At 47.5% G+C, this 59,907-nt stretch overlaps 2 protein-coding genes and 1 long non-coding RNA gene across 12 annotated transcripts; 1 reads left to right on the forward strand and 2 right to left on the reverse strand.

Annotated features, from left to right (window-relative positions):
* Positions 1 to 292: 292 nt before the first annotated feature.
* Qprt (quinolinate phosphoribosyltransferase) lies at positions 293 to 15,554 on the reverse strand. 6 transcript variants are annotated; one of them, XM_087659751.1, is made up of 8 exons: positions 15,476 to 15,554; positions 11,666 to 11,754; positions 10,589 to 11,045; positions 4,510 to 4,636; positions 4,100 to 4,296; positions 1,210 to 1,745; positions 843 to 974; positions 293 to 751 (listed from the first exon to the last, which is right to left on the reverse strand). In XM_087659751.1, exons 5-8 carry the CDS (start codon positions 4,155 to 4,157, stop codon positions 533 to 535), a joined length of 945 nt encoding a protein of 314 aa, XP_087515877.1. In that variant the 5' UTR covers positions 4,158 to 4,296; positions 4,510 to 4,636; positions 10,589 to 11,045; positions 11,666 to 11,754; positions 15,476 to 15,554; the 3' UTR covers positions 293 to 532.
* Positions 6,751 to 19,796, forward strand: LOC134483868 (uncharacterized). 2 transcript variants are annotated; one of them, XR_015652592.1, is made up of 4 exons: positions 6,751 to 6,977; positions 11,648 to 11,795; positions 17,512 to 17,691; positions 17,870 to 19,796. It is a non-coding gene; the product is annotated as an uncharacterized LOC134483868 (long non-coding RNA). The 2 variants fall into 2 exon arrangements; XR_015652593.1 differs by lacking the exons at positions 6,751 to 6,977; positions 11,648 to 11,795 and adding an exon at positions 15,227 to 15,350.
* Positions 19,797 to 28,987: 9,191 nt separating this feature from the next.
* Spn (sialophorin) lies at positions 28,988 to 41,736 on the reverse strand. Of its 4 annotated transcripts, none has more exon segments than NM_001271086.1 (2): positions 28,988 to 32,785; positions 33,148 to 33,215. In NM_001271086.1, a coding segment is annotated over 1 exon segment (1,179 nt). In that variant the 5' UTR covers positions 32,758 to 32,785; positions 33,148 to 33,215; the 3' UTR covers positions 28,988 to 31,578.
* Positions 41,737 to 59,907: the final 18,171 nt, after the last annotated feature.

Below are 59,907 nucleotides of genomic sequence, written 5' to 3' on the forward strand. Positions count from 1 at the left end.
GGGTTGAGGACAGCTGTACCACAGCACTTGCCCATGGCCCTGGCTCCATCCTTAGTACCACAGAAACAGAAGAGAGCACGTCGGACTGTGCTGGCAGCTTGTTTCTTGTCATGTATCCCTAGCTGCACATACAGGCCATGTGATGTCAGCTGCTAGCTGCCAGAGTCGTGCTATGAAACACCATCTGCTAAAGGGGCAACCTTTCCAGAAGGTAGAGTTCGAAAACAAGTGTGTGTCTTAGGGTACATGAGCGGTGCTAATTTCTAGCATTTACCAACCACTCACAGTGTGGTAGTTGTCATCAACAGCCCAGTAAGGCCGAATATTTATTAGACCCACTTCACAGATGAGAAAACGGAGGCAAGCAAAACCAAAGTCAGCCCTAGCAAGTCACACAAGCTGGAGATGGCAGAGCTAGTGGGAAGCCTAGGTAAATTTCAGTTATGTCCTGTTGGCCTCTGAACCTAAAGATGTGTGACCCAAGGGGCCCAACAAGCCACAGTAATCCATTCTGGTGGCATCTTCTTCAGCTTTAGGACCGGCGAGCATGAGGCACTGGAATATCTCCTTCAGCATACAGTTTGAGGGAAAAATCCAGGGCTGGAGCAGCCTGGGTCAGCATTCCCAACGAGATGACATCAATATTTGTCCCACAGAACTGGGGGAGGTTGTCCAGTGTGACACCCCCACTGGCTTCCACAGACACGTTGGGGAATTTGGCTTTAAGTGTAGCTGCTGTGGGGTGCAGCTCCTATAAGATAGAAGCCAAGGGGAGGTGAGAGTCCCCCAACCCCCACCCCAAAATTCTGCAGGCCCAGCCCAGGAGTTGGGTCCCATCTCACCTCAGGCTTGAAGTTGTCCAGCATGACCAGGTCAGCCCCAGCCTCTGCTGCCTGCAAAGCCTCCTTCAGGCTGCTACATTCCACCTCTACCTTCAGGGGAAAGCCAGCTGCCTGCCGGGCCTTCAGCACTGCCTGCCAAGCCAATAGAGAGAGGGTGAGGCTGGGTAGTCCGGCCCTGGACCCTGGGGGCCCAGAGAGCTGTGCTTTGAATCACACACAAAAAGGAAGCCAGCCTCCTCCATCTACAGATGGAAAGGCTTGGAGCATCCCTGATGCTGGGATCACTTGTCTGGTCTCTGGTTGGCGGGACTGAAATGCTGGTCAGAGGCAGACCAGAGTGAGAACAGAGGCTCATTGGGGCACTCACCTTCTCCATACTGCCAGCTGCCACCACATGGTTGTCTTTCACCATCACCAGCCCTCCCAGGTCATAGCGGTGGCATTCAGCCCCGCCTACTAGGAGCCCATACTTCTCTACCAGTCGGAACCCTGGCGTGGTCTTCCTCGTGCCTGCTACATGTCCAGCCCAGCCAGTGCTTGTGGCCACCTCCACAGCTGTCGCTGCCGCACTGGCAATCCCACTGCAGCGGGCCAGGGTGTTAAGGGCCACTCGTTCCCCCAGCAGCAAGTGGTGAGCAGGTCCCCTGACCTCTGCCACTTTGACCACAGGTACCAGCTTCGATCCCTCTGGAAGGAGCCAAGACACTTGGCAGTTGAGTTGAGTGAAGATGGCATCAAAGAAAGGTCGCCCTGCCAGAACCCCGGGGGATTTGGCCCACAGCACAGCCTGTGCAGGGGCCGACCCGGTAACCAAGGACGCAAAATTGAGACCTGGGCAGTCCTCTTGCAACCAGCTGTTTGCCAGAGCTGCCAGACTTGCAGGGGGCAACAGGAACTGCAGACCTGGGAGGAAGCAGAGAGACCTCTGTTGGGATTGTACTTCCTCATAGCCAGAAGCTGCCCCAAAACATTTGACAGCATGGGCAATAGGACACTAGCCAATCAGGGTAGAGATAGGACTTCCAGGGCCAGGCTGGGGCAGAGTCTGGGGTCACCAAGCTGACCAGGTTGTCAGAGAAAATGAAACTAGTTAGAAAAGAGTGGTTAACTGGTTAAACTTTAACTTTAACTTTAACTGGTTAAAGTTAAACTTCGCAAAAGTATCAAAGAGTTTTATAAGGAAGCTGAGTTTGGTGGTGCAGTCTCCATACTCTGGGAGGCTGAGGAGGAGCTCACCAGACCTGGTCTCAGAATAGTAGTAGTAATAGTAGTAGTAGTAGTAGTAATATGTAGAAGCAGGTGTTTGCTCCTTCGTATCATCACCATGCCTCCCTTTTGTAATTTTTTTTACTCATGCATATGTGTGTGTGTATGTGTGTGCCTGTGTCTGTGTGTATATATATATGTGTGTGTCTTTGTGTGTATGTGTGTGTATGTGTGTGTATGTATATGTAGGCGTATGTGTGTATGTGTGTGTGCATGTATGTGTGTGTCTGTGTATCTGTGTGTGTGCATGTATGTGTGTGTCTGTGTATCTGTGTGTATGTGTGTGTGTATGTGTCTGTGTCTGTGTGCGTGTGTGTGTGTGTGTGTGTGTGCATGTAGATGTCATTGCTCTTGAGTGGAAGTCAAAAGACAATTTGCGGGGGCTGGGGATTTAGCTCAGTGGTAGAGTGCTTACCTAGGAAGCGCAAGGCCCTGGGTTCGGTCCCCAGCTCCGAAAAAAAGAACCAAAAAAAAAAAAAAAAAAAGACAATTTGCAAGAGTTGGTTTTCTAAAGACAAAGTTGGTTTTCTAAAGGTGTAGGTTCTGGGACTCTAACTCAGACTACCAAATTTGGCAGTGGCTTCTGTGTCCACTGAGTCACCTCTCACCATTCACTTGCTTTTAGCTTTAATTGACTTATAAAGAACCAAGGAGAGGTGAACCCTCTTAACACGTTTGAGTCCAGCAATATTAACACTCACACATCTCGTTCCTCCTGCAGAATTAAAGCTCTGTACCCTGGACAGCAGCAGCTTCCTCCTCCTCTTCCTTCCAACCTCCTTTCTGCTGTTATGAAATCTGATTACACAGGTGCTCAGATAATTTTTCTGTATAGTGTGTCCCACATTTAACAACTCATAAGCAAACATGGCCTGTTATCTGAAATTTGAATTAAACTTGGCATCTTGGATTTTATGCATCCAACCTATTGTTGGGTCCAAAGCTATTTACCAACAAGATATTTAATACCCTGCTGTTCTTTGGAGACATGGCTTGCTTATGTAGCCCAGGATAGCCTGGAGGGCCAGCTATCCCACCTCCTGAGTACTGGGGTCCTGCACATGCACCACTAAGACCCTCGATATTTAACAGCATGGGCAGCCAATGTGTGCACACCTGCAGGGTGCCCTGCCTCCTTTCCATCTGCGTTACCCAGAAGGCTTAGCTATTTTTGCCCTGAAGCCTTTCAGCAGACCACGAGCCTTATGCATCTTGCTTCTTAGCCGTCTCCAGACGATGAGGATTTAAACCAGGTCCTTCAGCTTCTAGAAAACGCTCTACCACCGAGCCTCACTCACTGCCCAATACCAAGTATTATAAAGCTGGGAGTTCAGGTGTTTACAACAGAGAACCACAGAGAAAAGACAAATCAGCTGAGGGTGCTGGCAGCAAGGTGGCCACAGGTTCAGAACAAGAAACCTTAGTGCAGCTGCAAACTGGACTGGGGTATGTCCTTTTCCAGAGACAATAGCGAGGGAGTCAAGGGTAGAGCTGTGGTTTCTCTTAAGACCTTCACCTCAATGTGTGTTATCAACTGAAGGGCCTTTCAGCCTCCAGGGCTGCAGAATCTGGCTCTGCAGAGACAGAACCCAAACACAATGCAACACTGCCACCTGTCGGTCTGCACAAGAGCTGCAGCCTTCACACAAACTGGTTCCCTCTCTCCCCACCCCCTTTCACCCAAGCTGTCCTGGAATTTACAATGAAACCCAAGCTGGCCTTGAACTCCAGGCACTCCTGCCTCAGTTTCTCAAATACTTTTGGATTTCCATGTTGATCTCTCAGTTGCAGTTTTGATGAGAACTGTTGGGTTGGTTTAACCAGAAGGCCTCCTTATCCCCAGGACTTCCTGTTAGTAATTCTGCACCACTGACCCTCCCCCCCACCCCCGTTCTGTGCTCTTGGACTGTAAATTCCCCGTAGCTTGCACTGTATTTAGAGTTCTGTTTTGAGTGCTTGCCTTGCGGTGAGCGTTCTGTTTTATAACTTGCCTTCTGTCCACTTCTGCTTTGTTTGTTTTTCCAAGACTGGGTTTCTGTGCGTAGTCATAGCTGTCCTGTAACTCCCTCTGTAGATCAGGTGGGCCTAGAACTCAAGAGACCCATGTGTCTCTGCCTTGTGAGTGCTGGGATTAAAGGCGTGCACCACCACCTCTCGGCCACTTCAGCTGTGTTTGACAACTCTGCCACTGTAAAAACCGAGGTGCACATCCATCGCACCAGCCGTGTTCTCCACTTCACCCCACTTCCCATTCAACTCCTGACTGGGCAGCTGCCATGGGGATGGGTGGTGGGTCTCCTTGTCACTCTCAGGCCTCAGCCTGTGCTGGCTCACATTGTCTGGCCCCACAGTCCCTCTCCTTGCTCCTGTCAACCCTGTCCTCTCAGATCTTTCTACAGACCTCTGCTAGGTGAGAAGTCTCAGTGATGTCCAGTCTGCTGTAGTCCAGGAGCTGGCCCAGCAGGGGGCGCAGGCCTGTAATCCCAGCACATGGGAGGGTGAGGTAGGAAGATTTCAACAAGGATAGCCTGGGAGATATATATATGTGTGTATATATATATACATATATATACATACACACACACACACACACACACACACACACACACACACACACAGAGTGAGCTCCAGTACATCATGGGTGACTGTGTAAAATTCTGTCTCAAAAACAAACAAATATAAAACAAAGCAGCCAACTGCCGAGCATGGCGGCACCTTTGATCCCAGCTCTCAGGGAGTAGAGCAGGTGGATGGCTCTCTGCAAGTTGGAGGCCTGCCTGGTCTAGAGTTCCAGAACAGACGGGGACACACAGAATCTTGTCTTTAAAAGGCCAAAGACTGACAAGTCCACACTGCTAAAGCAAGTGGGCAGTAGGATTTAGGCCATCAGAGAGTTCCCTTGGTAGAGGGACTCGGCCCGCAACTCCAGGACATGACCCGAGTTTCAGTCTCGGCCTCTTACTGCAAAGGGGAATGAGGCAGAGGGCCGGGCTCCTAAGCTCTGAGGGGGTGATCCAGCAGAGAGTAGGCGTGTTGGCTAAAGAAATGACTGAAGTCTTCCCCAAGTGTGGTGGGCACCGGAGGAGATGCCTGTGTGTCCCCGAGAAGGACAAGTCAGGTTCACCAGGCAGAGGTGGCTGCGTTGGGGGGATTTGGAGCTGAAAAGCAGGAAGAGGGAGGAGGTGAGGCTGGAGAAATGGAGGTTTGCCAGAGTCTAAGAGGATTGAGCTACTTAAGCTTAGAAACCTGAGCTGATCCCAGAGCCATCGCAGAGCTGGAAGTGAATTGGTGTGGGTATGGTTTTTCTTTTTTCTTTTTTTTTTTTCAGAGCTGGGGACTGAACCCAGGGCCTTGCGCTTGCTAGGCAAGTGCTCTACCGCTGAGCTAAATCCCCAACCCCGGATATGTTTTTTTCTAGAAGGATCACCTTACCCACCAAATGACGATGGAGTGGGAGACACAGGGAGGTTGAGGCAAGCAACCAAGAGCTGTAAGGCTCCAAGCTTAGGCAGCAAGGGAGGGAAGGAGAAGTGAGAGCTGCTTCTGAGGTGGGATCTGCCCGAAGTGGCAGCTGTTAGGTGTCAAAGTTTTGGTTTCCTGTTCCAAGTAGTTGAACACAGACCTCAGACGTCATCCCAGGAGAGAGGTTTGGGCAAGGGGAAGATGAGGGGAAGGTGGAAAGGTACCACAGTCCCTAAGGGCAGCCTCATCTGAGCCTCCCCGACAGGGGCTCTTCCCATTTCGAAAGCATAGAAACCAAATCTCGGCGGTGCCTATGGTGCTGCGTGGTGAGGCTTCTTGAGGCACAGCTGGGGAGGGAACCAGGCGGTTCTCTGCAGGTGTTGGCGTAGATGCCCTCGAGAAACGTGAATGGTGCATTGACGACAGAGTAGGAAGATGTGTCTGTTCCCAAGAGACCCTGGGGTGAGGAATAGCCCGGCTGTGGGCTGGTGTCTGACAGAGCTTGGTGGGAGATGGAGGCAGAGGTGTGGTTGACGCATACAGAAGAGTCAAGAGCGGATGTTTGGGGGTTGTGGGGAGAAGATTCAATAAATAGTGCAAAGTGGAAGGCAGAAAATGGGTCACTGGACTTAGCAACTTAGCACCTAAGAGGCCTTGGCTGAAGCAGCCAGGGTGATGTGTGATGGAAACAGAGTTGCAAGGTCACAGTAAAATTACACGGTGAGGTGAGGAAGCGGAGGCGGTGGGCGGGAGCACTGGCTTCAAGTGCCGAGCAGGGCCCTCCACACAGCAGCCTGGCTGGACGCATCTAGAAAGGTTGTTTTAACTCTCAGCTGCCCCTGCTCACTGTAGATTAACTGCATCAGAAGCTGGGGGGTTGGAGGGGGACGATCTCAGGCATCTAAGTGGTCCAAGTCCCGCTCACATCCTGACAAAAACTGATACATATGCTCGTAAGTTAAGAATAGTGCTCAGAACCAGAGACAGCTAAGGTAAACGTGACCGCTGCCTAGCGTGGTAATCTCGGTCTGATCCCCGGAGAACTAACTCTCACATGTTGTTCTCTTGACCCCATGTACGTGCATGTGCAAATGCACACGTGCGCGCGCACACACACACACACACACACACACACACACACACACACACACATGAGAGGGGGGTAGGGAGAGACAGAAACAGAGACAGAGAGACCAAGAGGGTGTAAATGAATGTTAGATGCAGCAGCGGCGGCAGCAGCGGCGGCGGCGGCGGCGGCGGCGGCAGCAGCGAGAATCAGGATATCGCTGGGTGACGCAGTACTTTGAAGCCTGCTGCAGATCCCGGCTGAGCTCAGTTCTCACACTTAGAGGGGTGAGTGCTTACTGCCAAGTCATGGAGTCAGCCCCAGTGCCCATCAACGGAAAGGTAAATGAAGAAGACATGGTTGTATACGCACGGGGAAGGCTTAGCCTCCAACAAGAACAAAAGTATAGCATTTGCAGGAGAATGGTTAGAACTGGAAATCATGTTAAGACAGACACACTTGTGGACTGTAGACTGAAAAAGCCATGAAAGCAGAAGGGGGCTCTGTGGGGGAGGGGGCGGGCTTGAGGCATGAGGCGAGAGGGTGATGAGCTGGTGAAGAGTACCAAGCAGTCCTGTCTGAAACTTTGTACAAATAACATATGCTGGTCAACGGGGGTGACGGGGGCAAGAAGAGACCAAAAAACAAAAGCAGCAAGGCTGGGCATCTCGGCTCATGGCTTTAATCCCAGCACTTAGGAGGCAGAGGCTGGTAGATATCTGTGAGTTCAAGGCCAATCAAAGCAACCAGTGAGACCCTGTCTCAAAAGGAGGAGGCGGCTGGAGCGGAGCTCAAGTGTAGCTACCGTCCTGGATTGCAACCAGGGCCCACCCCAAAAAGCTGATGCTTAAAACCAAGCGTAACGCAGTGGCACTCAGGAGGCAGCAGCAGGCAGATCTCTGTGAGTTCCAGGCCATCCAGAGCTACATAAGATCTTGACCCAACAATAACAACAAAAACCAAACACACAAAAACTTTAAGGCTTAGGGGCAGCAAGATAGCTCATTAGGGAGAGACTCTTGCCACCAAGCTTACCCACCTGAGTTCTACCCCTGGAACCTACATGAGGGAAGGAGAAAAGCTACTCCCATCTCTACTCTATACCGACAGACAGACAGACAGACAGACAGACACACACACACACACACACACACACACACACACAACCCAGATGGGTTATTAACTCATTCTTCAGGATCTGAGAACGAAGTCCTCAGCTTCTTTCTGCCAACCCTTCCCTAAAGACTACCCTAATACCAGGAAATTCAGATGCTGTGTTGGAAAACAGAATGTTAGAACAAAAGACTTTTCTAGGGGTTGGGGATTTAGCTCAGTGGTAGAGCACTTGCCTAGCAAGCGCAAGGCCCTGGGTTCGGTCCCCAGCTCCGAAAAAAAGAAAAGAAAAAAAAAAAAAGATTTTTCTAATTCTCCTATTGTTTAGGGTTGCAAGAACACAATGGCTAGGAACCAGAACATATATTTCTTATCCTATTTTCCTTAGATTTATTTATTTTGTGTGTTTTGCTTCCATATATGTGTATTCACTGCATGTGTACCCTTGAAGACCGGAAATTGTTGGAGCCCCTGGAGCCAGAGTCACAGATGGCTGAGCCACCCTGTAGGTGCCAGAGACAGAGTCCCAGTCCTTTGCAAGAGCAACAGGTGCTCAAACTCCTGAGCTGTCTCTCCAGCTTCTGGCAGTCATTACCCACAATCCCTCACAGTACACAGCAGTCATTACCCACAACCCCCACGGTACACAGCAGTCATTACCCACAGTCCTTCATGTCACACAGCAGTCATCACCCACAATCCCTCTTGGTACACAGCAGTCATTACCCACAGTCCCTCACAGCACACAGCAGTCATTACCCACAGTCCTTCATAGCACACAGCAGTCATCCCCCACAGTCCTTCATAGTACACAGCAGTCATCACCCACAATCCCTCATGGTACATAGCAGTCATTACCCACAGTTCCCCACAGTGCACAGCAGTCATTACCCACAGTCCCCCGCAGTGCACAGCAGTCAATACCCACAACGCCGACTGTATACAGCAAATACAGTATTTATAGATGGAAAACAGAGGCTGGAACCGGAAAGGGAAACTTCCTCAAGAGCAGAGCTACAGAGTGATGAGGCCTGAAGCTTGACTGCTCTTCCTCTCCACAGTGAGCACTTTCTGGACAACCCAGCTGCTTCAGCCCCCACACAGCCATCTTGGAGACGTGCTGCCCTGGTTGCCTGGTGTAGGGCACACTGTTCACACTATTTCCACTTGAGAGAATAGACAAACACATGTGGTGTTCTTTAAGGCACGTTGGCTAACATTTCAAACAAAAGGGATTTCGGAGACAGTTCTGAACATCCAAGATCTCCTAATTAGCAGCTGTCCCTGGAAGGCACTAACTTCAGAGGGAAGCTTCACTGAGCTTCAGGGGGAGGAGGGTGGGGCTGGTGCAGTGAGCTGCAGGACAGAGACAGCTGTCAGCTGCCGATGACCACAGTCCTCCGCACGTTATCTGTGGAGAAGTTCCTCCTAGACACCTGGACCCTGGAGAAGATAATCCCACCCAGCTATAAACCTTATCTCTCACGGATACCTTAAAAAAAAGATTTATTTATTTAATGTATGAGTACATTGTAGCTCTCTTCAGGCACACAAGAAGAGGCATTGGATCCCATTACAGATTGGTATCTGGGGGAATAAAACTGATAAAATTGACATGGCAGCCATGATATGTAGCTAACTTGCTGGAGTGCTTCCCTGCCATGCAGGATGCCCTGGGTACCCTCTCCAGCACATCTGTAATTCCAGCATTTGGAAATGGAGACAGAACAATCAGAAGTTCAAGCTCACCCTTAGCAAAATAGAGAGTTTGAAACCACCCTTGGTCAAATGAGACCTTTTCTTTAAAAATCTGTCTTAAGGGCTGGAGAGATGGCCCAGTGGTTAAGAGCACTTGCTGCTCTTCCAGAGGTCCTGAGTTCAATTCCCAGCAACCACACGGTGGCTCACAACCATCTGTAATGGGATCTGATGCCCTTCTCTGGTGTGTCTGAAGACAGAGACAGTGTACTCATATACATTAAATAAATAAATCTTTTTAAAAAATTGTCTTAAAAATGGGCTGGAGAGATGGCTCAGCGGTTAAGAGCACCCAACTGCTCTTCCAGAGGTCATGAGTTCAATTCCCAGCAACCACATGGTGGCTCACAACCATCTGTAAAGAGATCTGATGCCCTCTTCTGGTGTATCTGAAGACAGCTACGGTGTACTTAGATATATAATAAATAAAATAAATCTTTAAAAAAAAAATTGTCTTAAAAGAACAAAATAAAAAAGGTGTTTCAGGTGTGGTGGTACTACTAAGATACTGAGACAGGAGAATTTCAAGTTCAAGGTCAGCCTGAGCCATCTCTGGGATCCTCACCTGAGGTTTAGATAAAATACAGGGCAAGAGGCATGAATAAACTAAGCAGTCCTGATTGAAGTGGTTCAGCCCCTCATTGCTGCTCCTCCAAGGTGGTCTGACCAGTAACCTGCATGTAGCCTCCTTCCTGGATACACGCTCCCGGTCTGGTGCTCCTGAGTGTCAGCATGAGGCTCCCAGGAAATTCTAAATTTTTTGGAGATCATTATTTGAGTAACGTCACAGCCAAAGAGAAGGCACAAGTATCTCTTTAGAGTGACTTCAATCTGACGTTGGGTGATGGCCCAGTGGTAAAGCACTTGCTGTGAAAGTACGGAGATCCCCAGAACCCACAAATAACACACACAGAAGCCAAACTAAGGGGAATGGATGGCTCCTGAGGAAACACCTCTAGTCTCTACATGCACGTATACCCGTACCACCCCAACACACACACACACACACACACACACACACACACACACACACACGCATTCAGAAGCAAAAGGACTCTCACCAGGTCACCAGGATACTTACAATTTAACCTTCATAACCACAATTATACACATTTTATAGGTAAGGAAATGAAGGTACAAAATAGGGTAAGTTCACACAACTGGGCAGTATGGGCTCAGTCCTAAAGCCAGGCTGGCCATGGGGGTCCCACACAGCCGGCCACCAAGAGAGAGGCAGTCACTGGTCTGGCTCTGCTTTGTCCTCTTTTTCCTGAGTCATGCCTGCAGTCACCTTAGATCCCAGGAAAGACAGAGACAAAGGACCTGAACGGCCTCAAGCAATGGGTCCTTCGTTCCACCACCCTCCCATGTGCCCACTGTCTATGGTGGTAAGGCTGCACCAGAACTACAACAGTCTTCTTGGGGAACCAGAGTGCCCTGGCAAAAACTTCCTCCAGGTCAGAAAAGAGAAAATGGTGGGCCAGACCACATGCTATATTAATACAGCGCTCTTCGAGATTCCAGGCTTGGCTCCCGGCCTAAGGAAAACGGTATGAGGTATGAGTCAGAAACATCTGGACTGCAATCCCAACTCCGCCCATGTTCCCTGGGGCTCTCTGAAAGGGCGTGTCGCAGGGTCACAGAGCTGCCTGTTGTGAGGCAGGGGAACAATTCACATCTAAATCTGAGACCAGCCACCAGCTGGGAGTCTCTGAGCTCCATTCTTCCCTCTGCTTCCTTGTTGATTCACTGGACAAACAGCAGGTGGAGACAGAGGCCTGTCAACACCGATCCTCCCTGATAAGCTCTTTCCAAATACCCTCACTTCCTAGGGAACAGAAATGGTTTCCAAATAGGACTCAGTAGAGCTCCTGTCACCCAGGGCTGGAGCGGCACACACACTTGGAGGGGGAGGAAGGATGACTTGAAAATAGAGTAAGGACAAAGGGGAGGCTGCAACCACAAGGGTGTGCTTCTAAAGGTCACATCAAGGTCACGGGGACAGGGCTCAGAGATGCTCAGTCCTGGCCCAGTGTGACCACTTTATCTACTGGCCCCCAGGTACTTCTGCAGCGGCAACTCCCCAGCCTGAGTGTCACTCCCTTTCCTGGTCCACCTTGCCCCGGCTTATTTTATGTAGGTCATGGTCCTCGCCAACCTTCTGGCTGAGCCGGAGTCAGACATCAGACTGTGTGTCGGTCACATGTGTGAGGCAGCAATGGACCAGAGCCTTGAGGACAGGATGCTCTGAAGAGGGAAACAGAAGAGAAAGGACCAGATGCTGTGAGGTAAGTTGCAGGGATGTGAGCACTGACTCTGAGAGGCCAGTAGGGTGAGTGGGAGGAACCTCCGTCTCCAGCTCAAGAGGATGAAGAAACAGGAAGAGAGTCTGACACACCAAACATGGAGATGGAGAGTAGGGGTTCCAGAATCTCTCAGCAGAGGCAAGTGGATCTCTGAGTTCAAGGCCAGCCTGATCTAGCGTGAGATCCAGGACAGCCAGGGCTACACAGAGAAACCCTGTCTCAAACAACAAAATACAGAGGCAAAGTTGAGGCCCCTCTCTACCGTGTTTCTGGGTTCCAGCCCTTTGTGATGGTGTTTAATCCCATAATCCTCTGGGAAGACACTATTTCTAATTTACCAACAAGGAAACCGAGCACAGCCAGGTGAGGTATCTAATCCAGGTGACACAGCTGTTGAGTGTCAGAAGTGGGATTTTATGTAGGTGACCCTGGGGTCACCTCTGAGCTCTGTGCTGGGGAGGCCGTAGAGGTGTCCATGGAGGGAGTGTGTGGGCACGCATGCGTGTATGTGCGCACATGTGTGTGTATGTGCGCACATGTGTGTGTATGTGCATGTATGTGCATGTGTGTGCATGTGTGTGTATGTGCGTGTGTGTATGTGCATGTGTGTGCGTGTATGTGCGCGCATGTGCGTGTGTGTGCATGTATGTGCGTGCATGTGTGTGCATGTGCATGTGTGTGCGTGTATGTGTGTGCATGTGCATGCACACACATCTGAGCCTGTGTGCGTGGAGGCCAGAAACTGATTATCGGCGTATTTTTCTTTTTTCTTTTTCAAGACAAGGTTCTCACTCTGTAGTTCTGACCATATTGAAACTCACTCTGTGGACCAGGTGGCCTCAAACTCACAGACATCCACCTGCCTCTGCCTCCTGAGTGCTGGGGTGGGCATGCACCACCACACCTGGCTAATGTCTACTGTATTTTTCTATCATTCTCCTTTTTTTTTTTTTAAAGACAAGGTCTCTTGCTGGATGAACCTGGAACTCACCAACCCCCCCCCATGCCCTCAGTGTGAAGATTGCAGACTAACTTTTGTGTGGGTCCTGGGGAATCCAAACTCAGGTCTTCGTGCTAGTAAGGGTGGCACGTTTACTCTCTCCAGACCCCATCCTTGAACTCGTGTGGTTTTAATTTACTCTTATTAAGAATTCACATCTGGGGGTGGGGACTTAGCTCAGTGGTAGAGCACTTGCCTAGCAAGCACAAGGCCCTGCGTTCAGTCCCCAGCTCCGAAAAAAAGAAAAGAAAAACAAAACAAAACAAAACAAAAATTTTAGAAACCTAGGTGGGACAAAAATCATTATTATTGAACCCCTTTCTCAGAAAAAAGGAATCCATGGCTATTTTCTCAGAATTTCATATTCAAATGCCCTCCCTGGAAACCCATCCGCAGTCCCTCAGTAAAGAACTCAAACCTACAGGGGCCAGCCTGGACACCTGCTCCTTGCCACCCTGAAGTGTCTTCCAGATGCAGAAACCCAGGATCCTACTGGGTGAGTCACTTCCCAGGGTTCCCACACTGTGAATACCCCTGGCCTCAAACCCAGGTCAGTGTTAACGTTAGGAGGGAAAGGTAGACCAGGCATAACACAAGTTTGATCCCAGCACTTGGCAGACAGATGGAGGCAAACTTCTGTGAGTTTGAGGACAACTTGACCAGCACAGGCAACTCCGGGGATTCTAGCCAGACCTACAAACCCAGAGCACGCTCCACAGGCAAGCCTGAGGAGTTGCATGCAAACCAGCAGGAAGGGGTGGAGGATGGGGGAGGAGGCCCCAGGGAGGAAAAAAAAAAACACACAAAAGATTCAAATAAGAGTGGCATACTGGGGTTGGGGATTTAGCTCAGTGGTAGAGCGCTTGCCTAGCAAGTGCAAGGCCCTGGGTTCGGTCCCCAGCTCCGGAAAAAAGAACCAAAAAAAAAAAAAAAAAAGAGCGGCATACCTTGTTGGTGGGATTGCAGACTGGTACAACCATGCTGGAAATCAGTCTGGAGGTTCCTCAGAAAATTGGACATTGAACTGCCTGAGGATCCAGCTATACCTCTCTTGGGCATATACCCAAAAGATGCCCCAACACGTAACAAAGACACGTGCTCCACTATGTTCATTGCAGCCTTATTTATAATAGCCAGAAGCTGGAAAGAACCCAGATGCCCTTCAACAGAGGAATGGATACAGAAAATGTGGTACATCTACACAATGGAATATTACTCCGCTATCAAAAACAATGACTTTATGAAATTCATAGGCAAATGGATGGAACTGGAAAATATCATCCTGAGTGAGCTAACCCAATCACAGAAAAACACACATGGTATGCACTCATTGATAAGTGGGTATTAGCCCAAATGCTTGAATTGCCCTAGATGTACAGAACACATGAAACTCAAGCGGGATGATCAAAATGTGAATGCTTCACTCCTTCTTTAAAAGGGGAACAAGAATACCCTTGGCAGGGAATAGGGAGGCAAAGTTTAGAACAGAGGCAGAAGGAACACTCATTTAGAGCCTGCCCCACATGTGGCCCATACATATACAGCCACCCAATTAGATAAGATGGATGAAGCAAAGAAGTGCAGGCCGACAGGAATCGGATATAGATCTTTCCTGAGAGACACACCCAGAATACAGCAAATACATAGGCGAATGCCAGCAGCAATCCACTGATTGGGACCCCCGTTGAAGGAATCAGAGAAAGGACTGGAAGAGCTGAAGGGGCTTGAGACCCCACATGAACAACAATGCCAACCAACCAGAGCTTCCAGGGACTAAGCCACTACCTAAAGACTACACATGGACTGACCCTGGGCTCCAACCTCATAGGTAGCAATGAATAGCCTAGTAAGAGCGCCAGTGGAAGGGGAAGCCCTTGGTCCCCCAGTGAACGTGATTGTTGGGGGGAGGGTGGTAATGGGGTTAGGATGGAGAGGGGAAACCCTTATTGAAGGGGAGGGGGAGGGGTTAGGGGGAATGTTGGCCCGGAAACCGGGAAGGGGAATAACAATCGAAATGTAAATAAGAAATACTCAAGTTAATAAAGATAAAAAATAAAATAAAATAAAAAAGAGCAGTATACCTACTAGGGTGGAAGGTCTTAAGCGTGCAGAGCAAGTACTGGATCCCGAGTACACCCCAGCCCCAAAACTACTGCAAGGAGGAGAGGCTGTGAGGATGTAGAAGTCTGTCCACTCTCCTGCAGCCTGTCCTTGCTGCACTCTGGACTCAAGCATGTTCTGTGACTCCCAAGATAGACTCTGTGTCCTGAGCACAGGTTCTGACTTCATCCCCTCCCCCCACTCTACGGCGATGAGGCCGGACTTTGCCTCTGCTTCTGTTGGCTGCTAAAAAGGGGCAGAGTTCAGGGCTGCTCCCCTTTCCAAGTCCCACTACCAGTCCGTCTGACCCCAGCACAGCAACCCCATCTGTTCCCGAGCTTCTGACCTTCCGTAGGGCTCAACACAGAAGGAACGGTGAAACAAGAGGAGGACTTTGGGGTTCAACCAAGTCAAAGAGAAGCAGGCTTGGGAACAAGGTCCAAGGAGAGGTCTTTGGGGCGCGGGCGGGGGAAGAGAGAGGGAGGCAGATGGCTGGAATAAGAAGAGGAAGGGGCAGTAGGAGACATGAAAATCAGGAACAGAAAGCAGAGACTTAGGTCACCTTCAGGGTCCATGGTGACTTGGAGCAGCCAGCGGGTCAGTGTGTCCACTACTGTTCAGATCGAATGCTCCCAGAAGCTGAGGCTGGGGGTGGGGCTGCCAGAGAGAGGGTAGGGAGGGGCTGATCTGGGTTAGTCCTTCCTGAGAGCCCTCCCAGTACTCCTCGTGGACCCTCGCTGAGTCAGCCCCCTTGTGAGCTCCAGAAGCAGTGGGAAGTGTTCAGCTGTGAGATTTAGAAATTCTGACTCCTCTGGCAACAAAGAGGCCCTTTTTTCTCCCTCTTCCAGCCCTCCTGGAGCTCCCCTCAGAGTGCAGGGCTATGAATGCCCGACCTCACTCTCCTGTGAGAGCCGGAAAGCGGAAAGCGTTGTCAGTGGTGCGCTGGGAAAATCATGGGCCCTAGACCTGCAGTCAAGTCTCAGTATAAATTCACCTGCCTGTGTCCTCAAACCCGTGCTAGGATTAAAGTATGCACAACCACACGTGGCCTACTCTCTTTTTATCTCAAATACCTTTTCTGAGGGACAGAGTAGGAACCCCACAAATGTCCCCTGACCACCACCCCCCCACTCTTCTTTCTTGAGAGCTACAGTTTGAACGTGTTCCTTCAAAGTCAGTGTGTTGAAAACTTACCCCCCAAATTTATAGATACTTGGAGGAGGGGTTTTGGATGAGGTTGTAAGGGTGACAGTGGAGACCGTGGCCTCAGTGACTTTATAGTAAGACTCAGCAATGTTGCATGTTCTGGATCTTATGTGGCTCCTAGCTCTAAATCTTTGGTCATGTATGCTTAACCTGGAGTACATATGGGAGCCAGAAAACTAGAGATGGACCACAGGGGTGGCTACCTAAGCGTGAGTCAGTAAAATAGAGAAGGATGGAAGCAGGGAAGGCTCAAGCCTGGGGGAGAGAGGAGGTTAACCAAAATAAAAGGGACGCGGAAAAGCTATAGGGAAATCATCTTCCAACCCAAGAAAAGCTATTAGTGAAGAGAGTAGAACCTGAGACGTGAAACTAGTGTGTGTGTGTGTGTGTGTGTGTGTGTGTGTGTGTGTGTGTGTGAGAGAGAGAGAGAGAGAGAGAGAGAGAGAGAGAGAGAGAGAGAGAGGGAGAGGGAGAGGGAGAGGGAGAGGGAGAGGGAGAAGCGGGGGGGGGGGGGGGCACTCAGGGTTAAAGTGGAGAAAAGAGATTCAGGAAAGGAGTGGGGGAGGGGTAGCCCAAACTAAGCACATATGAGGAAGCATTGCAGAAATGCACTGATCTAAAAGCTATTTTTAAATAAGTAATATTTTTAAATAGGGAGTTGAGCAGAAGTACCCTGCATGGGTGGACAGTGCTTCTCAGAAGACATGAATTATTAAATGAAAACGTCAGTGCCAGGGGTGGGCCTCTTCCCTCTGAGTTACTACTGGTCAGGGAGCTCCAGATGCTCCAAACAGTTGCTGCAGGCCATGCCCCACAGCTACAGGGTAAGGCTCTATCGCTGACAGGACCACTCAGAATGCAGAACATGACGAGATTAACCTTGAACTGATCGGGAAACTTTCTCCCTCTTGGCTAGTCTGATGGTGTGATGCAGGCTTCTGGAAGAGAAAAGACACGTGTCTTCCCCACGGCTGGACTCTTCATGCTATAACTGACAGGGCAAGGTGCAAGCGAGGGTGGTGGGGTACCTTTGGAGCGTCCATGCCAAGGTACCCCTGAGAAATTACTCCATGAAACAGATCTAGTAAAGAGGTTATTGAGGAGGAGAGAACGAGAAGGACAGAGGGGCAGACTGACAGGCAGACAGACAGAGGGAACAGGAGAAAGAAACATGAGACAAGGCAGAGTGCCACAGGAGAAGACAGAAAAAGCTCTGGGGTGTCTGGGAGCCCTTTTATGCACAGCACACACCTGGCACACCTGGTGGTGGCAGGGGATGATGTCGGCAGATGCTAGGTCCCTGGGAGCAGGCCAGAGAGACCGGCTGTTTGCTGGCAACAGCACTGCCCTGTGGGTAAGATGTGTTCTCTAATGTTATGTGTGTCTTAGTAGGGTTTCCTTTGCTGTGAAGAGACACCATGACCAAGGCAACTCTTATAAAGGACAACATTTAATTGAAGCTGGCTCACAGTTTCAGAGGCTCAGTCATTAACATCATGGCCGAAAACATGGCAGTGTCCTGGCAGGCATGGTGCTGGAGAAGGAACGAAAGTTTCTACATCTGGATCCAAGGCAAGCAGGAGAGTCTCAAAGCCCACCCCCACAGTGACACACTTCCTCCAACAAGGCCACACCTAATACTGCCACTCCGTAGGCCAAGCATATTCAAACCACCACATAGTGGCATGGCAGTACGGAGGTGGGGGGTGGGGGCATGACCAACTACTTGTTTGTTTGTTTTTGCTTTTAGGTGAAGCTTGCTCCACAGGAAGGATTCCCTGCCGGGTACTATAAACCTGTCCCAGGTCCATGACTAAGAGAAGACTGTGGGGCCTGTGGTAGACTCTACTGCTGTCATTTCGTTAAACAGCCATGCTGTCAAAAGAACTGCATTTTAGTATTTGAGGTTATATCCTTAGATGTGTACTATGCTCAACTCGTGCTGGCTGTAAATAACAGTGCTTAGCTGTGGATGGATCGTCTAGATCAACCCCCACCACCCATGGCTCAGGACACATCATGGAATAGAGGGTAGAAGAGCCCTGAAATGCCACGTTTTGATCATCTCACAAAAGCTGTGGATGTCTGCACAGGAGCCAGCCAGTCAAAATGTCGTCATTGAAAGGTCCCACCCCGACCAGAGGAGCTGTTGGCAGTTGATAGATAGATACTGAAAGAGGGGGAGATAGCCACTCTCCTCTGGGGACATGGCTGCTAGTACCTTTTTTTTTTTTTTTTTCCAAAACCTACTTTTAATGATGGTTCTTAAACGATTAAACCTCCCTTGTAGCCCACCACCCACCAGAGGTATTGGAAAAGAAAGAACACTGAGGAAGTGGACCTGTTTAGAAAGGGTCTTTAGAGCAACCCCCATCGGTTGTCTGGAAATCAGCAGGTCAGTCCACAAGTCGGCTGTTACAGCTCAATCCATTTGCGAGCACTTCACAGATACACCAGCAGTCCAGTTCAGTAGAGTCGGGATAGCAAACAGAGATCAGTCAGCAGTGGTGGCACGACCTAGCAGAGACAGCCAGGCCCCAGCCTTGGCACAGGTCAGCAGGAGGGACCAGGAGGAGTGCCAGGAGAAGTTTTCTACTGTACCTTTCTTAGCAAGGCAAAGATCAGAAGATGGGGGAAGTCACAAGAGCAACAAGAGTTGCACGGCTAGTTCTATAAGCAAGCCAAGCTCAGCCCCCATCACTGTCCGTGCAGTCCTATTGAGATCCTTCCAAATACCATGTGTCCTCCACAGGTCTTACCTCAGTATGTGATCTGTCTTAGAGGACATCATTCTCACAATCAGCCACATCTGAGGAAGCTGTAAGAAACTGCAGCACACCACCAGAAGATTTTTGGTGCATTTCTCTGTATGGAGTCCCAACAAATACAGCTCAACTACACAATGTAAGGCGGACCAACACATGCAAAGAATCCTGTGTCACGTGTCCTTTCACGTGCTTGCTTTAGCAGAACGTCCTTTCGCCTGTGTCTGCTTCAGGAAAACCCTCCTTCCCGTGTTTGCCCCAGCAAAACGCCATCCAACACAACCGACTTTCCAAAGAACCCTCAAGTTTCCACTTCAGCTGCTGGTAGCTTGCTCATGCCCCAGTGGAAGGCCACACACCTAGGCGAGTGTGGGCAGCGCAAGCCAGACTCAGAATTCTGACAACAAAATCTGAATAAAAGGAAGACAGGAAGCTGGGAGGGATATGGGGTGGAGGCACTATGGGGACTGGGAGGCAGTGGTGGGTAAAAATGATCAATGTGCTCTGGATAAATGCATCCCCTCCCCCAAGACAGGCCCTCACTGGGTAATCCTGGCTGCCCTGGAATCCACTGTGTAGACCAGGCTAGCCTCAAGCTTGCATTGATCCACCTGCCTTTGTCTCCCAGGTGCTGGGGTTGAAGATTGTGCCACCACAATGAGTTAGTGAATGATCTTTCTAATAACAAGAAAATATTAATTAAAAATATAATCTAGGGGGCCAGAGAGATGGCCCAATGGTTAAGAGCCCTTGCTGCTCTTGCAGGGGGCCTGGATTCAGTTCCCAGAATGCATAGTACCACTCGCAATCATCTATAGCTCCAGTTCCTGGAGGATCTGACACCATCTTCTGGCCTTGAGAGCACCAGACATCCATGTTTTACTTACATACATGCAAATACTCATACATTATAAAATAAAAAGAAAATAAATAAATCTTAAAAAAAAAAAAAGTCTAGGAGCCAGATGTGGTGCTACATGCCTTTAATCCCAATGCCCAGAGAGCGGAGGCAGCTGGATCTCTGAATTGGAGGTCAGCTTGGTCTACAGTGTATTTTTTTTTTTTGAAGATTTATTTATTGTATGTATGTGAGTACACTGTCGCTGTCTTCAGACACACCAGAAGAGGGCATTGGATGTGCATTACAGACAGTTGTGAGCCACCATGTAGTTGCTGGGATTTGAACTCAGGACCTCTGGAAGAGCTGTAAGTGCTCTTAACCACTGAGCCATCTCTCCAGCCCTACAATGTAATTATATATAATAAATAAATCTTTTTTTAACATCTGGGCAGGAAGATGAAGTGAAAACCTCTAGTTTCATTGGAAAGTCAGTTATGTCAAATGATGTTGTGCTGAAGCAGACACAGGGAAAAGGATGTTTGGATACAGCAAACACTTGAAAGGACCTGTGTTGAAGGAACATAACTGACCCCACAGACAGTGGGAGACGAGCACTGAGCCTTGGTTTGGTTTGCTCCACCTCACTTTTCTTCGAATTACCTTACATAGCTAAACTCGTGGTAATGCTGCCTTTTGAGAGAGAAACTCACCCAAGAACTGGTCATGAGGTTCCTGTGGCCATTCGCCGATTCCACAGCCTTGTCCTAGGCCAGTTGTCGAGCCTGGCAGTTTCTTCAGGATTGACCTACAGCCGCCTGGTGTCTGCTGCTGAAAGGACTGGACTGTAGCTGCTGGTTTGTGCCAGTTTTCTGAGGACTGGTCTGCAGCTGCTGACTAAGAAGATGGAGCTCGCCCCCACAAAGCTATGGCTGAACAGGTCCACTTCCCCCACATCCTAATAACTTTCCTCTTCCACTGCCTCAGCTGGATGGTTGAACCCTTATTAAAAGTAGATTGCAAAAATCTTATGCCTACAGAAAGAACTTTGTGGTTTTTTCCTTGTTAATAGATTGTTAACTAAAATACGGAGATGCTTAACGATACAAATAAGTATGTCGTGGGTGGAAGAGACAGCTCGGCTGAGCACTGGCTGCTTTTGCGGTGACTGGCTTTCCATTCCTAGCTCCACATGGTGGCTCACACACATCTGTAACTCCGGTTCCAGGAGATCTGACACTCTCTTCTAACCTCTAAACAAGGCAGGCATCTGCCACACGTGTGATATACACACATACACTTGCACAGGCAAAACACTTATACACATAAAATAAATCTAAAAGTATGTTGATGATATGTTGGTGCAATAGTAAATCTTAACATCATGTTTATATTTAAAATTTGATTTCATCATATTTTTAAAATTTTAAGAAGAAAAAGGAGAAGCAGAGCCTGCATGCTCTGTGTTCTGGGGCAATGTAATGCCCTCCCCTGACCTCCCCAGGCACACATGCAAGGCACACACAGACACACAGTCAAAGCTCTCGAACACATCAAACATTAAATAAAGACTTATGTACTTATGTATTTTATGTATATGAGTGCTTTTATCTGCATGTGTACCTGCAGGCCAGAAGAGGTTCTCAGATCCTATTGTAGATGGCTGTGAACCACCATGTGGGTGCTTGGGAATTGGACTCAGGACCTCTGGAAGAGCATCAGATATTAAATAAATAGTTCTAAAAATGTTTTTAAAGAAAATGAAGGGGGGTGGGAAGAAGACGGGGGAGAGAGGTGAACCTGGGAAGCTCTCACTATCCTGAAATATAAGCTCCTGCTCAGGGTTAGCAGGGTCTCCATTTCTTCACTGGAAACCATTCTTGCTACAGTCTTCTGGGGACTGATTACCAAAGCCTCTGGCATCTTCCAGCACCCCACCCTACCCCACTTCCTGTGCCCCTTAACTGGGTGGGGAGTAAGGTGAGTTAAACAGCCCCGGGTGTGTAGAAGTTAAGGGTTCCTCACTGCAGGCCCTTTCACCTCAGTCCCTTGCTTGCCTCATTTTGGATGGGGAAGTACATTCCACCACCCTTCACACTGCTGTTTCCTGTCCTCCCAGCCACTACCATTCTCTCCTGGCTGATCTTCTGTTGTTATGTTTTGGTTTGATTTTTTTTTTTTTTTAGTTCTTTTTTTCGGAGCTGGGGACCGAACCCAGGGCCTTGTGCTTCCTAGGCAAGCGCTCTACCACTGAGCTAAATCCCCAACCCCTTGGTTTGATTTTTAAGACAGGATCTTGCTGTGTAGATCAGGGTAGCCTGGAACTTACTATGTAGCCCAGGCTACCCTCAATCTTCTTGCCTCAGCCTCCCAAGTACTGGGATCACAGGTGTATTATGCTCTGGGTCACCTTGAAGCTTTTCCACCTTGAGTCCTGCAGTTCCTTTCTACAGCAACTCTTCCAGTTTGGTATTCCCTCCCTGAGGTTGGGGATTAGTTGTTTTTTGGTTTTTTGTTTTTTTCTGAACACCCAACTAAACTACATTTCCCAGCATTCTTGGTGCTGAGGCCAACACAGTACCGGATTCTGGTTAATTGCTGTGTGTGTACAAGTGCTACCACTTCTTCCAGACTTTTATATAAGCCATCTTGCATCTTTCTCTTCCCTCCTACAAGCTGCTAGAAAGCAGAGCCTTTCCTGACCTAGAAGAATAACACGAGTACAAAATGGAAGGAGGCTAAGTCCCCAGATGGTCCGAATGCCAGCAGTAAATTGTTACGTAAACAGAAACACCTTTCCCCCCTTCCTTCCCTTTGCCTCCTCCTCATTTAAAAAAATATGTATATGTGTATTTTGCCTGAATGCACATCTGTGTACCACCTGCATGCATGGTGCCCAAGGAGGCCAGAAGGGGGGTGTCAGATCTCCTGGGACTGAAGTGACAGTTGTGAGCTGTCACATGGATGCTGGGAATCAAACTAGGTCCTCTGGAATTATAGTCAGTGCTGTTAACCACTGTGCCATCTCTCCAGCCTTGGCCCTTTCGAATTTTTGATTAATTAAATTGTTTATTTATTTTGAGACAGGTCTTTCTCTACATAGCCCATTCTAGCTATTCTTGAATTCACTATGTAGACCAGACTGCTCTCAAGCTTGCAGAAATCTACCTGCCTTTGCCTCCAAACTATTAGAATTAAAGCATGCGGGCTGGAGAGGTGGCACAGAGATTAAGAGCACTGACTGCTCTTCCAGAGGTCCTGAGTTCAAATCCCAGCAACCACATGGTGGCTCACAACCACCTGTAATGAGATCTGATGCCGTTTTCTGGTGTGTCTAAAGACAGAGACAGTGTGCTTATATAGTAAATAAATAAATCTTAAAAAAAAAGAATTAAGGGGTTGGGGATTTAGCTCAGTGGTAGAGCGCTTGCCTAGCAACCGTAAGGCAATGGGTTCGGTCCCCAGCTCCGAAAAAAAAGAAAAAAAAAAAAAAGAATTAAAACATGCATATGGCAGGTCCCAGCCTCTAGACATTAAAAAAAAAAATAGTCTTGATATCTATGTAGCTCAAACTGGGTTCACGCCTCAGCCTCCTGATTGCTGGGATTATGGGGCAGGCTAACATTATAACATACAGACCCCAAATGTCAGCATTCTAACTCAAGGGTTTTTTATCACTGGCACAGTGCATAGCCTATTCAGTAAATGATATAACTTCTCTATTTATACACCTAACCATTATTACAGTTGATCATAAATGGGTCACCGTAGTTCAGGCCTGTAAATCCAGAGGGACACTTGAGTCCAGCCTGGGCCATATATAAGGCTACCCAGAACAAAACAACAAACAATTAGAAGCCTCTCTCCAACCCCGAAGCCCTCATTGCTAGGCTGCTAAGCATCTCCAAAGAGTATTTCAGAATCCATTCCTGTGCTTGCACCTCTGTGTGGTAACTGTGTACTAGGCAGCCTGGGTTCTCAAGCTGCATAGATGACGCAACATTGGAAAGCCCCCTGCTCTGACATCCTCATAGCCACACAGCCCGGCCCTGGAACTCAATGCCCTGAGTGGGATCCCCAGTGCTGTACATGTCAGGTACAGTGGCACTCACCTATAATGCCAGCATTCAGGAGGCAGAGGCCGTGGAGAGGAGGGAGGTTAAGCGGGTCAAGGTCAAGGTTAGGGAGATGGCTCTGTATATAAGAGCACTGGCTGTGCAAACTTGAGGACCTGAGTTTGGACTCCTGGCACCTATGTGAATAAGGTGGGTGTGGCCATGCTCTTCTATAACCCCAGTGCCTTAGAGATCGTGGAGATAGAGGGTCTTTGCTGCTTTCTGGTCACCAGCCAAGTCTCTCCCCGACCCCTCAAATGCCTGACAGCTACTGGTTCAGTAAGGAACCCTGTCTTAAAGAAATATTGTGGGGTTGGGGATTTAGCTCAGTGGTAGAGCGCTTGCCTAGGAAGCGCAAGGCCCTAGGTTCAGTCCCCAGCTCCGAAAAAAAGAACCAAAAAAAAAAAAAAGAAAAGAAAAGAAATATTGTGAAGACTGTCTATACAGCATATATGAACATAGCATTGTCATGAGAAAACACACACATAGACGCACACACAGACACACACAGACAACATACACAGATACACACACAGAGAGACACACACGGACAACACACAGACAACACACATACAGACACATGCACACACACAGACACACAGATTCACACAGACACACACACCATACACAGATACACACACACACAGATACACACACAGACACACACATACACAGACAACACACACACACACAGTTCAAGGTCATTCCCTACTATATAGTGAGTTTGAAGCCATTCCTTGGTCATAACTGTCCCCCAAAACAAACCAACAAATCAAAACCATACAGCCTAGTCATTCACGCCATCACAGGAGTGGAGACAGCAGGATTGACATTTGAGTCAGAGCTTCATGGTTGAGGAGGAGTGTGGTGAGAAGTCATCCGGGTGTACTGTGCGGACAACTGGAGGTGGGCTGACTTTGGGCAGAGTCTGCATAAACACAAAGGCAACCAGGGAGGCTCTCTTGGCTCAGGATTGGTTCTGTTTTCACTGGGATCTTGGCCAAGGTGCAGCCAGCCTGTCTTGATGTCACAACCCCTAGGTTACACAGGGCTCACTTGTAACTCACTGTTGAGAACACTAGATGGCGGACTGAGAGCTCCTACTCACTACAGTCCTAAGGAACCATTCACTCCTGATTTAGTTTCCACTTTGGTATTTTAGAACCATGTGATCATATTCCTTTCTTGCTTGTTAATAGTGGGAGATTTGTCCCCTGCCACACAGTCTGAACATGGTGGGTCAGAGCGGAAGAGGCCCTCCATCCCTGCCCCTGGGAGCCCTGTCTTTCCATCCTGGCTTTGCCTACCCCCACTAGATAAATGGTCAGGGTCAGCAATGAGAACAAAAAGAGAAGTAGCTGTTCTCATTGTTAGGAGAACAGAGCTCTCATAGCTACACATTGGCCTCTTCTCATGTGGGATTTAGTAAAACCTCTCCTATCCAGATCTTCCATCTGGAATTTTGGCTGGAGAGATGGCTCAGGCGGTTAAGAGCACTGTCTGTTCTTCCAGAGGTCCTGAGTTCAATTCCCAGCAACCACATGGTGGCTCACAACCATCTGTAATGGGATCTGATGCCCTCTCTTCTGGTGTGTCTGAAGACAGCGACAGTGTACTCATATACATGGAATAAATCTTTTTTAAAAAAAGAGAGAGAATAGAGCTTATTTGAAGCTGTGATTCCCTTCCTTTCCCTCCCGCTCTTCCCTTCATTCTCAGAGCTGACACTAGGCAAGTGCTCCCAAGTTCCATAACCATGGTCTTTTTTGTCTGGTTGGTTGAGTTTGGTTCTTTACATCTCAAAAAGATGAGTTTCTCTGTGTAACAGCCATGGATGTCCTGGAACTCACTCTGTACCCCAGGCTCAAACTCACAGATCCACCTGCCTGACTCCCAAGTGCTGGGATTAAAGATGTCCACCACCACGCCTGGTAAGATTTATTTTCATTATTTATAAGGCAGCATATTTGTCGTGTGCATCTGTGTTAGGGCGCATTCATGAGTGCTGTGTCCATCAGAGGCTAGGGGCATTGAATCCCCTAGGGTTAGAGTCACAGGCGGCTGTAGTCACCTGACATGGGTGTAGGAACTGAACTTGGGTCCATTGCAGAGCAGAACATTTTTTTTTTTAAGATTTATTTCTTTCATGTATGTGGGTACACTGCCGTTCGCTGTCTTCACACACACACACACCGGAAGAGGGTGTCAGGTGCCCATTATAGATGGTTGTGAGCCACCATGTGGTTGCTGGGAATTGAACTCAGGACCTCTGAAAGAGCAGTGTTCTTAACCACTGAGCCATCTCTCCAGCCCCAGAACATGTTAATGGCTGAAGAATGTGAGACTCAAGGCAGGACAGCTCAAAGTGGCAGTATTAACAATGTACTCGGCTCTGATGATAAAGTTTATAGTTTAAAGGAAATTTAAAAGTGGGAGGAGATGGCTTGGTTGCTAAGTTGCTAGATGCACAAGCATGAGAGCACCGAGTTCCATCCCCAGAACCAAGAAAGTAAAACTGAGCTGGGAAGCTGGAGAGATGGCTTGGGGGTTAGGACTTAGGACCAAGTGCAGTTTTTAGCTCCGACATGGGATGCCTCACAACTGCCTATCACTCGAGCTCCAAGAGCTCTTATGCCCTTTACTATCCTACACACACAGATACACAGATATATAGACACAAGGAGGGGGGGAGATATCAGTCAAAGCACCCAGAAACTTAAGAAATGATGAGATTCCAGAACCTACGGATTTTCCGACCCTGACAGGCCAGCAGAGGCCCCTGCCCCTTCCCTTCCCTGAGAAAGAAAGATGCCTAAAGGATGCTGCCTGTCCTCAAGGCTTGTCCTCCCCTGGCCTCATTCCCCAAGCATTACTAGGATCCCAAGGTGTAAAGAAAACCCCCTGGGCTCTGACCAGGAGCACTGGGCCCTCTGAGTCATGATGTGGTGTCCTTAGTGGAGACCCTTACTTCCTGCTCAGGGACTACTCATGCTGGCTGGCTGCAGGACCCTGGATGCCAAATTCAACCAGGGAAGTTTGTTTTTTGTTTGAAACGGCGTCTGACTATGTAGCCCTCCCACCCTGGAACTTGCTATGAAGAGCAGAATGGTTTTAATTTATTAATTTTTATTTTGTATGCAATGGTGTTTTGTCTGCATGCGTGTGTGAGGGTGTCAGATCCCCTGGAACTGGAGCTGCACACAGTTGTGAGCTTCTGGAAATTGTACCCAAGTCCTCTGGAGGAACAGCTACTGTTTTAACACCGAGTCACCTTTTCCGCCTGACATCTCCCCTCATGCTTTTTAGGTTTTTTTTTTAATTACTTTATTATATGTATGTGAGTACACTGTAGCTGTCTTCAGACACACCAGAAGAGGACATCAGATCGCATTACAGATGGTTGTGAGCCATCATGTGGTTGCTGGGAATTGAACTCAGAACCTCAGCAGTCAATGCTCTCAAGCACTGAACCATACAACCCCCCCTTTTGTTTTGTTTTGTTTTGTTTTGTTTTGTTTTGTTTTGTTTGAGACAAGCGCTCTCTGTATAACAAACCCAGGCTGCTCTGGAACTCACTCTGTAGACCAGGTTGGCCTTGAACTCAAAGGATCTGCCTACCTCTGCCTCCTGCGTGCTGGGATTAAAAGCAGGTGCCCCCACCACTTGGTTGTTGCGGTGCCCTTAATAACTGAGCCATCTATCCAGCCCTGTATTATTTAGCTGTTGAACTACCTGAGTTCCAGGTATTACTTTTGAGACAGGTTCTCATGTGGTTTAGGATGGCTTCAAACTTGCTATGTAGCCCAGGGTGACCTTTAAAGTTCCTGATCCTTCTGTAACATTTTCCAAGTTCCAGCAGCAACAGGCTTGTTCCACCAGGGCTGGCTCATGGTTTATGTTTTAAAATGACTAAAGAAAGGATTTTGAGCTCTTCCCCCTTTGTCCCTTCTCTCCCCATTCTCCTCCCTCCTCTCCATGTGCTCATGGCTGGCCTCTACTCCCCCCCCCCACTACCCTCTCTTAACTCCCCTCCCCATGCCCTAAATGAACTCTATTCTATACTAAAAAAAATTTAAAAAGGATTTTTTTAACATTTTGCCACAAATAAATATCCGAGTGGATAGTATGTTAGTCACTCTGACTTGGTTAAACATTGTGCATATATTGATGTAGATGATACGTATGTACCTCGTAAAACTGAACAATTATTGCACATCAATTCAAAATAGAATAAAAATGTGCCTGGGTATGGCTGAATACCCCTGTACTCCCAACACTTGGAAGGCTGACATAGGAGGAGAGTGAGTGCCAAGACATCTGGGCGAATGGTAAAATCCTGCTTGTCTCAAAACAAAGCAAAACCAATACTCAAAAATAAACCTTTCCAGGGCTGGAGAGATGGCTCAGCGGTTAAGAGCACTGACTACTCTTCCAGAGGTCCTGAGTTCAATTCCCAGCAACCACATGGTGGCTCACAACCATCTGTAAATGGGATCCAATGTCCTCTTCTGGTATGTCTGAAGACAGCTACAGTGTACTCATATAAATAGAATAAGTAAATATTAAAAAAAATAAACCTTTCCTTCTTAAAGGAAATAATAGCTCGATATGGTGGTGCCCACCTGTAATCCCAGCACTTGCCAGGTAGAGGGAGGAAAGTCAGGAGTTCCAGGCCAGTTGGACATCAGAGGCTACAGGTCTTAAAATACAAAAGCAAGCAAGCAAACAAACAAAAACAACATCACAAAACAAAAAACCAATACTAGAAGAGGAGGAAGAGGAGAAAGGGGGAGGAGAACAAAAATAAACTAGAACGTGGGGGTGGGGCTGTAAAAGGCTGTCAGAAGGGCACAGGCAGAATGAGCCCTGAAGAAAGGGCCAGGCGGAGGAGGGACCCACTAGTGGGAGAGTCATGGGCTAAGGACCAGGGGAACCAAGCACTGGGAAACTTGAGGATGTCTCTAGACATGTTGCTGGCAGTAGGAAGAAGAATGGCACTGACGGTCCACACAGAGGCTCCATGGAACAGATGGGATGCCCCGTCCCTTCTATCCCAATGCTTTCAGCAGCAAACTCAAGCCTTCTGAGACTGTCTCCGCAGCTCTCTTCCAACCACACCCTCCATGGCTCTCTAAGAAACGTCTGCTTCACCATTTTTAAAAAGATTTATTTCTATGCATATAGATATTTTGCCTGTGTGTATGTATGTGTGCCACCTGTGTACCTGGTGCCCTTGAGGGTCAGAACAGGGCACTGGATCTCCTGGAACTGGAGTTGCAAACATTTGGGAGCGGCCATCTTAGGTGCTGGGAATAGAACCTGGGACCCCTGGAAGAGCAACCGGTGCTCGTAACCAATGAGCTATTTCCCAGCCCCCTCACCAATATTTTTCATAACTGTAAAAGTAAAGACATTTATTGTGTAAAACAAAGACAAGTTAGGTGAAAAAAATCACACTTAAATTCCCCTTTAGGAGGACCGTACTAAACATTCAGGATGTAGCTGCTATCACAAATGCAATAACACACATGTATTTACAGATCATTTACTTCCCTACCCCGTGTCAGCCGCAGGCATTTCTGAAGTCATTACACATTTCTGAAGACAAGGCCAGGATGTCACAAACACAAGCCACTTACTATGGTTTCATAACTGACGGAGTTCAAACGGTCTCTGTGTTTTACATTTCCCTGTTTCTGTTTGCCTGCTTTTTTCTTCTTTTTCTTCTTCTATTTTTGCTTTTCTATTGCTTACTGGGTGCTCGCTCTCCTGAGCTGAAAGACAGCTGTGTGTATCCACCATGATCTCTGTTCCACTCACTTATATATTTTTGCATTACTAATCTTTGTGTTAAATGCCTTCTCTCTTGCTAGCTGCCAATACCTCATCTATCCATCTGTCCATTCATCCATCCATCCATCCATCCAACATCCATCCATCCATCCATCCATCCATCCATCCATCCATCCATCGGAGCATGCACTCAGTCCTTGCTGCTTGCCAGGTACTGGAGCCACTAGAAAGAGAGATATGGCCAAGACCCTGGGACAAACATTAAGCTTCCTTGTCTTCCTTCGGAGGTGGAATACCAATCATGTCCTAGCCTCTTGTGACATTTTGTCTGTCAGGGCTGAGGTCCTATTGCGTGCCATCCACCATCCCTACCCCATTTCCTTGTCTTCCTCCCTGTACCTGGAAACCTGTAATACCTCAGGAGTGTCAGTGGAACATGATGGGTAGAGCCATTGACCTCTCAGCTTGGTAACATTCTCCTCTAAGCCTGAAATAGGGACATTCGGTTTGGCAAAAATCAGCCACAACAGTTGTTATGTTCCTTAAGGGACATTTGCAACTCACTAGCCATCTGTTAGAGCTGCTCCACACTGCGCCTATAAGAAATGGGTTCGGTATGGCTCAGGTGTGCCCATCTTGGCCCTTCCTCTTCCCACAGACTTGGGGAGGAGATGATGATGTGGTGGCAGCTGATCCTTGTCCCTTTCCACTCCTCGTCCCCTCCCTCCTACCCACCTTCCCCTTTTCCACCCAGGCCACACAGCCGCACACACACATCTTTTTGTAGGTCAGGCTGTTCTCAAGGACAGTGTCCTCTGACTCAACGACTTCCCCTTGCACAGCTCTTCCAGCAACCAACTTTGGACCACGAGCCGGGCTGGTATCAGAGTCAGAAACAGCACAATTGTGGTCTGTCCCCTCTCTACCTCAGACCCTTTGGGCATCCATGCCCCACCCCCTGAGCCTGTCTTTCATTTAACTCTTTCTTATTCCAGAGATGGGAAGGACTTCAGAGGAAACGGACAAATTGAGCCTGTAGGGAAAGCATCATCAAAAGCAGTGGTTTTGCACCACCCAGTCCCTGCATTGGGCTGATTCTTCTCCCCTTCTTGCATGGGTGCTTGGTGTGTGCTGGTCTGAGGGAGCCTTTGAGGAAAGGCTGTGGCAGCTAAGCTGAAGAACTCATTCTTGATGGCACAAGTATGGAGACATTTAGTCCCCATCATGTTTGCATTCTTTTGGGGAACTACAGACAAACTTAGGTTTTCAGCCATATCCTGTCTGAGCACAATGAAGGGATCTGAGGGCTCGGCAGCTCCCGTGCCCCTCCTTTTGCATCTCCCCTGCTCTCTCCATGGTCTATACTCACCAGTACTGTTCACAGCCATCGCCTAAATTGTCCTATCTTGCACATAAACCATACTTCCGAGTGGACAAAACAGGTGCAGGGACCACATGGAGCCAGGAAGTCTCCCCATCCCCACCTCCAGGAGAAGTGACTGATCTCTGGCAGGCTACCCCAAGCAGCTACCGGCCAGCCCAAAATCGGAGTGCTCTGGGAAAAGTCACAGGTCACAGTTCACCCAAGAGCAAACTGAATGGCTACATCCAGCTCTAAGCTGTCCCCAAAGCAAATGGTAGTTGAGAGGCAGTCCTCAGGGGGCCCCTCCTCCGGAGTTTTCTGGCTTATCATTTTCATTCTTCTTGTCGGATCCCAGCATTCCAAGGGGGATGCTTGGAAAATGTGGGTCAACTAAGCTTATCTTCTGGAGATTCAAAGGGAGCACAGAGGAAGGGGAGGTGGAAAACAGCGGGGGTTGGAGAGGAATGAATGGCTGAATAATGAATGAACGAATGGATCTGGCCCACAAATATTCACAAATGCAGAGTGAGAGGCAGCTGACAGCAGGATCTGGGGTCAAGGAGCAGACTAGATGAATACCGTTACTCATAGGGATTGAGGTGCAGCCCCATCTTTGGCTTGTGGCCCGTCAGAAGTTGGGGTTTCCACAGCTTCATCCTCACTGCCTACCAGAGGCTCTTCCTCCCCCTTCAGGTTGGGACCCGTCCCAGGCTTCAGCTCTTCTAGTGCTACCGAGCCCTGGCGAGACTTCCGTCTGCTGAAGAAAGTGGTGAGCGTGGGCCGCTGCCCGGAGCCATCCGTCTCCGGCGCTCCGGAGCTCTTGTTGCCCCCTGACCCTGATGCGGTGGTGGCCTCTTCGTCAGGAACCCGAGCTGGCCCAGCCCAGGCATCCACCGTACCATTTCGTTTTCCACCTCTGCTCAGGGTCAGGGCCCCAGTCCTCCGCTTCTGCCTCTGGCGCCACAGCAGCAGTAGCGCCACAAGGACCAAAACCACCGTCAAGGCAATGAGCATGGAAACCAGCAACATGCCACTCGATCCTGGGCGTGGTGGCACGGTGGTTATGGGATTTGGGGTAGACGTTGTGGATATTTTTGTACTGAAGACTGGGGTGCCACCGGCCACACTAGAACTCTCACCAGAACTGGTTGCTATGGTGGCAGAGAGTCCATGTGTCTCTTTGGAGGGCCCCAGAGACCCAGTAGCCATAGTGACTGGAGGACCACTGGTCTCGGAGCTTACAGTTGTAGCCACAAAGGGTCCACTGGTCATGGTCGAGCTTGTCACAGTGACAGGAGGTGCACTGGTCCCTTTAAAAGTTTCTAAAGAGGTAGATGCCACAGCACTGCTTGTCGCAGGATTAGTTATAGTGACAGGAGGGTCACTGGCTACACCTGATGATTTTGGAAACAGTACTAATGATGCCTCGGTGGAAACTTCCTGAGAGGTTGTAAGCTCAGGTACTGGGGTGTTCCCGCTGGCACCAGCTGATGTAAAAAAAAAAGAAGACAATTCTGGAGTTCCCAAGGGGATTGAGGAAGCTGGGGCAGTGGTCTGCCCCCAGGGGCTGATACTCTCCTTAGGGTCCTCTGTCACTGGCACTGTAGCAATTGATGAGTAGGTACTCAAGGCTTCAGAGGTACTTGGGGACTCGCTATTCGGAGTAAATGGCAACATCGTCATCGTATTCGGCAGATTTTCTTGGCTCACCACCTGGGCCCAGAAGCCCCCAAAGAGGAGGAGAAGATGCAAGGCCATCTCCATAGTGACAGCCGGGAGCAGGAGTTGGGACCTGAATGTAGGGAAGTTACAGAAGAACACACAGGGGTTGGGGAGGGAAACCTGGCCAGCCCCCTCCTTCTGCCCACTTCCCTGCCAACTGCCAAGCCCAACTTGTGGTTTAACGTTTTTTTCCATTCTTGCTTTCACTATTATCAGAGACAGGGGGAACAGATGGCGCCGGTGACTCCCGCCCTGGCCGTGGCAGCTCAGACTCCAGTGCAGCCATGCCTTCACTCATTGATCCAGCCAGTGGCTCTTGACCCCTTTTGCCCTCACCCTATTCATCTTTTCAAACTATAGGTATATTCCTTCATCCTCTAAGCACGCCACCCCCACCCCCGCCCCCACACCCACCTAGATCAGATGTCTTACCAGCTTAATGGCTAAGGCACACGGCCAGGGCGAGTACCTCCAGTTCTTCCTGAGGCTTTGTCAGGACTGGGGCAGACTGAGCCCCAGGGGGAAAGGAAGTGGGTCTTGGCTCCACCCACTCCACCCCTGCATCCTGCCCCACCCATTCCTTCTCCCGCAGTTGACTGGGGGACCCAAGGGTTCAGTAGCAGCATGAAGGGGTGCTCGGGGTCCAGAATGGGAATTCTTAGGTTTTCACTGGAGTATAGAATGTCAAAGGGTCAAAGATGGGTAGGGACGACTAGGGGATGGAGTGGAAGACATGGAGCGGAGAACGGTTTCCTTTCCATCTGCTGTCCCTCAAGATGTTTGGCTAGCACCTGAGATGGTAGGTACATTTCCTGCCGAAGAGCTCCTAGGAAGTAGCCCGGCCAGGGGAGCCTTTTGACTCTGCTCATGGTCCTGGTCCTGAAAGGTTTTTCAGGTTGCTGAACCCTGCCAGAACCACAAGGAATTGAGGTCACTCCTGGGGTGTCGCCCCCCCCCGGCCCCCTTTTAAGATGGTACTAACACTGCACATGCTAGGGTCTTAGAGAACTAGGAGGGCTGGAGGGATGGCCCAGAGGTTTGGAGCCCTTGAAGGAGACCCGCTCTTGGTGGCTCACAACCAACCATAATCCAGGAGATTTGACGCCCTCTTCTGGCCTCCAAGGGCACCAGGCACCAGCACACATAGGTACAGACAGGCACTCATACAAATATAAAGATAAATTAAGATTTACTTAACGGCCAGGCCTGGTGGAGCACACCTTTGATCCCAGGACTCAGGAGGCAGAGGCATGCGGATCTCTACGAGTTCCAGCCCAGCCTGGTCTTAAAGAGTGAGTTCCAGAACAGTCAGGACTACAAAGAAACTCTGTTGCGAAAGAAAGAAAATAAAAAGATTTATTTTAAAAAAATTTTCGGGGTTGGGGATTTGGCTCAGTGGTAGAGCGCTTGCCTAGGAAGCGCAAGGTCCTGGGTTTGGTACCCAGCCCCCAAAAAAAGAAAAGAAAAAAAAATTCTAGAAAGACCTCTATTAAAAAATTAACTGGGCTGGAGAGATGGCTCAGTGGTTAAGCGCACTGGCTGCTCTTCCAGAGGTCCTGAGTTCAAATCCCAGCAACCACATGGTGGCTCACAACCATCTGTAAAGGAGTCTGTGGTGCCCTCTTCTGGTGTGTTTGAAGACAGCTACGGTGTACTCATATAAGTAAAAATTAATAAAAAGAATTTTAAAAAATTATCCATGGACTGGAGGGATGGCTCGGTGGTTAGGAATGATCCCACCTTGGAGCCACGTAAGCCCTCTTCTGAGCCGCCACCCCCAGCTTCAAAAAGGAGATCTTTGCTCTCTTTGTTTGAATGACTTCTGTCACCTTACTTGGGATAGGAAATAGATTCTTATGGAATGTGCTGTTTCAGAGCTTTTCTTCGTAAAGAGTCATAACTGATTTTTATTCATAAAAATAGTTCTGTGAATGATTAAAAAAGAAAAACATGGTGACTCTTCTGTGAGGGGCCCGCACCCACACTCTCAGACGTGTCCTTATTTCTGAACACCTTTCTTTCTCTTAACTCTAGATCTTACAGATCTATATTTTTTAAATCTCCAAAACAGGAAAGAATTTAAAAAAAATTTTTTTTTGGTTCTTTTTTTTCCGGAGCTGGGGACCGAACCCAGGGCCTTGCGCTTCCTAGGCAAGCGCTCTACCACTGAGCTAAATCCCCAACCCCTAAAATATATTTTAAAATCTGTCAATAAACCCAAATTCTATCACAACAAAAGGACTAAATCGGTTGCTTGCAGCAGCTGGACTGAGTTAATCTGGCAGGAGACTCCAGGTCAGAAGCAGGGCATGGTTCACGGGGCAGCAGGCAGCATGAGAGCATTCATTTGCATGGATATTCTTAAGAGTCCTGGGACACACAAAATGGACCAGATTTATATCCTGCGTACAGTAGGTCCACCCAGGAATACCAGGCTTGCAGTAGGGTGCTTCATTTATAGCACAAGTAAGCAAGCTACTCTGTCCCTTTAGGGAAGTACACCTTGCTGACTGTAACCCTTGCTACAAATGGCTTGGGGGGACAGAGGTTGGTGCTTTACATCGTAGACACACCCAACAAGCATGCTCAGGGCTGCTCGGACCTCCTGGGTTGCTTCTCCCAACAGTCAACTGAGAGGCTCACATAAAAAGAAAGGCTACCTATAGCAATCAGGCACAGTGGTAACATGATGAGATCTTAGCCCTAGGGAGGCTGAAATTTTAAAATTGAAAATGAAAATTGAAGCCTAGCAGCACACACTTTTAATCCCAGCACTTGGGAGTCAGAGGCAGGTGGATCTCTGTGAGTGCTAAGCCAGCCTCGTCTACAGAGTGAGACCCAGGACAGCCTGGGCTACACAGAGAAACTATCTCAATAAAATAACACCAAAACCAGCACCATGCTCATGGGCAGATAAGCCTCCTGTGGTCGTGGCTGTGTGTGCAAGTTCTGCATCCCACTGGGCACTCTTGTTACTGAATGTTAGTTCAGAGTAGACGTACAGGGGTACATTTCACGTCTATCTGCATAACTGCCGGATAGCTCGTAGCATGTGTCACAGCAGAAGTCATCTCTCTTGAACATTGTTTACACCCTTTCCAGAGTTTCTGGATTAAAGCAAAGCTCAGAAAATGGTCTTGGTTTCCCTTTTTTTGTATTTTTATGTTCTGTATTTTGGAGTTTTTGTTCGTTTGCTTATACAAGATTTGCATATTCCAGGCTCAATCTGTATCTGAGGATGACCTGATTCTCCTGCCTTTGCCTCTGGTGTTTTGAGGGGCGTGTCGCCTACCCCAGTTTATGTGGTGTGGGGGATCTAACACAGGGCTTCTCAGCCAGCTCCACTATAGCCCCAGCCCAGCACTGATTATTTTTCTGTGACTATGATGTTTTCTTTTTAAAATTATGTCTGGGTGTCCTGCTGGCATGAATATCTGTGTGCTGTGTGCGTTGTGGTGCTGAAGGAAGCCAGAAGAGGTCATCAGAGTCCCAGGAACTATGGATGTTTGTGGTGGGATTAAACCTGGGTCCTCGGGCTGGAGAGAGGACTCAGTGGTTAAGAGCACTGACTACTCTTCCAGAGGTCATGAGTCCAATTCCCAGCAACCACATGGTGGCTCACAACCATCTGTAATGAGATCTGGTGCCCTCTTCTGGCCTGCAGTCACATATGCAGGCAGAATGCTGTACATAAGATAAATAAATAAATCTTTAAAAAACAAAACAAAACAAAAAAAAACAAACAAACCTGGGTCCTTCAGAAGAACAGCTAGTGCTCTTGACCACAGGGCCATCTCTCCAGCCATGTGCTGTTTTAACAAGACCAACCAGGGATGCTGGAGGACAACTATAATCCTCCCGATGGGGGGCTTGGGACAGAGGCTGGAGAATCAAGAGTTCAAGTCACTCTAGACTTCATAGTAGCTTCAAGGCCACTGTGTGATACATGAGACCCTGTCTCAAAAACAAAACAAACAAACAAACAAACAAAAAAGAATGGCCAGTGAGGGGTGGGGCAAGGGGACAGCAAGAGGGCTATGGCAGGTAGTGGTGGGAGGGAGTGGGTGGAGCAAGGTATGGGCAAGCAGAGTGGGGCAGCCAGGAATGGAGGTGGGGAGAATGGGGATGGGTCAGAGGGAGCAAACAAGAAAGAGATGGGGTGGGGAGGAGGGAAGGAAGGAGAGAATGGAGGTAAGGAAAAACAGGGAGGGAGAGGAGGGGGAGGAGGGGGAGAGTGGGGACAACACCCCATTGTTGGGTGTGTGTTTCTTTTACCATTGCAAACAGAAAAGCAACCAACTGCCAAGAATTAGCAGTTGTTAGTTTAGAGATGGAAGGGTATGGGGCTTGAGATGGCTCAGAGGGTAAGAGCATCCACCACTCTTGGATGGACCCTGTCTCAGTTGCTTGTGCTCACAGGGCAGCTGTAGCATCTGCCAGCTGTGCCCATCACCAGCTGCACAAAACAAATCTCTTACGGGTTTGTTGTTTGTTTGTTTGTCTACTTTTCTAAATAAACAGATAGAACACAGGGGTGGAGAGATGGCTCAGAGACTAGGAGCACTGGCTGCTCTTGCAGAAGACTCAGGTTCCATTCACACCATCCGTGTGGTAGCTCATGACCATCTATATCCAATTCTATGAGGTCTGACCCTCTTCTGACCTCTGACACCAGGCATGCACATGGTACATATACTTGCATACAGGAAAACACATACATATAAAAATATTTTACGTAAAGTGTAGACTATGGCGGGGGTTGGGGGATGTTCAAAGATAAAAAGGTACCCAACTTTAGAAAGAAATTACTGGGGCTGGAGAGGTGGCTCAGAGGTAAAGACCACTGACTGCTCTTCCAGAGGTCCTGAGTTCAAATCCCAGCCACCACACGGTGGCTCGCAACCATCTGTAAATGGGATCTGATGCTTCTTCTGGTGTGTCTGAAGACAGCTGCAGTGTACTTATGAATAAATAAATCTTTTTAAAAGAGAGAGAGAAATTACTGAGGCAAAAAATTATGTTTGGCAAAATGGTCATTTCAAACGAACTGCTGCTGATAGAGAAGGAAGATTGAACCGTTATCACTGTGTTCTGAGTGTCAGTCACCCTTGACTCAGGAGACAGCAGAGAGGGAAAGGGTCTAGCTGAGGAGGCAAGGCTCGCAGTAGGGAGGCAGTGAGGAGATGGATGTGGAGGCGGAGCCACGATGTGGAGGCGGAGCCACGCCCACCATCAGCCAGGCTCCGTGCAGACGGGCAGACGGTTATTTGCCCCATTTACCGCCTGCCACAAACCTATCTTTGCTAAACACGACACGATAAAAAACAAGTTAACTGGCTGCCAAACTGCCACTGCACTCGCGGCAGGCCAGGCTCAGTGGCACACATGCCCATTCACATGGCATTACTACTACCTAATTTTAAGGTGAAGACAAGAAACAAATCTGAGAGAGATTTGCCCAGGTAGTAGATCCTAGGAGATTCAAAGCTGGGTTTACTTAAGGCTGGAAACCAAAGGCAAGGCTGGATAAACTGCTAGTTAAAGACCAAGACAAGGGCCTGAATTGTGTGGGTCAGGATTGCTGGGATTTGAATAAATTGTATAATATTTATTAAAGTAGTGACTAAAGTCAGCTGTAGAGAGTATCGAGGAAGACTTAATAAGCAGACAGATGTGTTTTTGAGACGGGTCTTACTGAGTAGCCGAGGCTAGCCTCAAACTTGAAATCGCCCTGCTCTAATCTCCACGATTGGGGTCATAGACTTGTGTGGTCATTCCCAACCTCAGAAAAACGAGATGTTTTAGACTGAGCTGTAGAACGATAAAGAAGATAGGGATTCCTCTCCTCTGAAACCCATATCTAAACTATCTATGAATTCTGACATTTCTAACTTCAAAATGGGTGTGGCACTTGCCATCAAATTCCTTGAAGGAACTGGCTCCTGAGAAAGAGCTGAGGTTGGGCTGGAAAATACTTTTAAATCCTTTTATTTCATGTATTTGTGGCAGACAGGAGGGGAACAGAGCACCGTGTATGGGGTCAGAGGACAATCTGCACGAATTGACTCTCTCCTCCCAACTTATGGGTGGAACTCAAGTGGTTAGGCACTGAGACATTTCACAGACCCTGCAGGGGTGGGGCTCGTCTCTGTGTCACGGTGAGGAATGTCAGATTTGGGGTGTGACAGGCGTGGGACCCTGAGTTCCATCCCAGTATCAAGAGGAGGAGTTGGAAGAGGAAGGGGATGAGTAACCAATAAATACAGACAAAGAGAAGGAAGCCTGAAATTCATGTCGATTCTGAAAAGAGTTGAGAGGCAGAAGGAAGGCAGGGAGGAGGCAGGGGGAGGTGTGAGTGAGGCAGGAAGGAGGGGAGAGGGAGGCAGAGGGCAGCAGGTTAAGCTCTTTCACACTGGGGAAGCTTTACCAGCACCTGGCTCAAGAAAGAGTGGGGTTCCAGAGAGAGAGAGAGAGAGAGAGAGAGAGAGAGAGAGAGAGACCGACCGACCTTAGCCAGGCCTGGAATCCCAAGCAGGAGGAACTGGAGCACGTGGCCAGCTTTTGTGGGGGAGCTGTGATCCTCTGGTTTGACCTGATCATCACCATATTGGGACAGGCGCTGCCACCAGCCTGAAGCTGAGTCAGAAACATAAACTATATATCAAACGGGTTGGTGGCCACTGACATCGTGACCCTGCTGGGGGAGCTGCCCTCCTAGAGGAAGTAATGGTCACCACTCTTTCCCTGCTTGCCCCCTGCTTCCTGGAGAGAAAGGAAAGATGTACTGAAGGGGTCAGACTTGACTAAGCCATTCATTGCTCAGAGCGGCTGGCCATTACCTCCATAAAGGTCATTCTCTTGGCAAGCTGCATTTGTGTAAGGCACTCTTAGGGTTCTCTATGCTGTCCTAGTTTGGAGAAGAACACTACATGCTTCTGGAAAATTCACATTCAAGCAGCAACATCTTAACATATCTCCTCACAGATACATTTTATATTATGTGTGAACTGCTGATCGTGGCACATGCCTTTAACCCCAGCGCTCCAGAGGCATGCTAGCAGATCTCTGAGTTCAAGGCTGGTCTGGTCTACAAGAGCAAGTTCCAGGACAGCCAGGGCTACACAGAGAAACCCTATCTCGAAAAACAAAACAAAAATTACGTGTGTGATGAGTGTGTGTCTATGTGTAGGTATGTGCACAGGAGTGCAGATGCCCGGAGAGCAGAGAGGCATCGGATCACCCGAGACCAGAATTGCAGGCTGTGGTGGCTGCCAGATATGAGCACTGGGAACTGAACAGGGTCAACTGCAAGAATAGCAGGCTCTCTTTACCTTCAAAGCTATCTCTCCAGTCCTAAACAGACTGATATTAAAAAGGAAAGCTAGGAACTTTGGTGGAAAAATACCTATTATCAACAGCCTCTGGTAAAAATGCCATAAAGATTTGAAGACGTGAACCATCAAGACACAGGAAGTGGGGGGCTGGAGAGATGGCTCAGTGGTTAAGAGCACTGACTGCTCTTCCAGAGGTCATGAGTCCAATTCCCAGCAACCACATGGTGGCTCACAACCATCTGTAATGAGATCTGGTGCCCTCTTCTGGCCTGCAGGCATACATGCAGGCAGAAAGCTGTATGATAAATAATGTTAAAAAAAAAAAAAAAAAAAAGACACAGGAAGTGGGATTGGAAAGATGCCTCAGCAGTTAAGATTTCGTGCTGGAGTTTGGTCCCAGCATCCCTGTAGGGAGACCTGTAACTCCAGCTCCAGGAGATCTGATGCCTCTGGCTTCCGTGGGCACCTCTGCTCACATGCACACATATGCACAGACTCATAATCTAAAACAAAGTAAAATCAGGCATAGTGACGCAGACTTTTAATCCCAGTGCTTGGGAGGCTGGGGCAGGCAAATCTCTATGAGTTTAAGGCTTGGTCTACACAGTGAACTCAATTCAGGCCAGCCAAGGTTACATAGTGAGACCCTGTCTCAAAAAAGACAAACAAAAAAAGTAAATCTAAGAAAAAGAAAAAGAAAAAGAAAAAAAGAAAGAGAAGAAAGAGAAAAAAGAAGAGAGAAATGAAACGTCAGGTGAGGGTTCAGAGGACAGCTTGGTTGTAAAGTGCTTACCTTAGAAACATCAGGCCCTGAGTTCATCCTCAGAATCCACGCATTAAAAACAAAACACAACAAAAACCAAGCAAGAAACGAGAGGGTAATGCCCACAATCCCAACACGGGGCACATCAAGACATTCAGATACCAACCAGCCTAGCCTACTCTAGCAAGCTCCAGGCCAGTGAGAGACCCTACATCAAACAAAAAGTGGATGGTACATAGTGAATGACACCTGAGGTTGTCTTCTGTCCTCCACATACATGTATGTGAGGTACAGTAGCTCAGGCCAATGGTCACAGCCACGTGGGAGGCTGGAGCAGCATGGTCACTTGAGCCCAACCTGGACAACACACTAAGCACATCTCTTAAAGTGAGAGAGACAGAGATGGAGGGGACAGAGGGGGATAGAGGAAGAAGCTCTGGCTGAATGTTGTGACACCCAACAAAAGCAATGTCCTAAGGAAGGAAAAGCTGTTCCCTACTTACAGCTAGGTCCACTGTGGTGGGAGTCTTGACAGCTGGAGCTTGAGACCACTGCTCACCTTGAATCCAGAGCCAGGAAGCAGAGGGTCAAGTGTTCCTCCTCAGTCACCTTCCTTCCTTCCGCCCTTTGTGCAGCTCAGGACCCAAGGGCACGGAACTGTGGAAGCCTGCTTGCAACGTAGGTCTTCCCAGTGCCCGAGGCTGTTTTCTAGGGGACTCTAGATCCCATCAAGATGATAGACTGTGTCTCAGGGCATAGGGCAGAGAGTGATGGAGCAGGAAGTCTGTTGTCTTTCTAGCTGTCTGCAAATATGTGCACATCCACCCACTCCACCCCCACCCACCGCGTGCACACACAAAGGAAGAGAAAAAATGACAAGGCATGCTAATGAAGGACATTTTACAAAACAACCAACTGGTTCTCTTCAAGTCAGAGAGGAAAAGGGGGGAGGAGGGTATTCTTTCAGATCTTAAAGCAGAGACAGCTAACTGCCATGTAGGTCTGAGATGGAGTAAAAATGTTATTATCAAGGAGGCGTAGCAGTGCACCCCAGGAGAGTACCTATGCTCACAGGCAAGGCCATAGGTCAATCGTATCACTACTACATAATCAGACAAATGAGTTGTTGGGGACATCATCTGAATAATTAGCAAAATTTTAATATAGATTATAAGATAGAAAATAGTATTGAGGGGCTAGAGAGATGGCTCAGTGGTTAAGAGCACTGGCTGCTCTTCCCAAGGTCCTGAGTTCAATTCCCAGCAACCACGTGGTGGCTCACAACCATCTGTAATGGGAGCCGATGCCCTCTTCTGGTGTGTCTGAAGAGAGCAACAGTGCACTCCTATAACTAAAATAAATAAATAAATAAATAAATAAATAAATCTTTTTAAAAAAGGAGAAAAAGTTGTATTGAATTGGTATTAACCTTCCTGATTGTGATCAGTACGTTAATGGGCTATGAAAGGGGATATCTTTGTCCTTAGGAAATACATATTTGAAGTATAAAGGAGTGAATAATCACAGTTCAGTATTGGCAAATTTCCTTTTAAATTATCCCTATAGATAATAAATTAATACTGGCTGGAGAAGAGGCACAGTGGCTTCCCATGCCAGCATGAAGGCTGAGCTCGGCTCCCCAGTGCACACGTAAGACGACAGTCATGGCCACACATGGTCATCCTTTCAGAGCTAGGGATGGGACGGAGACAGGAGGGATAAGGGGCTTTCCTGGCCAGTCAGCCCAGCCAAAAAAAATAGCAGGATGTGTATATATAGTGAGAGACCCTGTCCAAGGAAATAAGGGGAAAGAGAGAAGACAACACAACATGCTTCTCTAACCAGTACACACGCACAGCAGACACGTGCACAGCACAGGCACACACTCAAAGGGTTTAACTAAAAAATAGTAATAATAAAAATACTAACATGAGAGCTAAAAGTAAGGCCAGTGTGGGCATTTGTCCCAAAGAAACTAAGGAAGAGCAAAAGGATGAGATGCCTATTAACACATCGAAGTGGACAGTAGCAGTAGGGCTTTCCTTGAATTGCAGGTCCCTTTTAGAGTCCTGGATCCTCCCAGCACTGATCACCCAAGCCCCTACCCTAAACCTCTCCTGAGCCTCGCTTCCCTTCCCCCAGCTTCTTCCCATATAACCCAGACATTTTTTCACATGTTCTCTCTTGGTCCCACCCTCTCCTCTTCCTCTCATGCTATACCCACTTTCTTCTCTTGTGGCCCTCTCCAGTCTAGTCCCTTCCGGTGACCTCTAGCGGTTTTCTCCCTTATATCTACAACATCTTCATTTTCATTCAGTAGGGAAACACATGAAGAGGCTCTGGGTGTCTGCTGTATCATTCTTAAGACTTCTCGTTAAGTCTGGGTTTTTTTCAAAATAAGATGGTTTTTAAAATGCAAAGATAACCATCTGACCACTTGGCCCCAGCTTCCGTCTTCTGTCACGTGGACCTAATCTTGTCTCGCCTGTGTTTGACCTCATCTCCCCTCAGGCCATTGTTCACTGCAGCTGGTCACCTAACTTCATCCCTCTTTTTGTCTAAGACACGACACAGCTCCATCCTTTAATGCTGGGCTTAAAGGCATGTGCACGCCCGGTTTTCTCATTTTGGTTTTTGTTTTGTTTTAATGGCCTGACAAAAGCAAGCTGAGGGATAACGGGTTAATTTGGCTCTCAGGTCATGACACAATCCACTGTGGCAGGGGAGTCCCCACTGTAGCAGGTCATTCTGCACCTGCAGTCACCCAGTGTATGCTGTCCCCCTCTCTTAGGGTTCTGATCACTTTGCTCACCTACCCTACTTAGGATAAACCAACAGGCAAGGCCAGCAGTCTGCCTAACCTGGATAACTCTCTTGTGTGCCTAGAGGCGTGTTTCCTAGGTGACTCCAGATCCCAGTGAGCTGACAACAAACAGTCCTCCACCACAGACCTCCACTTTGTTCCTGGGGAAGTGCACAAGGCTTTGTACAGCCTATGCACTGATGTCCAGACAGACCCTCCCGCTCACGGGTGACTCAAATGTCACCCTCTCCGAGTTGGCCTTGCCCACGTACCTCTTATCCAGGGGAAAGGTGATAGGAAATATCACGGTACACGAAGTAGAATTTAACTAAAGGAGCTCTGTCTCCAATACAACTGGAGAGGAACCGTACACTGAGCAAGCACGTTAGAAAACTGTAGGAATGAACACTTTGTCCGATAGGTAGGACTGCTGGGAAAAGTTGAGATAAAGTTTGTTCACAGACCTTTATCTCCAGTTAGGTTCCATTCCCATAACACAAGACAACCCTGATTTAAAACCAGCTATCAGGCCCATCCCAGTTTCAAAGAACACTGTTCTAGGGGGCAGCTCACAGGGGCAGCACAGAGCCACAGTCACCGTTAAGTCCTGGTCTATCTTTAAGTCCCATGCCCTCCTACCAGGAAAAGCATAATGTTGCCAGGTAAGCGGAATGGACCTGGGTAGCAACCACCCAAAAAGAACAGCTCAGGTGTAAACAATCCAGGTGGCACGGTGGCACACGCCTCTAATCCCAGCACTTGAAGGCAGAGGTGGAATCTGTGTTCAAGGCCCAGTCTGGTCTGCAATTCTAGTTCCAGGACAGCCAGGGGAAGAATAATCCCGGCAATATTTTTGCTGTATAAGTCTTCCATCTGCCCAAGTGCTCAGAATTGCAGTCTCCTGTCTCTGTTTAAACTGTTTAAAGTCACAGGGCCGTGGGGGTGCACAATTAATCCCAGCACTCAAGAGGCAGAAGCAGGTAGATCTTTGAATTCTAGGCTACCCTGGTCTACAGAGGGAGTTCCAGGAAAGTCAAGGCTACATAGAGAAATATATATATATGTGTGTGTGTGTGTGTGTGTGTGTGTATAAATATATATGTATATAAATATATGTATATGTATATAAATATATATGTATATATAGTACAACTCAGGGCTGGACCTGAGATAGATGTAAGGATGCCTCTGTGTATCGCTTCTCGGCCTTTTGGCTAAGATCAAGTGTAGGATGCCTCTGTGTGTGTGTGTGTGTGTGTGTGTGTGTGTGTGTGTGATTCATACACCACCAAGGGGGACATAAGTTAGTGAAATCTTCTGTTAGTGGCTCCTCTTTAGGCGACAGCCATAGCTGGGATGCACTATAATCACAGAGGGTTTTTATTTTTGTTTTCCTCTGAAGGTATTGAGTAGATTTTTACGGGGAACAGACGGCATAGTTCTACATCACACAAATATTTGAAGATGCATATTCACAAACACACGCTGTTCTAGAATGACTATGCTTCCCTAAGAGAAACCATAATCAAAAGAGGCCCCCGACGGCTCCCCGTAGTCTATGAGCAGCTACTGGAACTGCGAGCTTGGCCAGTCTCTGACAGGGCCTTTTCTGCAACTTTAATTTTTTTCAAGGCCTACTTTTAATGGTGGTTCTTAAACACTTTAACCTACCTTTTAGCCCACCACCCACCAGAAGTGGTGGAAAAGAAAGGATATGGGGGATGTGGATCTGTTTAGAAAGGTTCTTTGGAGCAACTCCCATCTGTGTTGTCTGGAAATCAGCAGTTCCGTTCACAGGTCAGCAATGACAGCTTGCCCCACTCCACTCAGAAACACTTCACAAACATACCAGCTGTTCAGCAGACGGAGTAGCAGCAGCGGTGACACAACTTAGCAGAGACAGCCATGCCCCAGCCTTGGCACAAGTCAGCAGGAGGGACCAACAGGAGTGCCAGAAGTTCTCAGCCACCCCTCCCTCAGGGAAGTGAAGATCAGCAGAGGCCCACAAGCGTTGACCAGCTAGCTCTAGAAGTAAGTCAAGCTCAGCCTCCCTCCAAACAACACGTGTTCTCTATGGGTCTTGCCTCAGCTTGTTTGTCTGTGTCAGCTGACATCACTCTGACAATCAGTCCAGTCCTCAGAATGGGCAAGAAGCCACATCACCAGAAGCCTTTGGTGCATTTCTCTCTATGGAGTCCCCACAAGTGCAGCTCAACTACACAGTGTAAGGCAGACCAATACATGTATGTCATTAGCAAACAATCCTTCATCACGTGTCTCTTCACGTGCTTGCTTTAGCAGAACATCCTCTCCTATGTCTGCTTCAGTTCAACGTTCCTTCATGAGTCTGTCTTGGCTTTTTACCTGTGTCCACTCCAGTTAAATGTTCCTCCATAAAACACCATTCCACATAATTGACTTCCCAAAGAATCCTTGAGTTTCTGCTTCATTTTCCTCTGATCTTCCTAGGCTTATCATTCAAAATGCACATTCTGACAAGTTTTGGCCCAGTTTGTTAACACTCAGATGGAGGCCGTTAAACTACAAATGATCTGACCGCAGAGGCAACTTGTCAAATGGTGAATCAAGGTCATCCCAAGTGCTTGGTTCCCCAAGATACCGAACTTTGTTTTTGTTTCTTTGTTTGTTTATTTATTTTGAGACGGGGTCTCCCTATGTATCCCTGGCTGTCCTGGAACTCACAGAATCCTCCTGCCTCTACCTCTTGAGTGCTGGAATTAAAAGCACACACCATGCACCATCACCTCTGATTTATTTTTCAATGATCTCACTGACCCTGAGTTTATTACTCACCAAGAACCTTAGAGAAAGCAATAACCTTGAGTGAGAGAACATTTTTCCTTCTTAAGAATGTTAGGACCGGGATTGGGGATTTAGCTCAGTGGTAGAGCGCTTGCCTAGCAAGCGCAAGGCCCTGGGTTCGGTCCCCAGCTCCAAAAAAAAAAAAAAAAGAATGTTAGGACCTAGGTAAAATATTAAGGCCTGGATGGAATGTTAAGGCCCAGGTAACTGTTACCTGGCCAGCCTACCATTATAAGGAAACTTTCTCAAATGTTTCTGTGTTACTAGGAAACTTTCTAATGCCAAGACTGATTACATATTCTGTTATGTCCTGTGCCTTTGGAAACCAATCATGACAGAAGTCAGTTAGTGTTGCTTTGTATAGTTACCACACAATATGCTTGGTCCAGAACCAACCACCCAACATCACTTCCTGTGCCTGTGCATAAGCTTTTGTGGTATTTATTTGCTCTATAAGCTGCTCCTGGGATGCGCCCCAACATGAGAGAGACACTGGCACAAATATAAGAAACTATTTGGAATAAGGCTTCCATTTGAGTAGTGGTCCAGTAAAATTTGAGTCCCCAAGACCAGCCAGACACAGACATCCCAATTGGCAGAAAGAGACATGAACTTGGGTAACTGACATCCTTGTTGGCAAGTCAAAACCAGGTCCATCCTGGTAGACAAATTAGGACATGAATGTTAGATAAGGTAGTCCCTGCCACAGTTGAACACCCCAACCAATGGGAGCAGGGTAAGTGTACAACAGAGACACGTTCCCAAGGAAACCCCTATCCCTAAATCCTGATTGATGGAATAACTTGGCACAGATGTTTGCAGATTTGGGGCTTAAAAACCCGGTAGGATCTTAACTTGGGGTCATGGTTCAGTTCCCGAATCTGGACCATGGTCCTGGCCAACAAGTCCATAGGCTCAATAAACTATCCCTGTCTGACTGAGATCATTGTCCCTGTGGTTTGTGAGGTGATTTGGACTCCAGCGAAGAATAGACAGGGTTAGGAGTAATTGGTATATAAACTGATGACATGACCAACCACTGCACGGTGTGGTTAAGGGGAAGCAATTAGAGAGAGAGAACAGCCAGAGATGTCTGGCACAGTCCAGAGCAGAGAGAAAAAGAAGCAGATTGAACATGGCCAGCAGACTTGACTTGTCCATGAGAGAAGCAGAGAGATAGAGAAACACAGTGGGGGGTGAAGGGGGGGAGAAAGCAATAATGTAGCTAAACTAGTGCTCGAAGGAAGCTGGGGAATTATTTAGGGTAGGAGTTGGGGTGAGAAGAGCCAGGATCCAGCGTGGACCTTGAAATGTGTAACAGGCTCTTGTGATTCTGCGGGAACCTGGAGGCCAGCATGGGCTCTGATTTCCTGACAGGCAGCCATATGTGCCCTCTGCCAGTGACTCCTCCCAGTAGAGGGAAACCTGCTTCACACATTTCTGAGGAGTGTTGGCTTTTATATAATTGTCAGAAATCCTCCCATAGTTCAGGTTGAGGCTGTTTTTGGATATTTGTACAAGCTTTTGGAGTTTGGGGAAATGGAGTTTCCTTTGGACGGGACACTAAGAGAGCTAAACATGTAACTGGAGTTTTAGATAACAAAGTTTTTTCTGTTTTTTTTTCTTTTATTTCTTAGCCCAGGAAAAATTCCAGATATCTTTAACTTTACATATAAATCCCTTAATTGGACAATTTAAAAGAGATTTAATACCATGAAATACAACATTAACAAATAAATTTACCTTTTATTGTAAGAAAAATTTTTTCCTCCTCTTCTTCGAGACAGGGACTCTGTGGATAACCTTGGCTGTCTTGAAATCTGCTCTATAGACGAGGCTGGTCTTGAACTCACAGATCCATCATCTCTGCCTCCTGAGTGCTGGTATTAAAGGCATGTACCACATGCCCAGATGGCAATATCTATTTTTTGGGGGGCCTGTACCCAGTATATATAACAGCTTTCCAATCTCTGCATAGGTGGACTCCTGTTTTTTTTTTTTTTTCCAGCCTACATACCAAGATTTCTCCAAAACAAAACAAAACCTTAAGGCCTCATGCAATTGGGGCCTAGCTGCAAACAATCAGCTGGAAGAGGGTGGATATCCAGGTGAGGGCTAATGGTCTTGCTATCTCCTTTTCTGGAAGGAATACTAGCATTTATCAAGTCCAGCTGTGATGATTTAAACAGGCACAGCTGGAGTTCTAGAGACAGCAATTATTCCACTTAGAGGACACTGTGCAACATCACCGTAATAAAGAAGACTGAGTTGAAATTGCACACATAGGCTAGTCAGCGGGGTGAATTAATACAGCCTGTGTACACACCGATAAAACATTACACCTTGTAAGTTTCCAGGTAAACCTTAAGAGAAAACACAGGGCACCTTCGTGCCTTACACAGCACAGAGTTACTTATCATAATCGTCACTAAGTTTATGTTTACAGCCTCTAAGAGAAAGAGCAGAGGGAGCACTTTTAAAACAATGACGCTGGAGAGCATTGACAGCATTCGGACCTAAACGATGTCTTCATCAGCCTCCTCCTCACAGGGTTAAGGGATCTATGCTGATGCAGAAGAGAAGGTAGAGAGATCGTAAGAGCCAGGGTTGTTGGACAATGCCAAGGAAACAGTGTCTCCTAGACACAAGAGGACGGGTGCACACCGGAACTGTGTCAGTACTCGGAAGGCCTGCACAGGTTCAGCTCAGAGGGGTCCCAGCACCGAGTGGAGGATGTGGACATGAGCTCCCACCCTAACCAAGACTCCGCAGCTGATAACCCACTGGCAAAGGAAATGCCAGTTTTCTCCAACAGAATCTCAGTGGGTCTACTAACCACACTTCCACGGCAGGCCCCATGGCCAGGAATAGTTGGCCAACACAAGGAACCTCAATGGTATTTGTATAACCTTTTTGTTTCTTTATTTGGGGATTTTTGTCTGATTTATTGGTCTTTTGATTATTTGGCTTTCACTTTTTGTGTCCTGTGTGTGTGTTTCTTGGTTTTGATTTTTTTTTTTTTTTTTTTTTTTTTTTTTTTTTTTTTTAGTGAGAGCCAAAAAGAACACAAGGTTGAGAGAGGAGAGGTGAGGGGGAACTGGGAAAAATAGGAGAAACAAATCAATGTACATTGTATGAAAAAACGTGGATCTTTTTGTTTGTTTGAAGACAGGGTTTCTGTGTAGCTTTGCCTGCCCTGAACTAGCTTTGTAGACCAGGCTGGCCTCAAACTCAGAGATCTGTGTGCCTCAGCCTCCTGAGTGCTGGGATTAAAGGGGTGCACCACCACTGCCTGGTGAAAAATTTTTCAACTAAAAAAATTATCTTATTATCGAGGAAATTTTAGGCATCTTATCCTTTTGTCTTCCCACGTATGGACTTCCTGTGAGCTAGATTTACTACAGACACCTTCATACCATGTAAGCAGTAGGAGCGTCTATTGTAACAGTTTACCACATGGCCGTTCTCAAGTGCACAATGCCTGTGGCCTGACCTGCTCGGCTCTTCTGCTTCTCCCTGTCAGAGAATCCAGCCACAAGCCTGACTCAGGACAGGCGCTGTGAAGGAAACTTTGAGACAAACATGTTTGAGTTATAAGTGAGAAGGTCAAGTCTCCGGTCTAGAGCCAGTTTCTCATGACTAAAAATAGCTTGTGGCAATTTTCCAATATCACCCATATGCAAAGGGGCATCTGTTTTCCTATAAGACAGAACACAGTGATCAACACTCATAACCAGTGTGTGTGGGTGGGTGGGTGTCTGCAGATGGGGAAGGCAACCTGAACAGACTGGTAAGGGTTCTGTGTAGTGATATTTTTGAGAATTCTGGAGTTTGTTTTTTTTTTTTTTTCTTTTTTCTTTTTTTCGGAGCTGGGGACCGAACCCAGGGCCTTGCGCTTGCTAGGCAAGCGCTCTACCACTGAGCTAAATCCCCAACCCCTGGAGTTTTAGTTTCTTTAGAAACCAGGGAAACATCAGAATGTGCTTTGCTTCTAGTTCCAGGTGCGGGCTGTGGAGCTGCTTGGGGTCATCCACAGCTGACTATGATTTGCCTTGTGCTCTAGCAAAAGTGTGGTTTTGCCAGCTGCAGATAGTTTCTGCAATTGTGTGACATTTGGAATTCTGGGAACTTTACAGAGGGTACGAGAGGGTCCCTGAGAGGTGTAGTAGGTGATTGTTGGTGGGTTAGGAACGTTAGGTTTGTTAGTACCTCTGGTCAAAGGAGAAACAAAAGCAAAGAAATGAGATTACGGGATATCTGCCCCCTCCACCCTTCCTCTCCTATCTCGTATTAGTGGAAGAAATGGGGGTGGGGAGAATAAAGAGTGGGAAAAAGAACCCACAAAGTATCAAAGACCAACTACAATTCTCCCTCTTAAAAAGTCATCAGGATGCAGGATAATAGAACAGTTCTGCGAGACAGGGAGATCTCAGCTCCTTTGTGAGTCAAACTTCTGATATATTTTTTCTCTTTGACCATTTTTTTTTCCCTTTGGTTCTTTTTTTCAGAGCTGGGGACCGAACCCAGGGCCTTGCGCTTCCTAGGTAAGCGCTCTACCACTGAGCTAAATCCCCAGCCCCCTCTTTGACCATTTTAAACTTCTAAGCGTCAATCCCTGTCTTAGGGTTTCCACTACTGTGAAGAGACACCATGACCTAGGCAACTCTTATAAAGGACAATATTTAATTGAGGCTGACTTACAGGTTCAAAGATTCAGTCCATTATCATCATGGCAGAAATCATAGCAGTGTCTAGGCAAACATGGAGCTGGAGAAGGAGCTGAGAGTTCATATGAGACTATGTCTTGATCTGAAGGCAATCAGGAGGAGACGGTCTTCCAGGCAACTAGGAAGAGGGTCTTAAAGCCCACTCCCATAGTGACACACTTCTCCAACAAGGCCGCACCTAATAGTGCCACTCCCTTGGCCAAGCATATTCAAGCCACCACAATCCCCTTGGTCGAGAATAAGGTCACTACTATAAGATAGGATGGCCCCTATGGAGTTGGTACAGGACACACCCCAAACGGCAAGCAGGGTCTGGGAAAGGCTGCAAAGACAGACATTGAGCGGTGACGGTGGCAGCAGCGGTGGCAGCAAGCATGTGTTTTTGCAGGAGTGGCTCTTTAAAAACAAAGAAGGGGGGGCTGGAGAGATGGCTCAGTGGTTAAGAGCACTGACTGCTCTTCTGGAGGTCCTGAGTTCAATTCCCAGCAACCACACGGTGGCTCACAACCATCTGTAATGGGATCTGATGCCCTCTTCTGGTGTGCACAAAGACAGCAACAGTGTACTCATATAAAATAAATGAATCTAAAGATTAAAAATAAAAATAAAAAAAGAAGAGGAGTCTGTCCTAGGATGAGCTAGTAAATCCAGACTGGAGATATTAACCAAATAATGGATTTTGGTTGTTGGACCTTGGCATTTTTATCTCACCACGGGAGGGTGGAGCAGGGGCAGCTGGGCAAGGAAAGGATGGCAGGTAACAGGCACATGGCTGGGTTAGAATAGATGTAAACCGTGCCCAGCTATAGTGCAAGAAGCTTGTTAATGAATACACCAGGTCTCCCTGTCATTATTTCAGAGCAAGGGCAGGAATAGAAAAGCCCCAAATCACACTTTTACGTTTGCTGTCCAACGTGTTAAGCACAGAATCCAAACTTAAGACAGATTCAGGTATTAGAGAAGACCCGGGTGGCAGGTGCTGACAAGCCTGGAAACAGGAGGCTCTTAGGAACCCCTGCTATATGTTGGGGTTCAGGAGTCTCCCAACAAACCACACGAACACCAGTATCAGTTAAACAGGGATGGCTTATTGAATGCACACCCCAAGACTGTTCAACCATGGCAACAGCTCAAGGCTGTGAGCTGGACATTTCTCAGGGCCACCTTATAAAGACTAAAACGGCAAAAACCACAATGAGTTCATACACAAGGGCTGGAAGTGCTGCCTGGTGGTCCGCCCCAACTCAAGCCATTTTAGACATAATAGTTCACATTGACCTTTAATTTAATGGGCCCTGTGTGAAGCTTATAGTTGTGGAGTTTGTTAAGATTTACAAAGCTCGGGGCTGGGGATTTAGCTCAGTGGTAGAGCGCTTACCTAGGAAGCGCAAGGCCCTGGGTTCGGTCCCCAGCTCCGAAAAAAAGAATAAAAAAAAAAATTTTTACAAAGCTCATAACATACAGAACACATCAGGGTATGTGGTCAGCATGACCCTGCTCTGAGTCAAGTTATTTCTCTATGTCAATGACTGGCAGGCACATTACAGCAACGATACGTAACCGCTATCGGGCATGGAACAGCTATGTTGGGGCCTGGGAACAGACTTCGACACTGTACAACAAGGCTAGGCCAGTTGCCCAGTAATTGAGTGGGGCCTGGGAGCAGTGGCTGCTGGTGGGAGGTACAGCCCAAGTGCTGCCTCCTGTGGGAAAAACTTCCAGGAGACCGCAGCCTTGGGAAAGAAGATACAGGTTATCCTGAGCTTGGCATCATGGCCTCGGCTTTGCCAGTTAAGACTGAAAGGGTGCAAAGCCTCAGTGCTCAGCAGAGGAGGTTTCTTCCAAGTGGGGATTGCCACAGGGAAACTGAGTCTGTGAGCAGCTTCAGGGTAAGAGCAGGAGACCATGACAGACAGATTGCTTGGCTCCTTTAAGCACAGCTGGGCTGCACCCCTGGGAAAAATACTTCTCAGAGCTGAGGCACTGAGCAGAGGACCCGCAGCAGGGTAGAGCACGCCTGCTGAAGCAGTTCCTGGTTGATTCCCTCGAACGTGAGACTTGGCAGATAACAGGTACAGACAGACGGGTGAAAACGTGTCTTCTCTGTAAACTGAAGGGCTGGGGTGGTGCTAGTCACAGCATCGAGCACAGAAGCCAGAGACAAAGACAGAAGAAGAAATCTGAGCACAGATGAACTTCTGATCAGGCAAAATGTTTAGAACTATAAAGAGAGACTGGATATTTAAAAAAAATCATAGAATTAAATAGTTTGGAAATAATAAAACAAAATCCTCAAATAAGAATGAAAAAGAGGGCTGGAGAGATGGCTCAGCGGTTAGGAACACTGACTGCTCTTCCGGAGGTCCTGAGTTCAAATCCCAGCAACCACATGGTGGCTCACAACCATAGGTAATGGGGTCTGATGCCCTCTTCTGGTGTGTCTGAGGACAGCTACAGTGTACTCACATACATAAAAAATAAATTAGAAAAAAAATAATTCCCCATAAGAGTTTAAAGAAAGTTAAATACAAAAAAAGATATTAAGTTTAAAAGGTGACAAGAGAGAAATAAATAAATGCACACAGAAAATAGAATCTCCAAATAAAAGAGGAAGAAAAATAAAGTCTCTAAAGAAGAGGGAAAAACAGAGATGCTTTTAAAGGCACAGAGATGCTAGAGAAAGTAAGGAAACTGAGCACAGACGGAATAGAAATACTGAATTTAAATACAAAAATAAGGTCTCCAACGGAAGGGATTCTAAGGTGAATGATGCCTCATTCCAAGTTAGCATGGGTGGTGTCCCTCATTCAGAGGATTGGTTACAAGTTGTTAATGGTCTTGGTCAAGGAGAATGCAAAGTAATGGAAGCTAGATTCAGGGATTCCTCTCTCTCTTTAGGGAATGAAGGGGGGGAAGGCGATTAAAAGAAAGAGGAGGATATAGAAATGATAGGAAAAAAGTTTCTGGGGTTGGGGATTTAGCTCAGTGGTAGAGCGCTTGCCTAGCAAGCGCAAGGCCCTGGGTTCGGTCCCCAGCTCCGGAAAAAAAAAAAAAATTAAAAATAAAAAAAGAAAAAAAAAAAGGAAAAAAGTTTCTATTATTGAATCTACTTTTAAACTAAAGAACTGTATTATGTTTCAACTTTTAAGGTATTGTATGTAAAAGTGGGGCTTTTTTTTTTTAATTTTATTTATGAGTACACTGCAGCTGTCTTCAGACACACCAGAAGAGGGCATCAGATCCCATTACAGATGGTTATGAGCCACCATGTGGGTGCTGGGATTTGAACTCAGGACCTCTGGAAGAGCAGTCAGTGCTCTTACTCTCTGAGCCATCCCTCCAGCCCCCAAAAGTGGGGCTTTTTATGCCCATCACTAACCTCCCAGAAAAACGACTCTGAGACTCAAATTATATTTACAGATACCTTGGCCATAAGCTTTGTCTGTTCCTTGACTGGCTCATACATTACTCATCCCATTATGCTAATCTAAGTTCTGCCGTTTGCCAGGTCACCTCTGCTCAGCTCCCATGCTTCTGACCTCCTCCATGTTCCCGGGTGAATCCTCGGCACCTGGCTCTGTCCCAGAATCCTTACTTCCAACCAGAACTTCCTCCTTCTACTTCCTGCCTCAGCTATAGGCCAGTCAGCCTTACTTGACAGGTGAAGCTTCCAAACAGACATAAGATGATCCTTCCACAGTTGTACCTGTGCAACTCACTTTAAAATGCAATGTGAAGTTCTAGTCCTTGAAAGCTGCTATGACAAACTGTTTAAGATAACTGAAGAATGCCAGTCAATCAAACTTGTGCTCATGCTAGGTACCACTTTAGTTAATTACAGAAGTAAGCTTTTACGTAGCTTCCTATAGATGTTTTCAAAGTTGGACAGAGAGTGGGTAGCTAGAAACAGCAGCATTTGCCTATTCAGATATACTGTATAGAGACAGGTGGTCTTCAGAAACCTCAGAGAGCCACAGAATGTAGCATTTTAACAATATTTTATTAATAAAAGGCCTTCATGACAGTGAGACGCGACTGTTCCTGGCAGCACCCCCATTCTTCAAAGAAGGTGATGAGCGTCGAGAACTCCATATGGAATCGCTTCAAATGTGGCACGCAAGCCACTGGGCGAGAAGCTGTCTTTGTCTAAACTGCTGACAGCACGCTGTCCAGTCTGCGGACAAGCAGCCCATGGAAGAAAGTGTCTGCAGAGCTTTGCAAGGATGTGGTAGGCAAGTGCTTCCTAACTCCTGCTTCGCGGAAAAGTCTCTCATTCCCTGAGCCAGAAGTCTGAAGATGAGGCTGCAACAACAGAGAAACCGTGGACAGTCACCCTGGCCAGTCTCCTGTCATTTCTACAGCTCTGAAAGCTGTTTGCTCTACACTTCCTGTTTTCTCAGGTTATGTTTACCCTTCTCAGGCCTCTGATGGGGTTGAAGACCAGGTAGTTATAGCCTCACAGTTAAGCCTAAGTTATTTAGGATCTAAGAAAATGTTTTAAGGTCTAAAAAGATATTTATAGGTTGATAAACACAAGTTATAATAGAAAATGAACTAGGTACAGAAGTTTGGGTTCACCTAGATAAGATAAATAATAAAATACTTGCTGGAAGTTGACCAATACGAATGGACTGGACATTGTAAATACAATTCTCACCTGGTAGTTCTCATATTTGTTCTTAAAGTTTATTAATGTAAGAGGAGTCTTGTACTGAACCAAAAGGGGGAGATGCTTGGGACATTTTCCTGTACTGTGTATGCATAAGCTGCTTTCTGTACCCATAAGTCTGGATGCAGTCCAGACCTTGGTTTGACTCAGTATGTTGTAAAGTATTGTTCGCCATCACCTCCTGATTGGTTAAATAAAGATCTGAATAGCCTATACCTAGCTGAGCAGGAGAGGATAAGGTGGGACTTCCGTGCTCTGAGGGTCTCAGGTGGAAGTTGGGAATCGTCACCTCGGGAGGGTAGATGGAACCGGAGCATCCAGGGAGGGGCTAAGATGGCTGATAACGGGGTTGGGGATTTAGCTCAGTGGTAGAGCGCTTGCCTAGGAAGCGCAAGGCCCTGGGTTCGGTCCCCAGCTCCGGAAAAAAGAACCAAAAAAAAAAAAAAAAGGCTGATAACAGTAACTGGGCACATGGCAGGGTCGTAGGCAGTACAGTAGGGTTAGAATAGCTGTGAACCGTGGCCAGCTGTAGTGCAAGAAGCTTTTAAATAAATAAATCAGGTCTCTTTTGTTTCAGAACAAGGGCAGATATAGTAAAGTTCCAAATAGTACTTGTACGGCCGCCACCCCACATCTTTCCTCCGTGTCCTTCTCTGCGCATGCTCTCTTTTTCTCTCACTCCTTCCCTCCCTCTGGCTCCCGGTCTGCAGTAATTTTCCTGTCCTTGTTTTCCAAGACCAGCCAACCCGTCCAAGAGGTATACCTGCTTTTATACTTTAAATTCAGCTTGAACTGGTTTATTACATAAGCAGAGAAAACCTATTGCTAGCGTCAAGAATGAATCTATTTACATTTCAAATGTTACCCATTTCCCAGCTTCCCCTCCGCAACCCCCTATCCCAGCCCCACTTCTTTTCTAGGAGCCATATCACTTCCAGCATTCACAGCCTGACTGGAGCCCTGTGGACCCTATTTGTCCCAGACTCCACTTCACCCACTTTGGTCTTGTGTATAGCAACATCTGATACCTCAGAGTGTTGTAGAAATTATTTAATCCCAATCCAGGATTTCTATCCCACTTTTGATCAGTTTCCAGATAAAAGACACACAAATTTTATTATTTACAATAAGCCTTAATCAGCACTAGAGCTGGGCAGATATCTACCTCCTATGCTATATTAAAATCAATTTCCCATGGACAACCCTAAGTTATTACTTACTCTGTTTCATCTGGGTTGCTCTTAACTCGAATTGGCCAGCCCTCAGGGTCATGCTTTCTTGACTCCTAACCCTTGACATCCTTCCCCTCCCCCTCCTCCTCCTCCCTCTTCCTCTCCCTCCTCCTCCCCCTCCTCCTTCCCCTCCTCCTCTTCCTTCACCTACTTTTCCCTCCCTCATGGTCTCCTCAGACCCCCAGGCCTGGAACACCAAGCAACACCAACCTCAATTCTGCCCAGCTATTGGCTGTGGGCATCTTTATTCACCAATCAGAAGTAACTTAGGGGCAAGGTCACATAGGTCTATAATGTTGACCCCAGACAAAGTCCCCCTTCTTATAGGGAACCAGGGGAACTCCCTAGAAGGATTAGGTAATCTAAAATGTCATAGTTAGGTGCTAAGGGAGTCATAGGTGGTCAGTGATCTGCATTCCTATATCCTGAGCGTTCAGTCATGTGATGAAATACTGCAGTAGCCCAGTACAGGTGGCCCATTCGGAGATAAGATATTCCCCGTTTTTGCCATTATCCCCAGGCTGGTCTTTGGGATAGGGTTTTATGATCTTGTTCTGAATTTTATGATCTGTTCCTAGAGCTTGTTCCTAGAGTCTCATGACTTAGTTTCCAGGGCTTGTGGTCTATTTCTGAAGCTGGTGTCTTATGGCCTTTTTAAAACCAGGCCTGGTCCTTCAATGGAGACAAATGCTGCCCCTTCACCACAGCCACCACAGCTGTCCTGCTCGTACTGGGACCTTATCATGCAGGGCTCAGTGGACAAGGCTACAAGGCTCAGCCATTCTTTTTAGAGCTACCAGAGCCATTGTCTTGTCCTGAGCAAGATTCAGAACTCCTTCATCCTATGAATAAGGTCCTAGGTCTTAATTAAACCTCTTGCTTCAAAAAAGGTTGGGCCAGCATCTTGTCCCTGAGGCACAGACGAGGCAGGCTCCAGTAGTGAAAGTGAGTTTGCTATCTAGTTTATCCTGCTCACTTCAACTTAACTGCTGGCTAATTTCCTCAAAGAAGGTTCTCTCTTTTACCCTAGATAGTAAAGTCTCTTCAACGTTTTGTTTTGTTTTGTTTTGTTTTGTTTTGTTTTCAGAAGATACACAGGCACCACATTCATTTACAGAGTCAAAGATTTCAACATACTCTTCCATTGTTTTCCTGATGGATCCGAGTCAGCCTTCCTAGGAAGGACCCCGGGTGGGCAGACAGTCCTACCCCAACATAAGCTTTCAGGAAACTCCTAGAGGGACAGCTTGACAAGAGCTCTCTTACACCCACAGGGTGGGTGGGGTCTGGTGGAGAGCTGGGGCCTAGTCTTGGTAACTTACCTTATCCTGCAGGTTCTTTTTGTTTCCTTACCTCAGAGTTTGGACTGTCTGTTAGCATTACAGAAAGCCACAGAGGAAGCACCCAGGACACCACAGGAGTACTCATAATTTGTCTTCCTAGGATTATTCTCTCAGGCTGGTTGAGCAGCCTTTCCAGCAGCACAAGGGGCTGGCACTGAACAAATCTTATTGGGACCTCCAAAACAACACAGGGTTTGGGTTTTGAACCTTGGACAAGAGACTAAGGTGCATATTTTACCTATCAAAGCAGCCATGCCTCCAGGTTCTCCCAGCATCCCTCAGTCACTTCCTGGAATACCCTGCCCCATCCAGGAACTTTCCAGCCCAGGAGCTGGGCACCCCTTCCTTGAGAGAGTCTTCCCTATATAATGCAAACATTTTGTCTATCTTCTTCTCTCTCTTCTCCTTCTCTTCCTCCTCCTCCTCCTGCTGCTGCTGCTCCTCCTCCTCTTCATCCTCCTCCTCTTCTTTCCTCCCTCCCTCCCCTATAACCCCCTTTCCCATGGCAACTTCCCTGGCCTCAATCCTTGGGACCAGTGAACCTGCCTGAGTGCAGCTTCCCAATCAGCCTGCTTTTGATATAACCTAATCTGGCTTTGTTGGTATCAGGAACTGCTTTCATCTCCAGCAATGATGCCACCTGGTCACAGGCACATCCGTTGCCATGGCAACGGCCATACATTCCCAGCATGCATTTGGTTCAGCTTCCACCTTCACCTGGGACCTTTCCTGCTCCCTACCTTTTCTCTCTCTCTTCTCCCTCTCTTGTCTCTGCCATCTCAATAAACCTCCTCCATGTGAGACCGTGTTGGCCTAGTGTGGTTTGTCCTGACCCGAGTTGTGATTTCCATCCCAACAGGCTTAAACTGGCTCCTTTCACCTTTGGCAGGAAAATAACCTATCACAGGAAACTATGCCTCCTTGCTCCATGGAAATTCACTCCACACACTCAGGAAAAATGAAGGGAAACTCAACTGATAGGGCACTTCTGGCTCTGGCTGATGCCCGAAGAGAAGACACCAACTACTCTTAGAAGATTTTACTAATTTATGTACCATGCAAACATCCGCATTCCACACAGTCATCAACAGACTCGGGAGACTGAAAGTCTGACCACTTGGGCAGATGGGAGATTTATACAACAGAAAAACTGCCACGATTCCTTTTTTAGTTCTTTGTTTTTTGTTTGTTTGTTTGTTTGTTTGTTTGCTTGTTTTTTGTTCTTGGTTTTTTGTTTGTTCGTTTGTTTGTTTTGTTTTTTGTTTTTTTGTTTTTGTTTGGTTTTGTTTTTGAGGTAGGGTTTCTCTCTGTAGCTCTGGCCATCCTGGAACTCACTCTGTAGACTGGGCTGGGCTTAGACTAAGCTAGCCCCCTGCCTCTGCTTCCCAACTGCTGGAATTAAAGGCATGTTGTAGTACCACCTGGCAGACTGTTTCTTAAATACACCAATGCTGTCCTCTTGAAAGCTGTTTCCTTATTTTATAAGAGAATGGTTTTC

This window comes from Rattus norvegicus, chromosome 1 (assembly GCF_021556685.1).
Source record: "Rattus norvegicus strain SHRSP/BbbUtx chromosome 1, alternate assembly SHRSP_T2T, whole genome shotgun sequence".
Taxonomy (NCBI): Eukaryota; Metazoa; Chordata; class Mammalia; order Rodentia; family Muridae; genus Rattus; species Rattus norvegicus.

Excerpts from the sequence above, each read along its gene's own strand:
- Qprt (XM_087659750.1), bottom strand. The coding sequence starts at position 15,102 with ATGAAGTCAGAACCTGTGCTCAGGACACAGAGTCTATCTTGGGAGTCA. Across the intron at positions 1,746-14,894 it reads AAGACCTTCCACCCTAGTAG|GTCTGCAGTTCCTGTTGCCC; the intron begins GTATACTGCTCT and ends GCTTCCTCCCAG. Across the intron at positions 975-1,209 it reads CAGCTGGCAGTATGGAGAAG|GCAGTGCTGAAGGCCCGGCA; the intron begins GTGAGTGCCCCA and ends TTGGCTTGGCAG.
- Spn (XM_087620703.1), bottom strand. The coding sequence starts at position 32,757 with ATGGAGATGGCCTTGCATCTTCTCCTCCTCTTTGGGGGCTTCTGGGCC.